Below are 72,089 nucleotides of genomic sequence, written 5' to 3'. Positions count from 1 at the left end.
TCCTCCGTTGAGGCAGAAGACAAACCCAGACTGTGATCTGAAATCATCTTTGTCGGTTTGGAAACTTGCGTCCGTATAGCCTTTAACAATTAATTCATCATCTCCACCATAGACCAGGAAGTCATCTTTGTGCCTTTTCAGGTACTTCAGAATGTTCTTGGCAGCAGTCCAATGCGCCTCTCCTGGGTCTGACTGGTATCTGCTCGTAGCACTGAGTGCGTACGCAACATCCGGGCGTGTACATATCATAGCATACATTATTGAACCAATCAATGATGCATATGGAATCCCATTCATTCGTCTGCGCTCATCAAGTGTTTTTGGGCACTGAGTCTTGCTTAGAGTCATTCCATGAGACATGGGTAGGTAGTCTCGCTTGGAGTCCGCCATCTTGAACCTATCAAGCACCTTATTGATATAAGTGCTTTGACTAAGTCCAATCATCTTTTTAGATCTATCTCTGTAAATCTTGATGCCCAATATGTACTGTGCTTCTCCTAGATCCTTCATCGAAAAACATTTCCCAAGCCAAATCTTGACAGAGTTCAACATAGGAATGTCATTTCCGATAAGCAATATGTCGTCGACATATAATACTAGGAAAGCAATTTTGCTCCCACTGACCTTCTTGTATACACAAGATTCGTCCGCGTTCTTGATGAAACCAAAGTTACTGACTGCTTCATCAAAACGTATATTCCAGCTCCTGGATGCCTGCTTCAATCCGTAGATTGATTTCTTTAGCTTGCATACCTTTTTAGCATTCTTTGGATCCTCAAAACCTTCAGGCTGTGTCATAAACACAGTTTCTGTTAAAACGCCGTTTAAGAAAGCAGTTTTGACATCCATCTGCCATATTTCGTAATCGTAATATGCAGCGATTGCTAACATTATTCGAATAGACTTTAGCATTGCAACTGGTGAAAAGGTTTCATCGTAATCCACACCGTGGACTTGCCTGTAACCTTTTGCAACCAATCTAGCTTTGAAAACTTCAAGTTTCCCATCCTTGTCCTTTTTCAGTTTGAAAACCCATTTGCTTCCAATGGCTTGGTAGCCATCTGGCAAATCGACCAAATCCCATACTTGGTTTTCAGACATGGAGTCTAATTCAGATTGCATGGCTTCTTGCCATTGCTTGGAGCTAGGACTCGTCATAGCTTGCTTGTAAGTCGCAGGTTCATCACTTTCAAGTAATAGAACGTCATAGCTCTCGTTCGTCAAAATACCCAAGTACCTTTCCGGTTGAGATCTATATCTTTGCGATCTACGCGGGGTAACATTTCTAGATTGACCATGATTCTCACCAGATTCTTCTAAAGATCTCTGAGTTTCATCTTGAATGTCATCTTGAGCATTCTCTAGAGTTTGTTGTTCGACTCGAATTTCTTCGAGGTCTACTTTTCTCCCACTTGTCATTTTGGAAATGTGATCCTTCTCCAAAAAGACACCATCTCGAGCAACAAACACTTTGTTCTCAGATGTATTGTAGAAGTAATACCCCTTTGTTTCCTTTGGATAGCCCACAAGGATACATTTGTCAGATTTTGGATGAAGTTTGTCTGAAATTAATCGTTTGACGTATACTTCACATCCCCAAATCTTAAGAAAAGACACATTTGGAGGCTTTCCAAACCATAATTCGTATGGAGTCTTTTCGACAGCTTTAGACGGAGCTCTATTTATAGTGAGTGCAGCTGTATTTAGTGCATGTCCCCAAAATTCTAATGGAAGTTCGGCCTGACCCATCATTGACCTGACCATGTCTAGCAAGGTTCTGTTCCTCCGTTCTGACACACCGTTCCATTGTGGTGTTCCAGGAGGAGTCAATTCTGATAGAATTCCACATTCTTTCAGATGGTCATCAAATTCATAGCTCAGATATTCACCGCCTCTATCAGACCGCAGTGCCTTGATCTTCTTGCCTAATTGATTCTCTACTTCACTCTGAAATTCCTTGAATTTGTCAAAGGATTCAGACTTATGCTTCATTAGGTAGACATAACCATACCTACTGAAGTCATCAGTGAAAGTGATAAAGTAGCTGAAACCACCTCTAGCATTTGTACTCATTGGTCCACATACATCTGTATGGATTAAACCCAATAGTTCATTTGCTCTTTCTCCAACTTTAGAGAAAGGTTGCTTTGTCATTTTGCCAAGTAAACATGATTCGCATTTACCATAATCCTCTAAGTCAAATGGTTCTAGAATTCCTTCTCTCTGAAGTCTTTCTAAGCGTTTCAAGTTTATATGGCCTAATCGACAATGCCACAGATAGGTGAGATCTGAATCATCCTTTTTGGCCCTTTTGGTATTTATGTTATATACTTGTTTGTCGTGATCTAATAAATAAAGTCCATTGACTAATCTAGCAGATCCATAAAACATCTCTTTAAAATAAAACGAACAACTATTGTCTTTTATTATAAAGGAAAATCCCTTAGCATCTAAGCAAGAAACTGAAATGATGTTTTTAGTAAGACTTGGAACATGGAAACATTCTTCCAGTTCCAAAACTAGCCCGGAGGGCAACGACAAATAGTAAGTTCCTACAGCTAATGCAGCAATCCGTGCTCCATTTCCCACTCGTAGGTCGACTTCACCCTTGCTTAACTTTCTACTTCTTCTTAGTCCCTGTGGATTGGAACATAAGTGTGAGCCACAACCTGTATCTAATACCCAAGAAGTTGAATTAGCAAGTATACAGTCTATAACGAAAATACCTGAAGATGGAACGACTGTTCCGTTCTTCTGATCTTCCTTTAGCTTTGGACATTCTCTTTTGTAATGGCCTATTCCATCACAATAAAGACAGCTTGATGTGGACTTGTCCTGCTTTGATTTAGCATTGCCCTTGGACTCTCCACCTTTCTTGAATGGTCTCTTTCTAGCCTTGAGTAAATCTTTGGCTTCACAGTCTAGTACTATTTCAGCCTTTCTGACAAGGTGAATAAATTCTGCAACTGTTTCTTCTCTTGGTTCACTTAGGTATAGTTGCTTGAAGCGACCAAACCCACTGTGTAGTGAATTGAGCAAGACAGAGACTGCCATCCTTTCGCTTATTGGTGTTCCTAGTAGACTTAGGCGATCAAAATATGAACACATAAGATCCACATGGAACCTCAGTGGGACGCCTACCCTTTGTTTAGTGCGAAGGAGCTGAACATGTGTTTCTTGGACCTCCATCCTATAACACCTGTTGGGAGAACTAACCTTTAGACCAGACATTGATTCAATCAACTCATGGACGTTCAGGTCCCTGTCCTCCGTACTTCCACGACAGATATCCCTCAGATTCTTGATGAGCGTAAAAGGTTCATAGGCTACAAACCTTCTAGCCCAATCATCGGGGATATTGTTCAGCATGAGACTCATAACCTTTTTGAGATCCGCATCCCAGGCGTAAAACTTCTCAGGGGTCATGTCTCTGGCATAGTAGCTTGGCATGGGATGTGACAGTACATACTCAAGTCCATTGAGTTTGACTATTTCAACTAGCTTAGCTTCCCATTCAAGAAAATTTGTCAGGTTCAGCTTGACCATAAGCTCAGAACCCATGATGATGTTTTGATTGTTGTTTGCCATATTAAAAACTACAATTGAAAAGAATAAACAAATAAATAACCATTCACAGTTTCTCTTAATAAACTTAAATTCTAGCATACATGCATAATTCAATGTTTATTAAGCATTTTATTCAAGTTATGTGTTCCGGCAGGTGTGAATAAAATGATTCCAAGATCCTAAAATCATTGAAGAACTAAGCACAGTTTGTCGACTTAATCCTAGAACATCTTAGGTAAGCAAAAGCCTTTTGCTAATAGTCTAGAAACTATTCTTGGTTGATAGGTACGTCTAAGAACTTATTAGGTAAACCTATCGAATTTGCCACGACATAAAAGGACTCCTTACTTATATCGTTGAGTTTCACCAAAACTAACATGTACTCACAATTATTTGTGTACCTTGCCCCTTTAGGACCAATAAGTAACACCTCGCTGAGCGAAAACTATTACTAGATTGATGTAAAGGATATCCAAGCAAGTGTATATTTTGGCATGGCACCTTTTAACTCAATTTTTAAGTTTGGAACTTAAGGCTCTTACTATGTTGGTTAGATTTTAAGTGAACTAAAATCCTTAATCATGCAACATAATCAAGCTTTTGATCTCATGCATTTTAAGACATATTTAAAACAATAAATAACTTAAAACATGCATAAGATATTTGTGATCTAGTATGGCCCGACTTCATCTTGAAGCTTTGACTTCAAAGTCCGTCTTGAAAATCTCCGTGGGAGGCACCATTTTCTTCAAATAGGATAAGCTATAACTAATTACAACTATTTGATGGTTCGCAGACCATATTTGAATTGAAAAATAACTTTGGTACTTTAGACCAATTACATTCAAATTAATGGTACGCAGACCATATTTTCTATCCTATTTGGGCCATACTAGTCACTTCATAACCTGCAAAACAGTACATATACAATATATACCATTCACCCATTCATTATCATGAATGGCCCACATAGCTGGTTAGTAAAACACATTATGCATCACGTAAACATTTGCAGCAATTAATCAAGGGCACCAATAATCTACCAATTATTCAGTCCTTATTAATTCTAATCAAGTTGTTTTAACCTTAAGGATTTGTAGACCTAATCAAGAGTTTATGACTAAAAAGCGCTCCCACTTAAACCAATAAATTCATATGCTTTACCAATTTTAAACATAAAAATGTATTTCTAGTCCAACCGGAAACATACAAATTTAATTAAAATTTAAAGCTCATATCAATTTATAATTGAATCCAAAAATTTAATTTAATTTCAGTCGTATTTAAATTAATTCATGATTTTAATTTTAGTAAAATAATTAGAATAAATAACATTTATTATAATTATAATATTCAAAATTAAAATCCAAGAAAATAATTCAAATTATTAATTTTAAAATTAATTAAAATTACGTGAACTGAAATTTTCAAATTAAACATTCAAAACGATCTAATCGTTACGCAAACACCCTACGCGTTGCACACCCATGGGCCGTACGCACACAGCCATTGCTGGCCATGTGCGCGCAGCCCATGCGCTCGTCGCATAGCTGCTGCTTCCCTATCGCAAGCCTCCGCACGCATTGGTGCTCGCTGCCCGCGCCAGCGCTCATCGCACGCGAGCTATCGCTCGCAGTGCGCGCGCGCGACATCGCTCGCTGGGCGCGCGACATCGCTCGCTGGGCGCGCGAGCCATCGCTCGCTGGGCGCGCAACATCGCTCGCTGGGCGCGCGACATCGCTCGCTGGGCGCGCGACATCGCTCGCTGGGCGCGCGACATCGCTCGCTGTGCGCGCGAGCCATCGCTCGCTGGGGCGCGACATCGCTCGCTGGGCGGGCGACATCGCTCGCTGTGCGCGCGAGTAATGCTGGGCGCAGCGCTCGTGGCACGCGAGCTTGCGCTTCGCTGCGCGCGAGGCTGCGCGCTCTTGTGCGAGGCAGCGCGCGTTGTGGCGCAGCTCGCTTGCTGCCCACACGCGACTGCCTTGGCTCGCTCTTCGCCCATGCCCATTCGTTCATTGCTCGTGGCACACGACACAAGGCAGGGCTGCTGCCTTGTGCTCGTGCACTACCCCCTTGCTCATTGCATTCGTGCCGCACGGGCGACGAGCTCCCTTGCTCGTCGTCGCATGCCCGCATTATACAACACCCCTTAAGGGTAACACGAAGCGTCCATTGCTTCGTGCGTGCAAGTTTTATGAACGAATCGCATAAAAATTTAAAATTTATATTTAAAATTAATGACAAATTAATAAATAATATTAATTTCATAATTTTAGGGCGAAAAAATCGAAAATTTATTATCCAATTGATTTCCGATTGTTATGGATTCAAGTCTAGGTCATAAAAATTTAAAATTTATCGTAAATTTACAATTTTTATGGTGGTTTTTAATCATAGGTTTCTAATTAAATTACAATTAATTATGAAAATCAAATTAATTCTAAATTATTCTAATTTTCAACAAATTAATCATAATTACAAATTAGATTGCATAATTAACAAGACTAGGCATTCAAACTTGTTAAACATATGCAGTAGGTCAATCAAAAATTCAAGATTTATCAACAAGAATCGCAAATATTTAATTTAACATCTTAAATTTACGAAATTTTGCATTCGAAAAACTAAAACCTTCGAAAAGTCATAGTTAGGCTTCGAATTTGAGAATTCTGGGTTCGGCAGAAAAATACTAATTTTGTCAAAATTTTTAGAATGCCTTTTACATGCGGAATTGACACAAAAATCACTCAATTCGGATGAGTAACGAAGAAACTGCCGAAAAACTGCGTACGTATAATTAAATAAACGCAATTTGCAATTAATTAACAATTACGAAAATTAATCACCCCTTTTAATTCTTGCAAATTTGTAATATTTAACCATGTTCATGCAATTTAGATTATGAAAATAATAAGGGGCTCGTGATACCACTGTTAGGTTATGATACATATGACAATTCATAAATCATGCGGAAAAACCATAAACCCAGGAATACATATTATTTACACATAATCATTTAGCATAGAATAGATGCATACTCTTTGTTGCGTGCCTTCCCTAGCTGCGCCCGAACCGAACAAGAACAAGTCTTTAGGACTCCAAGTGTCGTCCCTCCGTAGATAGTCCACAGCACGTCCGGATCCGCCTTAAGATTGACCAACTAGAATCGCCCTTAAGGTACTAGAGAATTTCGGCAATTTGAGCAAGATGTGTGTTTGAATTTTCTCTCAAAAACTCACTTTGAATACTTTGAAACTTGTGTTATAAATTGTGAGCCCTAGCCTCATATTTATAGCGGTATGGAAAGGGAATCGAAATCCTATTCAGATACAAATTAATCAAACCTAGAATCCTACAAGAACTCTAATTTAATTAATTTATCAATTAGAATTAGGAATTTAATCATTAACCGAACTCTGCATGTTTTAGGAAACGTGCACGAACACAAACACTTGCACACACACGCACGACAGCCACGATGGGCCTCATGCGTGCGCGCGAGCAGCAGCCCACTCAGCGCCCGCGCGCGCTGCGCGTGCTGTGCGCGCTGTGCGCGCTGCGCGCTGCGCGCAGCCTGCTGGGCCTGGCCTTGCTGTTTGTGCGGCGCGCTTGGCTTGCTGGACGATGGCCTGGCTTCGTGCTGGGCCTCGTCCGGCAGGCCTCGTCCGATGCTTATTCGTACGATGCGCTTCCGATTAAATTTTCCGATTCCGGAATTCATTTCCGATACGAACAATATTTAATATTTCCGATTCCGGAATTAATTTCCGTTTCGAACAAATATTTAATATTTCCGTTTCCGGAATTATTTTCCGATTTCGGTAATATTTCCGATTCTGACAATATTTCCGTTTCCGGCAATATTTCCGATTCTGGCAATATTTCCATTTCCGATAATATTTTCCGATACGTACCATGTTTCCGTTTCCGGCAACATCTACGACTTGGATAATATTTATATTTCCGATACGATCCATATTTCCGTTTCCGGCAATATCATCGTTTCCGGAGTATTCATTTCTTGCCTGTGACGATCTTAGCTCCCACTGAAACCAAGATCCGTCGGTTCCGAATATTCATAGATAGAGTATCTAATGCCATTAGATACTTGATCCGTTTACGTACTATTTGTGTGACCCTACGGGTTCAGTCAAGAGTAAGCTGTGGATTAATATCATTAATTCCACTTGAACTGAAGCGGCCTCTAGCTAGGCATTCAGCTCACTTGATCTCACTGAATTATTAACTTGTCAATTAATACTGAACCGCATTTATTAGACTTAACATAGAATGCATACTTGGACCAAGGGCATTATTTCCTTCACATAGTTCCGCAAATCACAACACATTAGAGAAAGAGAAATGGAGGCAACCAAATCAACATTTTCAACCATCCAACCTCATGCCTCAGCAATTCATATGCCCAATCAACCTATGGAGTAATAAAAAAGGGAGAGGAAGGACACTACCGGATAGTAGGTGGGTGTAAATACCCGCAAATGATCCGGTTTCTCCATTTGAAATCAACTTTCTCCAATATCGTGCTTTGTTTCCATATGCTATCGAGAATGAACGTATATTCCGCTTAAGTACCTAAAACAAAATCATGAATTGAAAAGAAAAAATAAGTAAAATTCAAATGAAATAAGAAAATGAAAGCAATAAAACGCGGGTTACTTCCCGAGAAAGGCTTGTTTAAGGTCCTAAGCATCACCTTTCTAGTAAATACCAAGTCAAGGATCTCAAGAGTTTAACATATGCACTAGCACACACTTCATTAGATAAATCATATGCAAAGCTCAAGTGAAAAGCATGCATAGAGTATGATAGAACTCGATGCCAATAAGGAGAAGGATGCCTAAAAGAAGAAGGATCAAAAGAATAAACAAGAAAATAAGAAAAAGAAGAATCAAAATAAGGAAATAAAAAAGGAATAGGCAAACTCTCCTCAAGAAACTCCTTTTGGTTGGCAAATTTACATTCACCCTCAATTAGAATCGATTTGAGCACTTGAAAACAAAATGGAGCAAAAAGCTCTTCATCACCATCATCGATGCACTCATTCAAGGAGAAATGAGTAGGAATATAATCCCTAATACTCAATTGCGCAATGTCATGCATCATAGGTGGCAAATTAGCCTCAAATTCATCTCTTCTACATGAAGCATCCCGAATGGATTCATTTAGAAGGCTAGAATCATCTCCCATGCCTTTTGCAAAAGTTTAGGAAGCAATCTCTGAAGGAAATAATGCCCTTGGTCCAAGTATGCATATAATGTTAAGCCTAATAAATGCGGTTCAGTATTAATTAACAAGTTAATAATTCAGTGAGATCAAATGAGCTGAATGCCTAGCTAGAGGCCGCTTCAGTTCAAGTGGAATTAATGATATTAATCCACAACTTACTCTTGACTAAACCCGTAGGGTCACACAAATAGTACGTAAACGGATCAAGTATTTAATGGCATTAAATACTCCATCTATGGATATTCGGAATCGACGGATCTTGGTTTCAGTGGGAGCTGATATCGTCAAAGGCAAGCAAGTGAATACTCCGTAAACGATGACATTGCCGGAAACGGAAATATGGATCGTATCGGAAATATAAATATTATCCAAGTCGTAGATGTTGCCGGAAACAGAAACATGGTACGTATCGGAAAATATTATTGGAAATGGAAATTTTGCCGGAATCGGAAATATTGCCAGAAACGGAAATATTGTCAGAGTCGGAAATATTATCGAAATCGGAAAATAATTCCGGAAACGGAAATATTAAATATTTGTTCGAAACGGAAATTAATTCCGGAATCGGAATATTAAATATTGTTCGTATCGGAAATGAATTCCGGAATCAAGAATTTAATCGGAAGCGTATCGTACGAATTAGCATCGGACGAGCCCTGCCAGACGAAGGCCCAGCACGAAGCCGGGCCATCGCCCAGCAAGCCAAAGCGCAAACACACGCCAAAGCCAAGACCAGGCCCAGCCAAGGCCTTGGGCGCGCGCAGGCAGCGGCGAGCTGGGCCGTGTGCTGTGCGTGGGCCGTAAGGCCTGCGTGCGGTGCATTGCCACTCGTGTGTGTTACTCAGAATCCTAAGGCTACCGGGATTCGTAATATTGATTAAATCTAATCCTAATAGATAAAGTTTGTTTAATTAGAGTCCTAGTAGGATTATAATTAAATAGATTTGTATTCTAATAGGATTATAATTCCTTTCCATAAACTCTATAAATAGGTGCCTAGGGTCACATATTTACATCGAGGATTGAGGTATTCAAAGGTAATATTTTAGAACAAAATCAGCCAAACACTTGTAGCCTATTAGCCGAAAATTCTTAGAACCTTAAGGGCGATTCTAGTTGGTCAAGCTTAAGGCGGATCCGGACGTACTGTGGACTATCTACGGAGGGACGACACTTGGAGTCCTAAAGACTTGTTCTTGTTCGGTTCGGGCGCAGCTAGGGAGGGCACGCTACAAAGTGTATGCATCTGAATTATGCTAAATGATTATGTGTAAATAATATGTTTCGTGGCATTAAGGTTTTCCGCATGATTTATGTTTTATCATATGTATCATAACCTAACAAAATGTTTTTCGATGAAGGATCTAGGAGAAGCACAGTACATACTGGGCATCAAGATCTACAGAGATAGATCTAAAAAGATGATTGGACTTAGTCAAAGCACTTATATCAATAAGGTGCTTGATAGGTTCAAGATGGCAGACTCCAAGCGAGGCTACCTACCCATGTCTCATGGAATGACTCTAAGCAAGACTCAGTGCCCAAAAACACTTGATGAGCGTAGACGAATGAGTGGGATTCCATATGCATCATTGATTGGTTCAATAATGTATGCTATGATATGTACACGCCCGGATGTTGCGTACGCACTCAGTGCTACGAGCAGATACCAGTCAGACCCAGGAGAGGCACATTGGACTGCTGCTAAGAATATTCTGAAGTACCTGAAAAGGCACAAAGATGACTTCCCGGTCTATGGTGGAGATGATGAATTAATTGTTAAAGGCTATACGGACGCAAGTTTCCAAACCGACAAAGATGATTTCATATCACAGTCTGGGTTTGTCTTTTGCCTCAACGGAGGTGCAGTAAGCTGGAAAAGTGCTAAGCAAAGTGAAGGAAATAATGCCCTTGGTCCAAGTATGCATTCTATGTTAAGTCTAATAAATGCGGTTCAGTATTAATTAACAAGTTAATAATTCAGTGAGATCAAGTGAGCTGAATGCCTAGCTAGAGGCCGCTTCAGTTCAAGTGGAATTAATGATATTAATCCACAGCTTACTCTTGACTGAACCCGTAGGGTCACACAAATAGTACGTAAACGGATCAAGTATTTAATGGCATTAAATACTCCATCTATGAATATTCGGAACCGACGGATCTTGGTTTCAGTGGGAGCTAAGATCGTCACAGGCAAGAAATGAATACTCCGGAAACGATGATATTGCCGGAAACGGAAATATGGATCGTATCGGAAATATGAATATTATCCAAGTCGTAGATGTTGCCGGAAACGGAAACATGGTACGTATCGGAAAATATTGCCGGAAACGGAAATATTGTCAGAATCGGAAATATTACCGGAATCGGAAAATAATTCCGGAAACGGAAATATTAAATATTTGTTCGAAAAGGAAATTAATTCCGGAATCGGAAATATTGAATATTGTTCGTATCGGAAATAGATTCCGGAAATGGAATTTTAATCGGAAGCGTATCGTACGAATTAGCATCGGACGAGGCCTGCCGGACGAAGGCCCAGCACGAAGCCAGGCCATCGCCCAGCAAGCACGCACGCCACAGCCCAGCGCGCACAAGGCCACGCATGCGTGGGCCGCGCTGCGTGGGCTGCTGCTCGCATGCGTGGGCAGCCCTTGTGGCTGCCGTGTGTGTGTGAGTTTGAGCTCATGCGAGATTCCTGGATCTGCAAGAGTCAGTGTATGATTAAATGTCTATTCCTATTGGATAAATTGATTAAGTAGAATTCATGTAGAATTCTAATTCCAATTAATTCGCATCCTACTAGGATTACGATTCCTTTTCCATAACTCTATAAATAAAGGCCTAGGGGTCATAATTTATACACAAGTTTCAAAGTATTCAAAAGTGAGTTTTTTGAGAGAAAATTCAAACACCCATCTTGCCCCAAAAGTGCCGAATTTTCTGAGTACCTTAAGGGCGATTCTAGTTGGTCAATCTTAAGGCGGATCCGGACGTGCTGTGGACTTTCTACGGAGGGACGACACTTGGAGTCCTAAAAGACTTGTTCTTGTTCGGTTCGGGCGCAGCTAGGGAAGGCACGCAACAAAGAGTATGCATCTAAACTATGCTAAATGATTATGTGTAAATAATATGTTTCCTGGGTTAATGGTTGTTTCCGCATGATCTATGTAATGTCATATGTATCATTACCTAACAGTGGTATCACGAGCCCCTTATTATTTTCATAATCTAAATTGCATGAACATGGTTAAATATTACAAATTTGCAAGAATTAAAAGGGGTGATTAATTTTCGTAATTGTTAATTAGTTGCAAATTGCGTTTATTTAATTATACGTACGCAGTTTTTCGGCAGTTTCTTCATTACTCATCCGAATTGAGTGATTTTTGTGTCAATTCCGCATGTAAAAGGCATTCTAAAATTTTGACAAAAATAGTTTTTTTCTGCCGAACCCAGAATTCTCAAATTCGAAGCCTAACTATGACTTTTCGAAGGTTTTAGTTTTTCGAATGCAAAATTTCGTAAATTTAAGATGTTAAATTAAATATTTGCGATTCTTGTTGATAAATCTTGAATTTTTGATTGACCTATTGCATATGTTTAACAAGTTTGAATGCCTAGTCTTGTTAATTATGCAATCTAATTTGTAATTATGATTAATTTGTTGAAAATTAGAATAATTTAGAATTAATTTGATTTTCATAATTAATTGTAATTTAATTAGAAACCTATGATTAAAAACCACCATAAAAATTGTAAATTTACGATAAATTTTAAATTTTTATGACCTAGACTTGAATCCATATCAATCGGAAATCAATTGGATAATAAATTTTCGATTTTTCGCCCTAAAATTATGAAATTAATATTATTTATTAATTTGTCATTAATTTTAAATATAAATTTTAAATTTTATGCGATTCGTTCAAATAACTTGCACGCGCGAAGCAATGGACGCTTCGTGTTACCCTTAAGGGGTGTTGTATAATGCGGGCATGCGACGACGAGCAAGGGAGCTCGTCGCCCGTGCGGCACGAATGCAATGAGCAAGGCCGTAGTGCACGAGCACAAGGCAGCAGCCCTGCCTTGTGTCGTGTGCCACGAGCAATGAACGTATGGGCATGGGCGAGGGGCGAGCCAAGGCAGTCGCGTGTGGGCAGCAAGCGAGCTGCGCCACAGCGCGCGCTGCCTCGCACAACCGCGCGCAGCCTCGTGCGCAGCGAGCGCAAGCTCGCGTGCCACGAGCGCTGCGCCCAGCATCACTCGCGCGCACCAGCGAGCGATCTCGCGCGCCAGCGCGCGATCTCGCGCGCCAGCGAGCGATGCAGCGCCCCAGCGAGCGATGGCTCGCGCGCACCAGCGAGCGATCTCGCGCGCCAGCGCGCGATCTCGCGCGCCAGCGAGCGATGCAGCGCCCCAGCGAGCGATGGCTCGCGCGCACCAGCGAGCGATCTCGCGCACCAGCGAGCGCGGTAACGCGCGCGCGCTGCGAGCGATAGCTCGCGTGCGGTGGGCGCTGTGCGGAGGCTTGCGTATGGGACAGCAGCAGCTATGCAACGAGCGCATGGGCTGCGCGCACATGGCCAGCAATGGCTGTGTGCGTACAGCCCATGGGCATGCAACGCGTAGGGTGTTTGCGTTACGATTAGATCGTTTTGAATGTTTAATTTGAAATTTTCAGTTCACGTAATTTTTTAATTGATTTTAAAATTAATAATTTGAATTAATTTCTTGGATTTTAATTTTGAATATTATAATTATAATAAATGGCATTTATTCTAATTATTTTACTAAAATTAAAATCATAAATTAATTTAAATGTGACTGAAATTAAAATTAAATTTTTGGATTCAATTATAAATTTATATGAGCTTTAAATTTTAATTAAATTTGTATGTTTCCGGTTAGACTAGAAATACAATTTTATGTTTAAAATTAGTAAAGCATATGAATTTATTGGTTTGAGTGGGAGTGCTTTTAGTCATAAACTCTTGATTAGGTCTACAAATCCTTAAGGTTAAAACAACTCGATTAGAATTAATAAGGACTGAATAATTGGTAGATTATTGGTGCCCTTGATTAATTGCTGCAAATGTTTACGTGATGCATAATGTGTTTAACTAACCAGCTATGTGGGCCATTCATGATAATGAATGGGTGAATGGTATATATTGTATATGTACTGTTTTGCAGGTTATGAAGTGACTAGTATGGCCCAAATAGGATAGAAAATATGGTCTGCGTACCATTAATTTGAATGTAATTGGTCTAAAGTACCAAAGTTGTTTTTCAATTCAAATATGGTCTGCGTACCATCAAATAGTTGTAATTAGTTATAACTTATCCTATTTGAAGAAAATGGTGCCTCCCACGGAGATTTTCAAGACGGACTTTGAAGTCAAAGCTTCAAGATGAAGTCGGGCCATACTAGATCACAAATATCTTATGCATGTTTTAAGTTATTTATTGCTTTAAATATGTCTTAAAATGCATGAGATCAAAAGCTTGATTATGTTGCATGATTAAGGATTTTAGTTCACTTAAAATCTAACCAACATAGTAAGAGCCTTAAGTTCCAAACTTAAAAATTGAGTTAAAAGGTGCCATGCCAAAATATACACTTGCTTGGATATCCTTTACATCAATCTAGTAATAGTTTTCGCTCAGCGAGGTGTTACTTATTGGTCCTAAAGGGGCAAGGTACACAAATAATTGTGAGTACATGTTAGTTTTGGTGAAACTCAACGATATAAGTAAGGAGTCCTTTTATGTCGTGGCAAATTCGATAGGTTTACCTAATAAGTTCTTAGACGTACCTATCAACCAAGAATAGTTTCTAGACTATTAGCAAAAGGCTTTTGCTTACCTAAGATGTTCTAGGATTAAGTCGACAAACTGTGCTTAGTTCTTCAATGATTTTAGGATCTTGGAATCATTTTATTCACACCTGCCGGAACACATAACTTGAATAAAATGCTTAATAAACATTGAATTATGCATGAATGCTAGAATTTAAGTTTATTAAGAGAAACTGTGAATGGTTATTTATTTGTTTATTCTTTTCAATTGTAGTTTTTAATATGGCAAACAACAATTCATTCAACATTCGATCAATTCTCGAAAAGGAGAAGTTGAACGGGAAAAACTTCCTTGACTGGCAAAGGAACTTGCAAATAGTTCTTATGCAGGAAGAAAAGGAGTATGTCCTAGATGAGGCGATGCCCGAAGCTCCAGGCGACGGGATCACTCAGGCAGCCCTCAATCGTTGGATTGATGCCAACAAGGATGTGAAATGTCTAATGCTCGCCACTATGAGTGCGGATCTGCAGAAAACGTTCATCAACTCAGATGCTTTCACAATCATCAGTGAGTTAAAGAACATGTTCCAAGATCTGGCTCGAGTCGAAAGATTCGAGACTCATAGGCAAATTCTTGAGACCAAGCTTAAGAAAGGCGAGCCCGTAAGTCCACATGTTCTCAAAATGATTGGACTCATTGAGAATATGAGTCGGCTGGATCAGCAATTTTCTCAGGAAATGGCTATAGACACCATCCTCCATTCTCTTCATAGCGGGTATGATCAGTTCAAACTGAACTACAGTATGAATAGTCTGGACAAAACGCTCACTGAGCTTCACGGTATGCTGAAGACCGCTGAAAAGACGCTCAAAAGTGATAAGCAGGATGTGCTTATGGTGCGTGGGGGCAAGTTCAAGAAATCTGGAAAGAAGAGGAATGCTAAGAAAGGTGGCAACAAGGCCAGCCCAACTAAGCAAACTGGCGCCAAATCTGCAAAGAGGAAGGTCAGTCAACCCACTTCTGAATCCGAATGCTTCTACTGCAAGAAGAAGGGGCATTGGAAGAGAGATTGCTTGAAGCTAAAGGAAGATCAGAAGAACGGAACAGTCGTTCCATCTTCAGGTATTTTCGTTATAGACTGTATACTTGCTAATTCAACTTCTTGGGTATTAGATACAGGTTGTGGCTCACACTTATGTTCCAATCCACAGGGACTAAGAAGAAGTAGAAAGTTAAGCAAGGGTGAAGTCGACCTACGAGTGGGAAATGGAGCACGGATTGCTGCATTAGCTGTAGGAACATACTATTTGTCGTTGCCCTCCGGGCTAGTTTTGGAACTGGAAGAATGTTTCCATGTTCCAAGTCTTACTAAAAACATCATTTCAGTTTCTTGCTTAGATGCTAAGGGATTTTCCTTTATAATAAAAGACAATAGTTGTTCGTTTTATTTTAAAGAGATGTTTTATGGATCTGCTAGATTAGTCAATGGACTTTATTTATTAGATCACGACAAACAAGTATATAACATAAATACCAAAAAGGCCAAAAAGGATGATTCAGATCTCACCTATCTGTGGCATTGTCGATTAGGCCATATAAACTTGAAACGCTTAGAAAGACTTCAAAGGGAAGGAATTCTAGAATCATTTGACTTAGAGGATTATGGTAAATGCGAATCATGTTTACTTGGCAAAATGACAAAGCAACCTTTCTCTAAAGTTGGAGAAAGAGCAAATGAACTATTGGGTTTAATCCATACAGATGTATGTGGACCAATGAGTACAAATGCTAGAGGTGGTTTCAGCTACTTTATCACTTTCACTGATGACTTCAGTAGGTATGGTTATGTCTACCTAATGAAGCATAAGTCTGAATCCTTTGACAAATTCAAGGAATTTCAGAGTGAAGTAGAGAATCAATTAGGCAAGAAGATCAAGGCACTGCGGTCTGATAGAGGCGGTGAATATCTGAGCTATGAATTTGATGACCATCTGAAAGAATGTGGAATTCTATCAGAATTGACTCCTCCTGGAACACCACAATGGAACGGTGTGTCAGAACGGAGGAACAGAACCTTGCTAGACATGGTCAGGTCAATGATGGGTCAGGCCGAACTTCCATTAGAATTTTGGGGACATGCACTAAATACAGCTGCACTCACTATAAATAGAGCTCCGTCTAAAGCTGTCGAAAAGACTCCATACGAATTATGGTTTGGAAAGCCTCCAAATGTGTCTTTTCTTAAGATTTGGGGATGTGAAGTTTACGTCAAACGATTAATTTCAGACAAACTTCATCCAAAATCTGACAAATGTATCCTTGTGGGCTATCCAAAGGAAACAAAGGGGTATTACTTCTACAATACATCTGAGAACAAAGTGTTTGTTGCTCGAGATGGTGTCTTTTTGGAGAAGGATCACATTTCCAAAATGACAAGTGGGAGAAAAGTAGACCTCGAAGAAATTCGAGTCGAACAACAAACTCTAGAGAATGCTCAAGATGACATTCAGGATGAAACTCAGAGATCTTTAGAAGAATCTGGTGAGAATCATGGTCAATCTAGAAATGTTACCCCGCGTAGATCGCAAAGATATAGATCTCAACCGGAAAGGTACTTAGGTATTTTGACGAACGAGAGCTATGACGTTCTATTACTTGAAAGTGATGAACCTGCGACTTACAAGCAAGCTATGACGAGCCCTAGCTCCAAGCAATGGCAAGAAGCCATGCAATCTGAATTAGACTCCATGTCTGAAAACCAAGTATGGGATTTGGTCGATTTGCCAGATGGCTACCAAGCCATTGGAAGCAAATGGGTTTTCAAACTGAAAAAGGACAAGGATGGGAAACTTGAAGTTTTCAAAGCTAGATTGGTTGCGAAAGGTTACAGGCAAGTCCACGGTGTGGATTACGATGAAACCTTTTCACCAGTTGCAATGCTAAAGTCTATTCGAATAATGTTAGCAATCGCTGCATATTACGATTACGAAATATGGCAGATGGATGTCAAAACTGCTTTCTTAAACGGCGTTTTAACAGAAACTGTGTTTATGACACAGCCTGAAGGTTTTGAGGATCCAAAGAATGCTAAAAAGGTATGCAAGCTAAAGAAGTCAATCTACGGATTGAAGCAGGCATCCAGGAGCTGGAATATACGTTTTGATGAAGCAGTCAGTGACTTTGGTTTCATCAATAACGCGGACGAATCTTGTGTATACAAGAAGGTCAGTGGGAGCAAAATTGCTTTCCTAGTATTATATGTCGACGACATATTGCTTATCGGAAATGACATTCCTATGTTGAACTCTGTCAAGATTTGGCTTGGGAAATGTTTTTCGATGAAGGATCTAGGAGAAGCACAGTACATATTGGGCATCAAGATTTACAGAGATAGATCTAAAAAGATGATTGGACTTAGTCAAAGCACTTATATCAATAAGGTGCTTGATAGGTTCAAGATGGCGGACTCCAAGCGAGGCTACCTACCCATGTCTCATGGAATGACTCTAAGCAAGACTCAGTGCCCAAAAACACTTGATGAGCGCAGACGAATGAATGGGATTCCATATGCATCATTGATTGGTTCAATAATGTATGCTATGATATGTACACGCCCGGATGTTGCGTACGCACTCAGTGCTACGAGCAGATACCAGTCAGACCCAGGAGAGGCGCATTGGACTGCTGCCAAGAATATTCTGAAGTACCTGAAAAGGCACAAAGATGACTTCCTGGTCTATGGTGGAGATGATGAATTAATTGTTAAAGGCTATACGGACGCAAGTTTCCAAACCGACAAAGATGATTTCAGATCACAGTCTGGGTTTGTCTTCTGCCTCAACGGAGGAGCAGTAAGCTGGAAAAGTGCTAAGCAAAGCACCATTGCGGATTCTACAACTGAAGCGGAGTACATTGCTGCACATGAAGCAGCAAAGGAAGCTATATGGCTAAGGAAGTTCATAGGAGAACTTGGTGTAGTCCCCTCCATTAAAGGACCAATAGCCCTGTATTGTGATAATAACGGAGCTATTGCACAGGCAAAAGAGCCTAGACACCACCAGAGAGTCAAGCATGTACTTCGTAGATTTCACCTTCTACGAGAGTTCGTTGAAAGAAAAGAAGTCGAGATAAGCAAAATTGGAACTGATGACAACATATCAGATCCATTAACTAAACCTCTGCCGCAAGCGAAGCACAACTCGCACACTGCAGCTATGGGAATCAAGCATATTGGAGAATGGCTTTGATGTCTCTGTTTAATGTTTTAAAGTTTTAGAGTTTAAATCTTTGTAAAACATTATTGGTTAATCATTCACAATAAATGAAAGGAATTCATTTTTCCATTTAATTTGTGGTTTATTAAATGATGAGTCCCTTCAACTTGACGATATATTCAAGATAGACTGTCAGGACCAGTCCTGTGACTAAGAAATGTCTATCAAGTGAACTTGAATGTCAAAGGTTGAAAATGGTCCCTAGTCGGAGTTTTCTATAAAATTGGACGCATAGAAAACGTTAGACGATTAGAATGCAAGATGACTAGTAGTTCTGTTTCTTGAACTATGTGGACATGGCAATGTCATAATCATTTGCATAGATACTTACTTTGGGAAGACTAGTATCGGACAAGACCTATGAAACTTTACTGTAAGAGATGAAAGTCTGTCATAAGTAAATTTCATTAAATTATTAGACACTAAATCCTCAATACCTGAGTGATTTGAGATTACTTGTTTGAGAACTGGTTGCTTTGACGTTGACCAACCGTCGCACCGTAAAAGGAGGCTATAAAGGCAACGCTCAGGTAATCACCTATCAAACGAAGTCTAATCTCAAGATCGCAAGATTGGGATTGTCCTCCCATAAATCGGGATGAGATGCTTAAAAGTTGTACAAGGCCACTCGGAGAGCTAGAAACTGTGAAATGCATGGCCGTGCTCGGATGAATCATAGGCTATGATTATCTGTTTATTTGATCAGTTGAACTCTGAAACCGAGGAACACCTCTGGACATAATAAGGATGACAACTCTTACCTTATGTTCAAGAGCAAGCATCGAGCGACAAAGGAATTAGGAAATGCACACTTGTCCCTAAGGACAAGTGGGAGACTGAAGGAAATAATGCCCTTGGTCCAAGTATGCATTCTATGTTAAGTCTAATAAATGCGGTTCAGTATTAATTAACAAGTTAATAATTCAGTGAGATCAAGTGAGCTGAATGCCTAGCTAGAGGCCGCTTCAGTTCAAGTGGAATTAATGATATTAATCCACAGCTTACTCTTGACTGAACCCGTAGGGTCACACAAATAGTACGTAAACGGATCAAGTATTTAATGGCATTAAATACTCCATCTATGAATATTCGGAACCGACGGATCTTGGTTTCAGTGGGAGCTAAGATCGTCACAGGCAAGAAATGAATACTCCGGAAACGATGATATTGCCGGAAACGGAAATATGGATCGTATCGGAAATATGAATATTATCCAAGTCGTAGATGTTGCCGGAAACGGAAACATGGTACGTATCGGAAAATATTGCCGGAAACGGAAATATTGTCAGAATCGGAAATATTACCGGAATCGGAAAATAATTCCGGAAACGGAAATATTAAATATTTGTTCGAAAAGGAAATTAATTCCGGAATCGGAAATATTGAATATTGTTCGTATCGGAAATAGATTCCGGAAATGGAATTTTAATCGGAAGCGTATCGTACGAATTAGCATCGGACGAGGCCTGCCGGACGAAGGCCCAGCACGAAGCCAGGCCATCGCCCAGCAAGCACGCACGCCACAGCCCAGCGCGCACAAGGCCACGCATGCGTGGGCCGCGCTGCGTGGGCTGCTGCTCGCATGCGTGGGCAGCCCTTGTGGCTGCCGTGTGTGTGTGAGTTTGAGCTCATGCGAGATTCCTGAATCTGCAAGAGTCAGTGTATGATTAAATGTCTATTCCTATTGGATAAATTGATTAAGTAGAATTCATGTAGAATTCTAATTCCAATTAATTCGCATCCTACTAGGATTACGATTCCTTTTCCATAACTCTATAAATAAAGGCCTAGGGGTCATAATTTATACACAAGTTTCAAAGTATTCAAAAGTGAGTTTTTTGAGAGAAAATTCAAACACCCATCTTGCCCCAAAAGTGCCGAATTTTCTGAGTACCTTAAGGGCGATTCTAGTTGGTCAATCTTAAGGCGGATCCGGACGTGCTGTGGACTTTCTACGGAGGGACGACACTTGGAGTCCTAAAAGACTTGTTCTTGTTCGGTTCGGGCGCAGCTAGGGAAGGCACGCAACAAAGAGTATGCATCTAAACTATGCTAAATGATTATGTGTAAATAATATGTTTCCTGGGTTAATGGTTGTTTCCGCATGATCTATGTAATGTCATATGTATCATAACCTAATACAAAGCACCATTGCGGATTCTACAACTGAAGCGGAGTACATTGTTGCACATGAAGCAGCAAAGGAGGCTATATGGCTAAGGAAGTTCATAGGTGAACTTGGTGTAGTCCCCTCCATTAAAGGACTAATAGCCCTTTATTGTGATAATAACGGAGCTATTTCACAGGCAAAGGAGCCTAGACACCACCAAAAAGTCAAGCATGTACTTCGTAGATTTCACCTTCTACGAGAGTTCGTTGAAAGAAAAGAAGTCGAGATAAGCAAGATTAGAACTGATGACAACATATCAGATCCATTTACTAAACCTCTGCCGCAGGCGAAGCACAACTCGCACACTGCAGCTATGGGAATCAAGCATATTGGAGAATGGCTTTGATGTCCTTATTTAATGTTTTAAAGTTTTAGAGTTTAATACTTTGTAAAACATTATTGGTTAATCATTCTCATAAATGAATAGAATTCATTTTTCCATTTTATTTGTGGTTTATTAAATGACGAGTCCCTTCAATTTGACGATATATTCAAGATAGACTGTCAGGACCAGTCCTGTGACTAAGAAATGTCTATCAAGTGAACTTGAATGTTAAAAGTTGAAAATGGTCCCTGGTCGGAGTTTTCTATAAAGATAGACGCATAGAAAACGTTAGTGAAGGAAATAATGCCCTTGGTCCAAGTATGCATTTAATGTTAAGTCTAATAAATGCCGTTCAGTATTAATTAACAAGTTAATAATTCAGTGAGATCAAGTGAGCTGAATGCCTAGCTAGAGGCCGCTTCAGTTCAAGTGGAATTAATGATATTAATCCACAGCTTACTCTTGACTGAACCCGTAGGGTCACACAAATAGTACGTAAACGGATCAAGTATTTAATGGCATTAAATACTCCATCTATGGATATTCGGAATCGACGGATCTTGGATTCAGTGGGAGCTGAGATCGTCAAAGGCAAGTAAATGAATACTCCGGAAACGATGATATTGCCGGAAACGGAAATATGGATCGTATCGGAAATATAAATATATTATCCAAGTCGTAGATGCTGCCGGAAACGGAAACATGGTACATATCGGAAAATATTATTGGAAATAGAAACATTGCCGGAATCGGAAATATTGCCGGAAACGGAAACATTGTCAGAATCTGAAATATTATCGGAATCGGAAAATAATTCCGGAAACGGAAATATTAAGTATTTGTTCGAAACGGAAATTAATTCCGGAATCGGAAATGTTAAATATTGTTCGTATCGGAAATGAATTCCGGAATCGGGAATTTAATCGGAAACGTATCGTACGAATTAGCATCGGACGAGGCTTGCTAGACGAAGGCCCAGCACGAGGCCAGGCCGTCGCCCAGCAAGCCACACGCATCAAGCAAACACGCCAAGGCCTCGACCAGGCCCAGTGCAAGGCCAGGCCCAGCCAAGGCTTAGAGCGCGCGCACGGATCAAACACGTGGGCTGCGGGCAGTGGGCCTGTGCGCCGTGCGCTCAGCGTGGGCCGCAAGGCTTGCGCATGGGCGTGCGGTGCTCGTGTTGTGCGTGTGTACGTGCTATACGAATCCTAAAGCTATCGGAATTCGTGCATTGATTAAATCCTAATCCTAAAAGATTAAATTAATTATTTAGAGTTCTAAAAGGATTCTAATTAATTAATTAGTATTCTAACAGGATTCAAAATCCTTTCCATGGTTCTATAAATATATGCCTAGGGTCATAAATTTATACACGAGTTTTAACTTTTATTCATACAATTAAAGTAGTGATTTTTGAGCAGAAAAATCAGTCACATTCTTGCCCATAAATAGCCGAAAATTATAGTACCTTAAGGGCGATTCTAGTTGGTCAATCTTAAGGCGGATCCGGACGTGCTATGGACTATCAACGGAGGGACGACACTTGGACTCCTAAAGAATTGTTCGGTTCGGTTCGGGCGCAGCTAAGAAGGGCACGCTACAAAGTGTATGCACCTAAATTATGCTAACTGATTATGTGTAAATAATATGTTTCCTGGCATTAAAGTTTTCCGCATGATTTATTTTTTGTCATATGTATCATAACCTAACAGTTAGACGACTAGAATGCAAGATGACTAGTAGTTCTGTTTCTTGAACTATGTGGACATGGCAATGTCGTAATCCTTTGCATAGATACATACTTTGGGAATACTAGTATCGGACAGACCTATGAAACTTTACTGTAAGAGATGAAAATCTGTCATAAGTAAATTTCATTAAAATTATTAGACACTAATCCTCAATACCTGAGTGATTTGATATTACTTGTTTTAGAACTGCTTACTTTGACGTTGTCAACCGTCGCACCGTAAAAGGAGGCTATAAAGGCAACGCTCAGGTAATCACCTATCAAACGAAGTCTAATCTCAAGATCGCAAGATTGGGATTGTCCTCCCATAAATTGGGATGAGATGCTGAAAGTTGTACAAGGCCACTCGGAGAGCTAGAAACTGTAAAATGCATGGCCGTGCTCAGATGAATCATAGGCTATGATTATCTGTTTATTTGATCAGTTGAACTCTGAAACCGAGAAACACCTCTGGACATAATAAGGATGACAACTCTTACCTTATGTTCAAGAGAAAGCATCGAGGGACAAAGGAATTAGGAAATGCACACTTGTCCCTAAGGACAAGTGGGAGACTGAAGGAAATAATGCCCTTGGTCCAAATATGCATATAATGTTAAGTCTAGTAAATGCGGTTCAGTATTAATTAACAAGTTAATAAATTCAGTGAGATCAAGTGAGCTGAATGCCTAGCTAGAGGCCGCTTCAGTTCAAGTGGAATTAATGATATTAATCCACATCTTATTCTTGACTGAACCCGTAGGGTCACACAAATAGTACGTAAACGGATCAAGTATTTAATGGCATTAAATGCTCCATCTATGCATATTCGGAATCGACGGATCTTGGTTTCAGTGAAAGCTAAGATCGTCAAAGGCAAGTAAATGAATACTCCGGAAATGATGATGTTGCCGGAAACGGAAATATGGATCGTATCGGAAATATAAATATTATCCAAGTCGAAGATGTTGCCGGAAACGGAAACATGGTACGTATCGGAAAATATTATCGGAAATGGAAATATTGCCGGAATCGAAAATATTGCCGGAAACGGAAATATTGTCAGAATCGGAAATATTATCGGAATCGAAAATAATTCCGGAAACGGAAATATTAAATATTTGTTCGAAACGGAAATTAATTCCGGAATTGGAAATGTTAAATATTGTTCGTATCGGAGATGAATTCCGGAATCGGGAATTTAATCGGAAGCGTATCGTACGAATTAGCATCAGACGAGGCTTGCTAGACGAAGGCCCAGCACGAAGCCAGGCCGTCGCCCAGCAAGCCACACGCATCAACACACGCCAAAGCCTCGCCAGGCCCAGCGCAAGGCCAGTCCCAGCAAAGGATTGGCGCGCGCGCACGGATCAGGTGGGATGCGAGCATGGGCCAGGCGCCGTGCAGTTCGCGTGGGCCGCAAGGCATGCGTGCGGGCTGTGCGGTGCTCGTGTGCGTGCTATACGAATCCTAAAGCTATCGGAATTCGTGCTATGATTAAATCCTAATCCTAAAAGATAAAATTAATTATTTAGAGTTCTAAAAGGATTCTAACTAATTAATTACTATTCTAACAGGATTCGAAATCCTTTTCCATGGTTCTATAAATATATGCCTAGGGTCATAAATTGATACACGAGTTTTTCAACAAGTATTCATACAATAAAAGCTGTGATTTTGAGCAGAAAAATCAGTCACATTACTTGCCCATATTAGCCGAAAACAATAGTACCTTAAGGGAGATTCTAGTTGGTCAATCTTAAGGCGGATCCGGAGGGGCTGTGGACTATCTACGGAGGGACGACACTTGGAGTCCTAAAGACTTGTTCTTGTTCGGTTCGGGCGCATCTAGGGAGGGCACGCTACAAAGTGTATGCATCTGAATTATGCTAACTGATTATGTGTAAATAATATGTTTCCTGGCATTATGGTTTTTCCGCATGATATATGTTTTTCATATGTATCATAACCTAACAATCTCAAATTCCTTAATAAACGAATCCCTTTTAAAATCTTCTTGACAATCCAAATGAGTTATAAAAATGCAAAACTCGGACAAAGAAATGACCGACTCGGATTGGAAAGCATTAAGAAATTCATTGTGGAGAAGCTCATGGTGGCGAGACGTGAAATCATCAAGTGTGCTCGATTCATCATTTTGAGGGATATGAATAGTTGCCATGTTTTATGAAATTTTAAAAATAAAACGAACAAAAAAATAACTATGCACAAAGACCTAGACTCATCTAACTAACACAAACTAATGCAAATCGAAGTCCCCAGCAACGGCGCCATTTTGATAACGGTGAAACTAGGTCGTTACTAGTCTCTCCTAATCAAACAAATTACCTAAACTAACCACTAAACACAAGTAAAGCGGCAAGCAAGGGTCAGAATCCACAAGGACTAAGGTGCACTAGATTATGCTAATCGAACAACAAGCTAGGTCGGAACGAGTTGGAAAGTCAACTAACTAACTAAAACTAAATCAACTAAACTAACTACCAAAGACAAACGAGATTAGAGAATGGATCAAACAATAACAAATCATGGAATGGACATAAAAGAGCTATAAACGGGGAACATTCACAAGCACTACATGAATAGGCGTTGAATTCACAAATAGCTCCAACTATCTCCCGACGTGCGAGCAATTTCCCTAAGCATCAAGCATGAACTCCCGTTCTACACTATCATCTCGGGGTAAGTTAAAGTCCAATTCAACCAAATAGTCAAGTTTAGGTGTTTAATCCCTTTCCAATCCAACTAGACTACTCCAAGCAATTATGGAACACTTAATTGATCAAGTTAAATGGAACATGTATTGGAAATGCCTAAACATGTAATAATTTAATCATGAAAATCCCTAATTTCCAATCACAAACACCCAAACCAATCAACGTTGAGTTTTCACCAAAATCCTAACCAATAAAACTACTCCATAAATATAAAAATAAGAAATTTATACAAATTAACAACTAAAAACATGGTTCTAAACAATAATAACAACTAATCTAAACATGAATCGTTAAACTAATCAAAAACAATTAAACTAAATAAATCAAGCAATAAATCAAGCAATAAATAAATAAATAAATGAGGAGAGAGTAAGAAAGTGCTCATTGATTAATTGGTTGATCATCAAAACAAAGTTGTAGTCCCTTGAAATTGAAAAGCCCCAAATTTTCATTGATTTTTCCTCACTTTCCCTCTCTTGACTAAACTAAAGAAGAACCCTAAAAATGAGAGAAAAACCTAATTATGTACATTCTAATGAAAATTGGTCCTCCTTAGCTATTTATAGTACTACACTAATAAAAGAAAATAAAAAGAAAAAAAAAGAAAGAAGAAAACTAAAACAAAAACAAAAACAAAATTTAAATAAAAAGGAAACTAAAAGAAAGGAAAATAAAAATAAAAAAAAGGAAGCTAAAAAAATTCCCGTGGATTTGTTTTCAAAACCAATCAGACCCCTTTTTTAAAACCAAACAAGCCAACCTCCTCTTTGTCTTCTTCGTCCTTTTTCTTCACCTCCTTCGCTGCTCCCTTTCCTTCGATCCCCAGCTGCTGCCCACCATCTGCGATCTATCATCATCGTCCATCATCATGAACAATCTATCATCAACCGTCCATCATACACCATCCTCAATGTCCCTCATCTTTCGATTCAATTTCACGGTTCAAATTCGCAGATCAATCTTAATTAAATCACAGCCATTGAGCATCATTTAATCCGTTCAAAAATTGAGCGCCCAAAAGTTCGGTTGAACGTTAATGGAGGTTCGGGCGAACCCGTTTCTAGTTTGGGCGAACATACGGTGGGTTCGTCCGGACCCGACCATGTCAGGAACTTCAAAAATTCGGGTTCGGTCGAACTTAATACGGTTTCGACCGAACCCAATTGCTCTGTTTTTTCCTCTGCTTTTTGCTCTGTTTTCTGGGTTCGATTTTGTTGATTTGTGCCTAATTCATGGCTGATTTGTTATGTTGTTGGTGCGCGAGTTGGTGTTGTGGTGATGTTATGGAGCTGCTTGCGTGGGTGGAGCAGGGGTGTTGGAGCCGTTTTCAAAGCAGGCGAGAGGGCTGCTGTAGTGGTGTTGTTGATGACTTGTTGGTAGGAGGTGGTGTGGTGATGGATAGGAAATAAGGTGGTGTAGGATAGGGTGGAGGGTGGTGTAGGCTATGTTTTTTTATGGTGAGAAGGAAGGAAAAGGGTGCAAACAATTGTTGGGCCCTTGGTGTGGTTTTTAGCAAGTCTTTGGCCCAAAACACCAAAAGGACATAAGAACTTGATTTTGGCTCGAAAACTTAACCCGGACCTTGAAAACGCTTGCCTTGAATCACCTACACAATTAAAATAAAAGACGAGGGGAGAAACAAATAAAAGTAAAATAAAAAATAAATAAAAAATTGAATAAAAACCAATAATAATAATAAAAATAGAAATAGAAATAAAAATAGAATATTAATAACGAAAACTAAAATAATTAAACGATAAATTGTAAAACAAGTAAAATAAATAAATTACGAAATTAAGATATAAAAACTAACAAAAATAGCTAAAAATGCTAAACTAAGTTATAAATAATTGGAATAAGAAATTAAGGAAAATAAAGATTAAAAATACTAAAAATAGAATAAAACGACTTAAATTATGCCTAAATCACTATCCTATGAGCGACATAAATGTCACTCATCACTAGCCAAGAATAATGCTAAGCCAAATTTTTCCACAGTGGGGTATTTGAGCTCGGCATTCTGTAGCACATGGCTTATGAAGTAATCAGGTAACTGTACCCCTTCTCTTTCAGTGAGCAGGACGGCACTCAGAGCGTGAACTGAGATGGCGAGGTATATGCATAAGACTTTCCCTTGGAGAGGACTAACTAGACGCGGCAGGGTGTGCAAGTGTTCCTTCAGACGGAGAAATGCCTCTTCTGCCATTGGGGTCCATTCAAACTGGGTGCCCTTTTTGATGGTGCTGAAGAAGTAGTGACATTTATCCCCAGCTCTGGATAGAAAACGTCACAAGGCGGCTAAACAACCAGTCAGACGTTGTACGTCTTTAACTGTTTTTGGGGATGTCATAGTGATTACTGCTTGCACTTTGTCAGGATTTGCCTCAATGCCTCTTTCATCAATGAGAAAACCAAGAAACTTGCCAGAAGTGACCCCAAAGATGCATTTCTTGGGATTGAGTCTCATTTGATATGCTCGAAGAGTCTCGAAAGTCTCTCTTAAGTCCTCGAGATGGGACGTTCGCAGAGCTTTTTACTATCATGTCATCAATATAGGCTTCTATATTCATTCCGAGCTGTTTTTCAAAGACCGTGTTCACTAAGCGCTGAAAAGTGGCAGGTGCATATTTTAGGCCGAACGGCATTACTTTGTAACAATATAACCCCTGTTCTGTAACAAACGACGTCTTCTCTTGATCTTCAGGCCACAAGGGAATTTGATGAAATCTAGAGTAGGCATCCATGAAGCTCATCATTGTGTGCCCTGCCGTGGAGTCGACAAGCCGGTCTATCTTTGGCAGCGGGAAACTGTCTTTTGGGAAAGGCTTGTTTAAGTTAGTATAATCGACGCACATTCTCCACGTCCCATTCGGCTTGGGCACCAGCACTACGTTGGCTACCCAGTCAGGGTATTGGCATGGGCGTATGAAGCCGGCATCTATCAGTTTTTGTACTTCAGCTGCGGCGGCTAAGTTTCTAGCTTCGTCGTGGTTTCTTTTCTTCTGTGGTACTGGTTTTATAGCGCTATCTACATTTAGCTTGTGCACCGCCACTGCTGGATCAATGTCAGGCATCTCTTCCACTGTGAAGGCTAATATTTCTTTGTATTCTCTTAGCAGCTGTATCAATTCGGCCGCCATGGGGTCATCAGGGGGGATTCCAATTGGGACAGTTCGAGACGGTTCCTCGAGATTTAGGACTATGTCATAATGTGCTCCCACCAGCTCGGGTCACCTGTCTGCACTATGAGCCGTGGGCATCTCTTTGGCTCTTCGCTCTTTTTTCTGGGGATTCATCTCACTCTTCTTAGGAGACGTCCCCCAAGCTGCAGGATCTAATGTAGATAGCTAGCAATCCTTGACCAGTTGTTGGTTTCCGTATATGGCTCCAATGTCTCCATTGCTTCCCACATATTTAATCAACAATAAATGAGGGACAATCACTGCTTTCAAATCATTGAGGGATGGGCGGCCTAGTATGATGTTAAAAGAGGTGAGACTCGCCACAATTATAAACTTGACGGCACCTTCTTTAGTTACCGGAGGTGTGCCAATTGAGACGGGAAGCAAGATGGAGCTGATTGGAAGGATGACACTTCTCCCGAAAGCTACAAGGGGCTTGTGTACTCTTTCTACCGTTTTTGGGTCGTGCTTCAACTTTTGTAGGTATTGTAGACTGATTATGTCGGACGAGCTCCCTATGTCTACTAACACTCTTTTTACCCCTGAGATTAGCCACTTTAATCTCCAAGACCAAGGGGTCATCATCATATGGTGTTGCAGACTTGCGGCAATCGGCTTCCAAGATTTCCACATGGGGAAGGTCTACCCGCTCAGTGCGGGAATGAGATGCACCAAATTGTCGTCCCTCACTAGTCGGTGCACCTGCCGCCAACCCTCCTGATATTACTGCTATGAATCCCTCGTCTGAGAGGCTGTCGTCATTTTCAGAGAGAGGTGTCCGAGACTTCTGTCCCTTTATGGTGCTGGCTTCATTCAGATCCGCCAAGCAGAGATACCGCTGTAGGTATCCTTTGGCCGCCTAGCCATCCAGTATCCTCTTCAGCATACGACAGTCTTGAGTGTCGTGCCCGGCCTCTTTATGAAAGATGCAGAACGGAGCTGAGCCCCATTTTGCAGTAGGCGGCCCTTTGGGAGACAACCGCTCTATCCCCAAACTTGGTCCCTCCTTCAGGAGAAGGTCCTCGAGACTAACATTGTAGACGAATAAGCTCTCTGCTGACGGCCGCCTTTGTTTTGTCCCAGTTTCGATGCCTCGGCCAGTTTCCTTACGGGTGGGCTCTATTCGCGACTTCCTCGAGGCCATGGTGGCGGATTTTCTTGCGAAGTAACGACTCTGAAGTTTGTAGGTGTTCCCTCGTTGTGCTGAGTTCGCCCGCCGCCTCGGATATTCTTCTCTTACATGATAGATTACTTCCTTCAATGGTCGGGCCCCCATGGGTAGACCTTGTCTGCCTGCAGTCGACTTTCCTTTTTGCCTGGCCGTGTTGCTGCATTCTTGCACTGGGACAGTTTCGCTGAAGGATCTTGTGATTTCTTCTTGGAGAACATGCTGAAGTATTACTTGCATCCGTCCGTGATGTCTTGATGGAGGCCATGCAACATGTGTGATATGATCATATTTTATAGTGTTTTTACCCCCGTCCCTTAGTACTTTTTTATCTCAAATGAGCTCTTCGGAGCGATTTTTAGTACTAATGTGCTCCTTGTATTGTGTTTGTAGTTTCAGGTTCATAATTGTAGGAATTATCATTTATGCATTTCCTACTCATTTGAATCAATACAAGAGATTATGTACTTTCGAGAGCACAAACATTAAGTTGGAAGAGTTTTGAAGCAAAGCGAATAACGAAAGAAGTAGAAAAATGACTATAGTCCACTATTTTATTCATAACTCAAGTTCTACAACTCCAAATGAAGTAATTATAATTGGTTTGGATTCTAGACTTCAATAGCTTTCCAACGAGTGGTCACTCGCCTAATTCCGACGAATAACCAAGGAGATATAACGTTTTGAAGATAGAGAATCGTGCAGTTTCAACGCGCGCCCGATCGGACGGAATTTCGCCCGATCGACCTGTTTGTCGAGTAGAATGCCCGATCGGGCGACATCAACCTGCTGCGGATTTTCGCGAGTTTATTTTCCGTTTTTGAGTGTTATTTTGGGCAAACTATAAATACTAAGCCCTATTATTTTTAGAGACACCTTATTTTCTAGTATTTACACTTAGTTTTATTTTGCTTAAGCTTAGTTTATTCTCTCTAAATTATTTCAAACACTTTTATTTAACTTCAATCAAAGCTTTAATTTTTCGTTCATCCTTTGGTTCTTCATTTAGGTATTGATTTCTATCTTGCTTTATTTATTGCTTTTGATCATGTTTTCCATTATATTAATTGCTCTGCTATTTGTTATTATGAGTGAGTAGTTTAATTTCTAGGGTTTAGGGGATCCATGAATGCATGATTGGGATTAAATATGGACTTGATTATTGATTAATAAATTGTAATTTCTATAGCTTATTATTATTGCTCGTCAATTCTGTTCGGTCGGACTATTTTGATTGAGTTTGATTAACCTTAGATTACGTGCCGAGAGGTATAAATCTGATGTTTTTGATCTGTGGCTATTAGATAGGACTTGTTTCTAGTACATAGCGAGAGCTTGTTAGGTTATGATACATATGAATAAACATAAATCATACGGAAAAAACCATAAAGCCAGGAAACATATTATTTACACATAATCAGTTATCATAATTCAGATGCATACACTTTGTAGCGTGCCCTCCCTAGATGCGCCCGAACCGAACAAGAACAAGTCTTTAGGACTCCAAGTGTCGTCCCTCCGTAGATAGTCCACAACACGTCCGGATCCGCCTTAAGATTGACCAACTAGAATCGCCCTTAAGGTACTATTGTTTTCGGCTAATATGGGCAAGTAATGTGACTAATTTTTCTGCTCAAAATCACAGCTTTTATTGTATGAATACAGCGCATGCGGCCTCGCAGCCCATGGGCTTCGTGCGCGCCGCCATTGCTTGGTTGGGCCTGGCCTTGCGCTGGGCATGGTCGAGCACTTGGCGTGCGGCTTGCTGGGCGTTGGCCTGGCCTTGTGCTGGGCCTTCGTCTAGCAAGCCTCGTCCGATGCTAATTCGTACGATACGCTCCCGATTAAATTCCCGATTCCGGAATTAATTTCCGATACGAACAATATTTAATATTTCAGATTCCGGAATTAATTTCCTTTTTCGAACAAATATTTAATATTTCCGTTTCCGGAATTATTTTCCGATTCCGATAATATTTCCGATTCTGGCAATATTTCCGTTTCCGGCAATATTTCCGATTCCGGCAATATTTCCATTTCCGATAATATTTTCCGATACGTACCATGTTTCCGTTTCCGGCAACATCTACGACTTGGATAATATTTATATTTCCGATACGATCCATATTTCCGTTTCCGGCAATATCATCGTTTCCGGAGTATTCATTTCTTGCTTGTGACGATCTCAGCTCCCACTGAAACCAAGATCCGTCGATTCCGAATATCCATAGATGGAGTATTTAATTCCATTAAATACTTGATCCGTTTACGTACTATTTGTGTGACACTACGGGTTCAGTCAAGAGTAAGCTGTGGATTAATATAATTAATTCCACTTGAACTGAAGCGGCCTCTAGCTAGGCATTCAGCTCACTTGATCTCACTGAATTATTAACTTGTTAATTAATACTGAATCGCATTTATTAGACTTAATATTATATGCATACTTGGACCAAGGGAATTATTTCCTTTAGTCTCCCACTTGTCCTTAGGGACAAGTGTGCATTTCCTAATTCCTTTGTCGCTCGATGCTTGCTCTTTGAACATAAGGTAAGAGTTGTCATCCTTATTATGTCCAGAGGTGTTTCTCGGTTTCAGAGTTCAACTGATCAAATAAACAGATAATCATAGCCTATGATTCATCCGAGCACGGCCATGCATTTTACAGTTTCTAGCTCTCCGAGTGGCCTTGTACAACTTTTAAGCATCTCATCCCGATTTATGGGAAGACAATCCCAATCTTGCGATCTTGAGATTAGACTTCGTTTGATAGGTAATTACCTGAGCGTTGCCTTTATAGCCTCCTTTTACGGTGCGACGGTTGGTCAACGTCAAAGTAACCAGTTCTCAAACAAGTAATCTCAAATCACTCAGGTATTGAGGATTTAGTGTCTAATAATTTTAATGAAATTTACTTATGACAGATTTTCATCTCTTACAGTAAAGTTTCATAGGTCTGTCCGATACTAGTCTTCCCAAAGTAAGTATCTATGAAAAGGATTATGACATTGCCATGTCCACATAGTTCAAGAAACAGAACTACTAGTCATCTTGCATTCTAGTCGTCTAACGTTTTCTATGCGTCCAATTTTATAGAAAACTCCGACTAGGGACCATTTTCAACTTTTGACATTCAAGTTCACTTGATAGAAATTTCTTAGTCACAGGACTGGTCTTGACAGCCTATCTTGAATATTTCGTCAAATTGAAGGGACTCAGCATTTAATAAACCACAAATTAAATGGAAAATGAATTCTATTCATTTATTGTGAATGATTAACCAATAATGTTTTACAAAGTATTAAACTCTAAAACTTTAAAACATTAAATGAGGACATCAAGGCCATTCTCCAATATGCTTGATTCCCATAGCTGCAGTGTGCGAGTTGTGCTTCACCTGCGGCAGAGGTTTAGTCAATGGATCTGATATGTTGTCATCAGTTCCAATCTTGCTTATCTCGACTTCTTTTCTTTCAACGAACTCTCGTAGAAGGTGAAATCTACGAAGTACATGCTTGACTCTTTGGTGGTGTCTAGGCTCCTTTGCCTGTGCAATAGCTCCGTTATTATCACAATACAGGGCTATTGGTCCTTTAATGTAGGGGACTACACCAAGTTCACTTATGAACTTCCTTAGCCATATAGCTTCCTTTGTTGCTTCATGTGCAGCAATGTACTCCGCTTCAGTTGTAGAATCCGCAATGGTGCTTTGCTTAGCACTTTTCTAGCTTACTGCTCCTCCGTTGAGGCAGAAGACAAACCCAGACTGTGATCTGAAATCATCTTTGTCGGTTTGGAAACTTGCGTCCGTATAGCCTTTAACAATTAATTCATCATCTCCACCATAGACCAGGAAGTCATCTTTGTGCCTTTTCAGGTACTTCAGAATATTCTTGGCAGCAGTCCAATGTGCCTCTCCTGGGTCTGACTGGTATCTGCTCGTAGCACTGAGTGCGTATGCAACATCCGGGCGTGTACATATCATAGCATACATTATTGAACCAATCAATGATGCATATGAAATCCCATTCATTCGTCTACGCCCATCAAGTGTTTTTGGGCACTGAGTCTTACTTAGAGTCATTCCATGAGACATGGGTAGGTAGCCTCTCTTGGAGTCTGCCATCTTGAACCTATCAAGCACCTTATTGATATAAGTGCTTTGACTAAGTCCAATCATCCTTTTAGATCTATCTCTGTAAATCTTGATGCCCAATATGTATTGTGCTTCTCATAGATCCTTCATCGAAAAACATTTCCCAAGCCAAATCTTGACAGAGTTCAACATAGGAATGTCATTTCCGATAAGTAATATGTCGTCGACATATAATACTAGAAAAACAATTTTGCTCCCACTGACCTTCTTGTATACAAAAGATTCGTCTTCGTTCTTGATGAAACCAAAGTCACTGACTGCTTCATCAAAACGTATATTCCAGCTCCTGGATGCCTGCTTCAATCCGTAGATTTATTTCTTTAGCTTGCATACCTTTTTAGCATTCTTTGGATCCTCAAAACCCTTAGGTTGTGTCATAAACACAGTTTCTGTTAAAACGCCGTTTAAGAAAGCGGTTTTGACATACATCTGCCATATTTCGTAATCGTAATATGCAGCGATTGCTAACATTATCCGAATAGACTTTAGCATTGCAACTGGTGAAAAGGTTTCATCGTAATCCACACCGTGGACTTGCCTGTAACCTTTTGCAACCAATCTAGCTTTGAAAACTTCTAGTTTCCCATCCTTGCCCTTTTTCAGTTTGAAAACCCATTTGCTTCCAATGGCTTGGTAGCCATCTGGCAAATCGACCAAATCCCAAACTTGGTTTTCAGACATGGAGTCTAATTCAGATTGCATGGCTTCTTGCCATTGCTTGGAGCTAGGGCTCGTCATAGCTTGTTTGTAAGTCGCAGGTTCATCACTTTCAAGTAATAGAACGTCATAGCTCTCGTTCGTCAAAATACCTAAGTACCTTTCCGGTTGAGATCTATATCTCTGCGATCTACGCGGGGTTACATCTGTAGATTGTCCATGATTCTCACCAGAAACTTCTAAAGATCTCTGAGTTTCATCCTGAATGTCATCTTGAGCATTCTCTAGAGTTTGTTGTTCGACTCGAATTTCTTCGAGGTCTACTTTTCTCCCACTTGTCATTTTGGAAATGTGATTCTTTTCCAAAAAGATACCATCTCGGGCAACAAACACCTTGTTCTCAGATGTATTGTAGAAGTAATACCCCTTTGTTTCCTTTGGATAGCCCACAAGGATACATTTGTCAGATTTAGGATGAAGTTTGTCTGAAATTAATCGTTTGACGTATACTTCACATCCCCAAATCTTAAGAAAAGACACTTTTGGAGGCTTTCCAAACCATAACTCATATGGAGTCTTTTCAACAGCTTTAGACGGAGCTCTATTTCTAGTGAGTGCGGCTGTATTTAGTGCATGTCCCCAAAATTCTATTGGAAGTTCGGCCTGACCCATCATTGATCTAACCATGTCTAGCAAGGTTCTGTTCCTCCGTTCCGACAGTTCATAGCTCAGATATTCACCGCCTCTATCAGACCGCAGTGCCTTAATCTTCTTGCCTAATTGATTCTCTACTTCACTCTGAAATTCCTTGAATTTGTCAAAGGATTCAGACTTATGCTTCATTAGGTAGACATGACCATATCTACTGAAGTCATTAGTGAAAGTGATAAAGTAGCTGAAACCACCCCTGGCATTTGTACTCATTGGTCCACATACATCTGTATGGATTAAACCCAATAGTTCAGTTTCTCTTTCTCCAACTTTAGAGAAAGGTTGCTTTGTCATTTTGCCAAGTAAACATGATTCGCACTTACCATAATCCTCTAAGTCAAATGGTTCTAGAATTCCTTCCTTTTGAAGTCTTTCCATGCGTTTCAAGTTAATGTGGCCTAATCGACAATGCCACAGATAGGTGAGATCTGAATCATCCTTTTTGGCCTTTTTGGTATTTATGTTATAAACTTGTTTGTCGTGATATAATAAATAAAGTCCATTGACTAATCTAGCAAATCCATAAAACATCTCTTTAAAATAAAATGAACAACTATTGTCTTTTATTAAAAAGGAAAATCCCTTAGCATCTAAGCAAGAAACAGAAATGATGCTTTTAGTAAGACTTGGAACATGGAAACACTCTTCCAGTTCCAAAACTAGCCTAGAGGGAAACGACAAATAATAAGTTCCTACAGCTAATGCAGCAATCCGTGCTCCGTTTCCCACTCGTAGGTCGACTTCACCCTTGCTTAACTTTCTACTTCTTCTTAGTCCCTGTGAATTGCAACATAAGTGTGAGCCACAACCTGTATCTAATACCTAAGAGGTTTAATTAGCAAGTATACAGTCTATAACGAAAATACCTGAAGATGGAACGACTGTTCCGTTCTTCTGATCTTCCTTTAGCTTCAAGCAATCTCTCTTCCAATGCCCCTTCTTCTGGTAGTAGAAGCATTCGGATTCTGAAATGGGTTGACTGACCTTCCTCTTTTCAGATTTGGCGCCAGTTTCCTTAGTTGGGCTGGCCTTGTTGCCACCTTTCTTGCATTCCTCTTCTTTCCAGATTTCTTGAACTTACCCCCACGCACCATAAGCACATCTTGCTTATCACTTTTGAGCGTCTTTTCAGCGGTCTTCAGCATACCGTGAAGCTCAGTGAGTGTTTTATCCAGACTATTCATACTGTAGTTCAGCTTGAACTGATCATACCCGTTATGAAGAGAATGGAGGATGGTGTCTACAGCCATTTCCTAAGAGAACTGCTGATCCAGCCGACTCATATTCTCAATTAGTCCAATCATTTTGAGAACATGTGGACTTACGGGCTCGCCTTTCTTAAGCTTGGTCTCAAGAATCTGCCTATGAGTCTCGAGCCAGATCTTGGAACATGTTCTTTAACTCACTGATGATCGTGAAAGCATCTGAGTTGATGAACGTTTTCTGTAGATCTGCACTCATGGTTGCAAGCATTAGACATTTCACATCCTTGTTGGCATCAATCCAACGATTGAGGGCTGCCTGAGTGACCCCTTCCCCTGCGGCTTCGGGCATCGCCTCTTCCAGGACATACTCCTTTTCTTCCTGCATAAGAACTATTTGCAAGTTCCTTTGCCAGTCAAGGAAGTTTTTCCCGCTCAACTTCTCCTTTTCGAGAATTGATCGAATGTTGAATGAATTGTTGTTTGCCATAATTAAAACTACAATTGAAAAAGAATAAACAAATAAATAATCATTCACAGTTTGTCTTAATAAACTTAAATTCTAGCATACATGCATAATTCAATGTTCATTAAGCATTTTATTCAAGTTATGTGTTCCGGCAGGTGTGAATAAAATGATTCCAAGATCCTAAAACCCATTGAAGAATTAAGCACATTATGTATTTAGACTCAATTCTAAAATCTTTTAGGTAAGCAAAAGCCTTTTTCTAATAGTCTAGAAACAACTCTTGGTTGATAGGTACGTCTAAGAACTTATTAGGTAAACCTATCGATTTTGCCACGACATAAAAGGACTCCTTACTTATATCGTTGAGTTTCACCAAAACTAACATGTACTCACAATTATTTGTGTACCTTACCCCTTTAGTATCGATAAGTAACACCTCGCTATGGCGGAAAACTATTACTAAGATCGATGTGTTATTTTGGCATGGCACCTTTTAACTCAATTTTTAAGTTTGGAACTTAAGGCTCTTACTATGTTGGTTAGATTTTAAGTGAACTAAAATCCTTAATCATGCAACATAATCAAGCTTTGATCTCATGCATATTTAAGACATATTTAATAGCAATAAATAACTTAAAGCATGCATAAGATAAATGTGATCTAGTATGGCCCGACTTCATCTTGAAGCTTCAACTTCAAAGTCCGTCTTGAAAATGGATTGGAAACTCCATCTTGAATTTCACCGTGGGATGCGCCATTTTCTTCAAGTAGGATAAGCTATAATTAAACTAATTACAACTATTTGATGGTACGCATACCATATTTGAATTGAAAAACAAATTTGGTGCTTTAGACCAATTACATTCAAATTAATGGTACGCAGACCATATTTTCTATCCTATTTGGGTCATACTAGTCACTTCATAACCTGCAAAACAGTACATATACAATATATATACCATTCATCCATTCATTATCATGAATGGCCCACATAATTGGTTAGTTAAAACACATTGTAGGCATCACATAAATATTTGCAGCAATTAATTAAGGGCACCAATAATCTACCAATTATTCAGTCCTTATTAATTCTAATCAAGTTGTTTAACCTTAAAGGATTTGTAGACCTAATCAAGAGTTTATGACTAAAATTTCTCCAACTTAAACCAATAAATTCATATGCTTTACTAATTTCAAACATAAAAATGTATTTCTAGTCTAACCGGAAACATACAAATTTAATTAAATTTTAAAGCTCATATAAATTTATAATTGAATCCACTTATTTAATTTATTTCAGTTGAATATAACGAATTTAAATTAATTCAAGGTTTAATTTTAGTAAAATAATTAGTATAAATTAAAATTTATAATAATTATAATAATCAAAATTAAATCCCGAGAAAACAATTTAAATTATTAATTTAAAATTAATTAAAATTACTCAAACTGAAAATCTCAAATTAAAATTTAAAACGCGACAATCGTAACACGACGAGCACTTGGGCTTGCGCCCAAGCCCCGTCGAGTGTTCGTGTAGCAATACGCAAGCAGGCCACACGCACGCTGCGCGCGCCCGCTCGCTCGTCGCGCCTGCTTTCCTCGCGTCAGCTTGCTTGCTGGGCGTGGCAGCGCGCGCTGTGGCGCAGCACGTTTGCTGCCCACACGCGTCTGCCCGATGGCTTGCGCCTTGGCCCTTCGCCCTTGCCCACTCGCCCATATGCGCACAGCACTCGACACAGGGCAGCGTGCTGCCTTGTGCTCGTGTGCCATGGCTCTTGCTCGTTGCATCGTACCGCATGGGCGACGAGCTCCCTTGCTCGTCGTCGCATGCCCGCACTATACAACACCCCTTAAGGGTAACACGTAGCGTCCATTGCTTTGTGCGTGCAAGTTTTATGAGCGAATTGCATAAAAATTAAAACTTTTATTTCCAAAATTAATGACAAATTAATAAATCATATTAATTTCATAATTTTAGGGCGAAAAATCGAAAATTTATTAATCAATTAATTTCCGATTAACATGGATTCAAATCTAGGTCATAAAAATTAAAATTTAACATAAATTAACAATTTTTATGGTGGATTTTAATCATTGGTACCTAATTAAATTATTAATTAATCATGAAAATCAAATCAATTCTAAATTATTCGAATTTCAACAAATTAATCATAATTACAAATTAGGTTGTATAATTAACAAGTCTAGGAATTCATAATTGTTAAACATATACAGTAGGTCAATCAAAAACTCAAGATTTATCAACAAGAATCGCAAATACTTAATTTAACATCTTAAATTTACAAACTTTTGCGTTCGAAAAACTAAAACCTCCGAAAAGTCATAGTTAGGCTTCGAATTTGGGACTTCTGGGTTCGGCCGAAAAATACTTATGTTGTCAAAATTTTAGAATGCCTTTTACATGCGGAATTGACACAAAAATCACTCGATTTGGATGAGTAACGAAGAAACTGCCGAAAAACTGCGTACATATAATTAAATAAACGCAATTTGCAATTAATTACGAAAATTAATCACCCCTTTAATTCTTTGCAAATTTGTAAAATTTAACCATGTTCATGCAATTTAGATTATGAAAATAATAAGAGGCTCGTGATACCACTGTTAGGTTATGATACATATGAATAAACATAAATCATGCGGAAAAAACCATAAAGCCAAGAAACATATTATTTACACATAATCATTTAGCATAATTCAGATGCATACACTTTGTAGCGTGCCCTCCCTAGCTGCGCCCGAACCGAACAAGAACAAGTCTTTAGGACTCCAAGTGTCGTCCCTCCGTAGATAGTCCACAGCACGTCCGGATCCGCCTTAAGTTTGACCAACTAGAATCGCCCTTAAGGTTACTAGGATTTTCGGCTACTTGGGTTGCAAGTGTTTGGCTGATTTTTGCTTGAAAATCTTACCTTTTGAATACTTCAAATCTCGATGTAAATATGTGACCCTAGGCACCTATTTATAGAGTTTATGGAAAGGAATTATAATCCTACTAGGATATGGATTTATTAATTAGAATCCTATTAGAACTCTAAATAATAAATTAAATCTTTTAGGATTAGGATTTAATCAATGCACGAATTCTGATAGGATTAGGATTCGTTACGAACACGAGCACACGCACACGCATGCACGCCCGCACGCAGGCCTTGCGGCCCACGCCGAGCGCACAGCGTATGCGGCCTCGCAGCCCATGGGCTTCGTACGCGCCCGACATTGCTTGGCTGGGCCTGGCCTTGCGCTGGGCCTGGTCGAGCACTTGGCGTGCGGCTTGCTGGGCGTTGGCCTGGCCTCGTGCTGGGCCTTCGTCTAGCAAGCCTCGTCCGATGCTAATTCGTACGATACGCTCTCCGATTAAATTCCCGATTCCGGAATTCATTTCCGATACGAACAATATTTAATATTTCCGATTCCGGAATTAATTTCCGTTTCGAACAAATATTTAATATTTCCGTTTCCGGAATTATTTTCCGATTCCGATAATATTTCCGATTCTGACAATATTTCTGTTTCCGGCAATATTTCCGATTCCGGCAATATTTCCATTTCCGACAATATTTTCAGATACGTACCATGTTTCCGTTTCCAGCAACATCTACGACTTGGATAATATTTATATTTCCGATATGATCCATATTTCCGTTTCCGGCAATATCATCGTTTCCGGAGTATTCATTTCTTGCTTGTGACGATCTCAGCTCCCACTGAAACCAAGATCCGTCGATTCCGAATATCCATAGATGGAGTATTTAATTCCATTAAATACTTGATCCGTTTACGTACTATTTGTGTGACCCTACGGGTTCAGTCAAGAGTAAGTTGTGGATTAATATAATTAATTCCACTTGAACTGAAGCGGCCTCTAGCTAGGCATTCAGCTCACTTGATCTCACTGAATTATTAACTTGTTAATTAATACTGAACCGCATTTATTAGACTTAATATTATATGCATACTTGGACCAAGGGCATTATTTCTTTCAGAGCTTACTAGTTATACTTCCTAAGGAATTCATAAGATTCGAGAGATGCATGTTTTCCTAGTTATGATTGTTGATTGATTGTTGTTGTCCGTTGTCCAATCCCGATCTGCATTTGTGGTGAACCGCTGCCCTAGATTCCCTTAATATTGATATTTCCCAATTTGATTATTACCTTAGTTTAATCTACAAACCAAACCTAATCCCTTGTTACCAATAGTCTAGACTTGTCGATTAATAGTAGAAAGAACATTGTTTCCCTGTGGATACGATCCTTGCTTCCCTTGTTATATTTTAGTGGGTGAATGTTAGGTTTATCTTTGATAGGAGTGCGATCTAGCCTGTCAATGTGCTGCAGGGATCTCGCGGAGGCTGGCTAGCTTGTTGAGACATCAAAAGGCTCTTCAGCTTCGCTTCCTATAGAGGATTGTCCCATGTTGATGACATGTCATCTTCCTCCTGCACCTCTCTCAGATTGCGGTTCGGCCATGATACTATACCTCCCCACAGACGGCGCCAAATGTTGTGGGATCTTTTGTGGTGATGACGTGTCACACGTTCCTCAGAGGTATCAAGTATGCGCTGGCCCGATCTTCCTGTAACCTGCGAAACAAGAATATTCCCGTAGGAATATTCCCTCCGATGCCTAAGTAAGTATTCACTAGAGAGAGAAGTAATTTGTAGAGAGAAGGCAAAGATAGTTTAAGGTAGGTGGGAATGAATTGAATGCCCCTTTTACCTTGGGATCTGAACTATTTATAGGGCTAGGGTTTCTTGAGAATTGATCCCTAAATCCTAGTTGCATGATTGGATGACCTCTGGGATTGAGACATGTGTCCGTTTTAGGGGATTTTGCTTAATATATCCTGGTGGATCCTCTAGGTTGGGGTTTGGTCATGGATAACTTTGGGCTTTATCAAGTAGGTGGGCCTCCTGGGCCTAAGTGACAAGGTTTGGACAGGGGTTAAGAGCACTGGACCCATATCTGTTGGGGGTAGGCTTGAGTAGGCCACGTACTTCCCTATGGCCCATGGTGGTGATATACCAAGGCCGCATCAATAATGTATTTGTAAACACATATCTGATGTTGTGAATTTAGAAGTGTTCAAACTATTTTGTGATAACAACCATTAACAATTACGAAGATTAATTAAGCAAGCAAACCAAGCATGAAGGAGAAAATCCACCAATCCACTAGAAATAATGATGGAGATTTACAAAGAGATTATCAAGCTAAGCAAGTTTCACCTCACAGTTCTCACTCACTTAAACCCGAGTGTACGAGCTTACAATGAGGATTTTCTCTCTCTTAAATCAACAAATGTTACTCTAAAACAAGCATACTACGAGTGGATATAGTGATAGGGTATACAAAACAATCCAAGGTTCTAAACAATCTACATCTCTTGATCAAAACATAAAGCGAGGAAGCTAGCAAGAGCCGTCGCGAAAACTAGCGGGCCCGTTGGCCACCCGCTTGATCACGAAAGGAAGTAGAAATTCGCTACTGCAATGCCCTCTGGAAACCAAGCGGCCCCAATGGATTTTCCTACGTAACCTTTCTTCCACCTTTCAAGCCTCTCCTAATGCCTCCTTAGTTTATTGTCCATCAAACTCATCTCCACACTACATCAAACCCCAACACGTAGACCTGTCAAAAATCGACCCGACCTGAAAATCGACCCATACTTGGTATTGAACAAGATTTTGTGATCCGTAACCCGGTTTTATCCGAACCCAAACAACCCAAAAAGTAATGGGTCAAAACCCGACCGAAACTTTTTTGGACCTGATCGATTGAAAATTATTGTGTTTATAGTAATAAATGAGATTATGAGAAACTTTAAGCATTATAAACACGTTGTTTTTATTATTGTTGTGTGTAATATGATTTTAATTTGAATTATACGTCATTCGTAAACCTGAACTCTAAGTAACCGACCCGATTTAAACCAAACCCGAAAATAAATTTTTTACAACCCGATCCGATGAACTCGTTAAACAGGACTACAAACACCTGATATGCAAATATACTTTCTTACGGACTACAAAGATACGGGGGTACAAGAATAATTGTTTTTGTCTTTTTGTATCCTTGCCAGTTGCCACGCCCCTACTCTCTCCTGCTCTCTGTTGTTTGTTTTGCGCAGAGTTGCAGACCTCTCTGTTGTTGACTACACCGAGAAAAATTGGGCTCCAAGCAAAACCTAAGTAAGCACAAAAAATTTAAACAAAAAGCCTCCATTTTTTCTTTGTGTGTGATTGTGTTTCCTTTTTTTTTTTTTTTTTTTGTGATTTTAATACTGAAAATTTTCGAAAAGTTTGCAGTTTTTCTCACTCACCAACGACGAGCTAAAAGGGTACTCCGTATTTCAATTTGAAGGTATCCTCTCTCACCTTTTCTCTCAACTATACAGGTTTTGAAATGTTGGAAATTTTTAAGTTTCATCGATTGTTCTGCTGTTTCTGAATTATGTATTTGCTCCTTCTAAATTGTTGACCTTGATGTTTTTGCACAAATTGTCGAAGATGTTGAGTTTGAAATTGGTGAATTATATTCATTTTTATCTTCTTATAGTTAGGATTTTGTGTTGATACTCTGTTTTTGGCAAAAAAATATGAACCGGTTGTGTTAGATCTGCTTATTCGTTGCTGTAATTACTTTGAATTAGCACACATTTTTGCAAAATCTGTAATTTTTGGCGGGTACAGCTTCATTTCAGATGTTTCTGGATATAATTCTCACTTGTTCTTCCGGCTTAATAGTTCATTACTCTGAAAATTGGTTTTAAAATTTAATTTTTTCTGTAATTATGTTTTTGGTAATCGTTTTCTTGTTGTTAAAAATCTCTGTTTTTTAAATAAATAAATAAAAATGCTGAGTTTTATTTCATACCCATGTTGCTAATTTTGGCTGCTTTTTTTAAAATTTTAAAATTTTATGTTATCCACTTCATACCCAAATTTTATTTTTTAAAATTTCATTCCCAGATTTCTTGTACCCTGATGCTCTTATTAAATGTTTTGATTTCCATTAAAAAGAACTGTGCAATTCATGTTCATGTGTTTGTATTAAAGAAGTAATTTTCGTGAACTAGTACGGAGTAGTATTTAATTACCAACCTTAACAGCTAAAATCTATGCAATTGATTCCAGGTTAAGTTGCTTACCTGATTCTGGACTTCTGAAACAATTGTTGGTCACTTTCAGTTGCTCTGTCTCAAAAATGTCTGATAATGCCCCGAAAATCACTCAAGAAATTTGGTCGGAAATTTGGAAAAAACTGCCAGTGAAAACCCTAGGCCAATGTCTGTGTGTGTGCAAACCCTGGAACACTATCGTCACTTCCTCTTCTTTTGTGGCTGCTCACACCCAGAATTCTTCTCAAGGCGAGGGCGATTCTCTTCTCCTGTATAAGCATTTCACAAATGCTCCGCAGAAAAATGAAGAGTACACGTTCTTTCTTGATTCATCCAAAAAAGAGTCAGACCTTGAGCCTCGCTACACCTTAACTTGCCCCTTTATGGCTAGAGATGGTGGGAATTATTTCCGTGTAGTTGGTTCTGTTAATGGTCTGATTTGTCTCTCTGATGATTTGTTTGGGTACACCTACCTTGTAATCCTTTGGAATCCCTTGCTTCGCAAATACATCAGACTTCCTGTGCCGAGAGTGAATTATGTTCTTAAGGGTGCCCACATATCTTCTTTTGGCTTTGGGTATGATTCTAGGAAGGCTACTCACAAGGTGGTGCGAGTAAGTTACATGCGTGTAAAAGATAAAGTAATGGACGTGACTCCTCCTCTTGTTGAGCTGTACTCAGTTAACGAAGGGAAATGGAGGAACATTTCTGCTGATGGTGTGGTGGATATTTGCATATGTGACTACTGGTGGTCTCAATGCTTTCTTAATAGGGCTATTCACTGGGTTGCCTGGGAGAGGGATGCTACCACCTTTGCTTTCTGCAGAAACTTGTTTCTGATTTTTGATGTGGAGGAGGAGAAGTTTAAGAGGATGAAATTTCCTGATGCCATTGCCAAAGAATGCACACTTGATCTGAGTGTTACAGAGTATTGTTCCAAGTTGTCAGTTTTTCATTCTGTACTAAAAGGAGGCGCTGCAGGGAATGAAATGAAACGCTGTGAAATCTGGGTCAAGGGAGAGTATTCTGTGGGGAACTCGTGGAGCAAAATGGTTAGCATTGAGATCAATTCAAGTGCAAGTTTTGGTTGGGTTCAGTGCTTGAGGAAGAACGGAGATGTATTGGGGTTTACTAAGAAAGGAGATCTTGTATCCTATGATCCACTGATGAAAGAGATCAAGAGGATGGGTATTCGTGGGTGTTGGCGCTCCTGGTTCACTTGTTCTTATACTGAGAGTCTGACTTTGTTGGACAGAAAGAATGGTGTGGGTACTTATGATAAGGCTACAGGGCAGAAGAAGAAGCTAAAGTAAGTTTACATATATAATTACCAAAACAAAAAGTTCACATATATTTATAAACTGAATACTATGCATTCCTTGATGTTTTTATTTTTCTGGAAAAGTTTATTTCGTAATTTTGTTGCGAGTAGTTCATAATATGACCACTGATGCTTTACATAGTTATTTGAAACTAAGGTAATCTTTTGCTCATTCTAGTCTGGTTGCTTTTAGCCTCTAGTTTTGAAATGGTACGACTCTCATTCTTTTGCAATGTTCTTACGTCTATAGATACGAATTAAAGGTTCTCCCCAATGGTTTTCTGGATATGGAAGAAAAGGTGGTTGACGGAAAACGTGGATGTAAAGGTGACCAGTCTGGTGGACTTGGTAGCTCTGCGTAAGTTCTTCCTTACTGGGAACTTCCATTCAGACTCTTAATTTGTTTCTTACATTCGTATACATCTAAATGCTCTAGCATGTGTCTTTCCCTGAAAGATACAATTTTGGAGACTGTATATCTTGGTGTTTGCCTATTATTTGATTGCTGAGAGAAAAGAAAATCCTTCAGCACTGTAAGGACCTCTGAAGGGTTGATTAAAATTCCACGTATCATAAATAATGTCCCGGAATTGGTACATCAAATTTACTTGGCATATGTGCTTCCAATTCCCAGATTCACATGATGTGGTTGACAGTGGGATGAGGTTGACTGTATTCCGCCAAATTTTCTCACTTTAATCCCATTTGAATTATTCCCTTTTAATGTTAAACATGAAATTTAGAGGCATTTGAGTTGGCGAATTATTTATGAAGTGCTAGATCCAGGTTTTGTTGGTATTACGTAGTGATACATGCTACTCGTTGATCTTGCATAACCGAATTTCTCCTGAAAGTATCAGGTATCTTCTGAGGACTAAAAGTTAACCATGTGATAAGTAATTTCATTTCTCATTTTTTTTAATCTTTCTCCTTGTATATTGAGGTTGACATATATCTTTGTCTAGCTCACTCCACAGTCCACACCTGACCCCAGATTGTCATTAGCAACTTTGGTAAATGTGCTGATGAGAAGAATAACCTGAATAATGAGATCAATCTAAACTTAGGCGTTCGATTTAGCTACAACATTTTTTCTACATTCTGTAAACAAGATGCTTTCTACTTTTTATATGCTAAATATGGCTTAAAAAACGTCCTTTCAAACGGTGGAGAGTGGACGCCCATCTTCTGAATGGAGTGCTTGATCTTGCAAAAAGTATTCATTATAGCTCGAAATGAACTAGTGAATATTGAATTAGTGATCAATTCTTAGATGGTAACACCGGGTTGGTTTCACAGTGCACTTGGTTACAAGTTTCTGTTTGTCTCTGTTCTTCTTGTAACTTGCAAATTACTGAGAAGTATCTGAATTTGTGGTAACTGGTTTTGACTTTTGATGCTGTTAAACAAAATACAATTTGTATGTTTTGCAGCTATCATCAGGGAAAGTTCATACTTATGGAGCAGTTGATGAAACTTGATGGAGGTACCATGAATAGGGAACCTGAAGAGTACTGTTCTATGGCTGATATGGATCTTTCAGATTTTATTTCCAAGGCTAAGTCCATGGCTACATATTTGGCTGCGGGTATAGTTTCACTTTCACAACCTTCACTCACACTTTATTGTTTACAGTTACATGGGATTAATCTTTATCGATTTCGTGTTTGCAATATTATGGGAGAAGGGGCGTGTTTCTGCGAAGAAAATGCTAAGTGTGAAAATAGGGGAAGCCTCTTCAACCAGGCTGTCGTTTTCCTCCAATCGGTTGTGGTTTGTCCTACAAAAACGGCAAACGTAAACTGGCTCGGGGGAGTTCCCGAGAAAACCCTCTCCGACGCTCAAGTCAGTTCTTGTAGAGAGAGAAAGTAGTGAGAGAGTCAGTGTGGGAATAATTGCATACCTGAGTAATGATTAGGTGAGACATATTTATAGTAATGCAGGATGGCATTATTAGTAAATATAGGCAAGTGTAGGGGCATGGAATCTTGGGCTTGTTAGAGGTTGAGATATGGGCCCCTAACTTCTGGTCTGAGCCCATCAGGAGGTTTGTGTTTGAGGGTATTTTCAGTAATTTCCCTTAGAAGGTTATTTTGGTAATTTATGTAAAAAGTGGGTCCCACACAGGGGGGGCCCGAACATTAGCCCCACGCCAAATTTGCGAGTTTGGCTGAAAACTCGGGAGTTTGGCGGAATGAAAGAACCCGGAGCCTTCCGGCGCGGCTTGCGATGCTTGGTCCTTAACACAAGCACATGGGTGGGCATGGAGAGGTGCACAAGGGTTCGCGTTTACAGTGCATAAGATGTGCACGTGTTGATTGCGGGTTTGGGCGAGGGGATGGAGCACGGGCTCGGCTGCTGTTGTCTGAGTCGCACAACGCTCGACGTCGGGCGCTTGCGAGGTGAGCTACGTGGGCTTGGTTGTTCTTGCCCCCACGCGATGCTGGCCGGCGTGGCTGTTAACTTGTGTTACTCAGGGCTTCGGGCGGAAGCATGGGATGTATGTTGGCGAGGGACTTGGCTGTTAGCATGCATTTGGCTTGGCTGCTCTTGGCGAACCGGGCGAGAGGCGCCGACTTATGGATGGGCGAGCACGGTCGAGCGAGTATGAGTGGGGCATGATGGCATGGACAGGCGGGGCTGCTCCTTCCCCTTGGGCGTGGCAGCTCCTTTTTTTTTTTTTTTTTTTTTTCGTAGATAAGGCAGGACTGGGCGTGGCTGCTCCTTCCCTTTTTTTTTTTTTTTTTTTTGGTAGGCAAGGCAGGACTGGGTGTGGCTGCTCCTTCCCCTTAGGCGTGGCTGCTCCTTCCTTTTTTTTTTTCTTTTTTTTTTTTTTTTTTTTTTTTGGGCGATCGGCATAACACGGGTGTGGCTGTTGCTATTCGCCTTCTTGTTGGGCTGTTGTTGCTGCCCTTCGGGCGCGCGCGCCAATCTCGCATGGGTGGGCTTTCTCTTGGCGTGGGTGTTGTTTTGTCGCCCGATGTCGGGTGCGGTGCGTGAGAGAGAGTCGCACATGATGGTGCCATGGCTTCTACTTTCCGCACATGATGGTGCCATGGCTTCTACTTTCCGCACATGATGGTGTCGGGTGCCATGACTTTTTCTTTGCCGCACATGATGGTGTCGTGGCTTTTACTTATGGTGTCATGGCTTCTACTTGCCGCACATGATGGTGCCAAGGCTTCTACTTATGGTGTCATGACTTCTCTTTGCCGCACATGATGGTGTCGTGGCTTTTACTCGCCGCACATGATGGTGCCATGGCTTCTACTTATGGTGTCATGGCTTCTACTTGCCGCACATGATGGTGCCAAGGCTTATACTTATGGTGCCATGGCTTCTCCTTGCCGCACATGATGGTGTCGTGGCTTTTACTCGCCGCACATGATTGTGCCATGGCTTCTGCTTCTACTTGTCATACACATGACGGTGCCATGGCTTCTACTTATGGTGCCATGGCTTCTACTTTCCGCACATGACTTAGATAAATTTTGATAAGTATGGGAATGAGTTGTTGTTCTCCAAAGGAGCTAATGAGCCCCATGCTTGGACGAACGACGATGCGCCATTCTTGGAAATGACTTAGATTATTTTGCTAAGTGTGGGAATGAGTTGTTTGTTCTCCAAAGGGACTAATGAGCCCCATGCTTGGGCAAACGATGATGCGCCATTCTTGAAAATGACTTAGATTATTTTGCTAAGTATGGGAATGGGCTTCTGTTCTCCAAAGGGGCTAATGAGCCCCATGTTTGGGCGAACGATGATGCACCATTCTTGAAAATGACTTAGATTATTTTGCTAAGTATGGAAATGGGCTGCTGTTCTCCAAAGGGACTAATGAGCCCCATGCTTGGGCGAACGATGATGCGCCATTCTTGAAAATGACTTAGAATATTTTGCTAAGTATGAGTTCATGTGCTTGAACTTGGCTTGTCTTTTCCTTTTGACGTGTGCTGCGCTTGCATGGCCAATGTTTGGCTTCTACTTACAACATTCTAGAAACAAAATTTGCTAAGTAATATTACTGGTCGAGCTCTTTACTATTGCCTTGAAGATATAAAGCTTTGTTTACAATGATGAGATGTTATTTAGCCTATGGCGGGCATACATGTATCTTACCCCCACTTTCATCATTGAAAACTATGGATGTGAGTTATAAAGCTAAGTACTTTTGAGAAAGGGAGAAATTCTTAGGAGATTGAACATAAAACCTTCTAAAGTTGTCGGTGTTCCATGGGCGAAGGAGGGGCTTGCCTTCAGGAGTTTCGAGTCCCTTCTGGCTTGGCTTTCTTGGCCAGTGGTTGGGGGGTACTTGTCCCTCTCTTGAGGCTGTTAACATAGCATCGTCTGCCCACTTGTTGATCCCCAAAGATTTTTCCCACGGAGCCATCTTCCAACTCAAACTGCATGAGAAGTTGGTACACCGAGATTGCGGCTTTTATTTTGCTTAGTATAGGTCGGCCTAAGATGATGTTGTATGGCAGGGAGATGTCCACGACAAGAAAGTCTACCAACAACCGTCTTCCCTTGTTTTTAGGACCCAACCTGACAGGTAGCTTGATGGTGCCTTGAGGATGGACGCCTTGACCTCCAAATCCAATGAGTGGCTGGGAGATGGTTTTCAGATCATCTTTGGAATACTTGAGCCCTTTTAGACACTTTAGAGTAATGATGTCGGCGGATGATCCACTATCCACTAACACTTGCCCTACCGTTGAGTTAGCGACTTTCATCTCGATGACCAGCGGATCGTCATGGGACTCTTGAATTGGATGACTAGTGTTCCCACCAAATGTCATCACCGGGGCCGATGCCACTTTTAGGACTTGATGTTCCAGTGCCCACAAGCTATCCTTCGCCTTGCTCACAGACCCGCCTGTTGCCAAGCCTCCGGCTATCACTCCAATGCAGTCTCCCGTATCATCACTAAGAGACTCCTTTTCTTTGGCTTTTGCTTTTGGGGGATTCTTCCTTAGGTAATTATTCAGCTTGCCCTTGTCAGCCAAGTGATCCTGTGCCTTTTTCAGCTCCCTACAGTTCTTTGTGGTGTGCCCGCACTCGTGGTGAAACTCACACCAAAGTGACTTGTCTCGCTTTGCTTCGGGCGTACGGATTGCAGGTGGCTTAGGGAGGACGTCTTTTCCTTTGAGATCAAGGTAAATCTCCCGCCTATTGCGGTTGTACCCCGGATCCTCACCATGGTCATCAACCATAACCGACTTTTTGAGGGAGGGCTGAGTTTGGTCGTGGCTGTCGTTAGGTCTTGGCTTTTGTTTTTGCCTTGTTCCACTCTCACCACCCCAATTGATCTTACAAATATCTGTGGCTTGAATGTGCATTTAGGCCTTCCCAATTGCTTCCTCGAGGTTGGACACCCCGGACTTGACCAATTCAAACTTGAAGTCATCTGGCTGAAGACCTGCCAAGAGGGCTGCGAACTTGGTTTCGTCCTTGAGATTGTGTATCTTTAGGACTTCTTCATTGAATCTCTTAATATAATTGCGAAGGGTCTCCGTCTCTCCCTGTTTGACTGCCATTAAGTTGACACTTGTCCTTTGGTGCCTCCGACCCGCCGCGAATTGGCTGATGAAAACCTTTTCAAGCTCACTGTAGCTCTTGATGCTTCCCTTTGGTACGTGCTTGTTGAACCATATAAGGGCAAGACCCTTCAAGGTGGTGGGAAAGTACCTGCACCAAGTAGCTCCGCATCCAGTCTGAACGTTCATTTGAGCTGCATAGGCGGCCATGTGTTCTTCTGGATCCGTAGTTCCATCGAAAGGCTCGATGGTAGGGACCTTCACTTTGTCTCGGCGGGGGGTGTTCATTATTTCTTGGGAGAAGGGAGTGAGAACCTCTTGCAATGACGAGGTATGTATGTGCCTATCAGTTCTTGGTGGAGGGGAGTCCCATCTTCCTCTTGGGGAGGTATGCCTACCTCTACTCTCTGGGAGAGGCGAGTATGTTCGCTCACGGCGTGGAGGGATCCTTCCTATTCTTGAGGGTGAGTGATGCCTTGGGCGATGAGAAGATGAATGAGCCCCTGGCTGTTGATCGAGGGATGAAACCCTTATCCTGGGGGAACGGCCTCTAGCCCGGCTAGAGGGTGAGTGACATCTCCTTATAGGAGAAGGTGAGTGCCTCCTGAGAGATGTCCTTCGAGAGCTGACCTCGATCGGTCTGACTTGTCTTGAAGGAGTGGGGTAGTCTCGTGCGGAGGCCGTAGTCTTAGCACTAGAGGGGGATAGACCTCGGGTGATCCTATCATTCCTGATGGCTTCTCTGGCTTGTTCGAGGCGCCTTCTGTGCAAGAGGTCTCGAGCATCAAGGTCTCCTCTGTGCAGTTGTCGATCTTCAATTACCCGGCGTGCATCTTGGCTGGCCCTTGATTGGCGAGGGCGAGGCTGTGCCCCACCCGTCACCTAGCCTGTCCTTCACACTTCGGGGTTGTGCCCTGTGGATGGTATGAGATGTTGTGCTCACCTTTGAGCTGGTAGGGTGGTTTGGATGTTTCTTTGAAGGTCCTTCTCCCATTCCTTGGAAGTTGTGGATAGCCTCATTGACTTGAGCAGCCAAATACTCTAGATCCTTTCGGGTGACCAAGTTCTCAGGGTGACCCTCGACATGGGGCTGTTGATTCTCATGGTCCTGATCACCATCGTGATCATCTCCGTTCCTCGGAGTAGGCATCAACACGTAATTGGGATGGGACTCTGATCGATGAGAGGAGGAGTGTTGCCTGGTTCGTCGAGTGTTAACCATGGCTTGTAGTTGACTTCCCCACAGACGGCGCCAACTGTTTCTGCGAAGAAAATGCCAAGTGTGAAAATAGGGGAAGCCTCTTCAACCAGGCTGTCGTTTTCCTCCAATCGGTTGTGGTTTGTCCTACAAAAACGGCAAACGTAAACTGGCTCGGGGGGGTTCCCGAGAAAACCCTCTCCGACGCTCAAGTCAGTTCTTGTAGAGAGAGAAAGTAGTGAGAGAGTCAGTGTGGGAATAATTGCATACCTGAGTAATGATTAGGTGAGACATATTTATAGTAATGCAGGATGGCATTATTAGTAAATATAGGCAAGTGTAGGGGCATGGAATCTTGGGCTTGTTAGAGGTTGAGATATGGGCCCCTAACTTCTGGTCTGAGCCCATCAGGAGGTTTGTGTTTGAGGGTATTTTCAGTAATTTCCCTTAGAAGGTTATTTTGGTAATTTATGTAAAAAGTGGGTCCCACACAGGGGGCCCCGAACAGGGCGTACTATACCTTATATACTACTAATACTAAGATGCCAGTTTAATTCCAGCCCGGCCCGGCCTATTGAACAGGTCTAGACCGGACCTAGAGAAAACAAACCAGGAGTTAATTTCCGCATACATTTCTTCGATATGTGCTATGCTGTAATGCTGTTGTCCAATTGTCTAAAATCCTTATTATGTGGTTTGATGTTATGCAGGTGGCCGATGAAGCTGCTCAGACTCGAGCTCGTCAGTGCCAATTTGCTGTTTTGCTGCCCTCCCTTAAAACTTTGCATACAATCGGAGTATCTAGTAATTAAAAAGCTTTTGGAGAAACAATTACTCTTTTGGGATATTAGAATTTTGAACTTTGCGTGGTTTTGCTTGAATTGCAGTTGCCTGTAATTCACTATATTCTGACTTTTGTGTCTGACCTTTCCTTGTGAACATGGTACAAGTGTTTTCTGCAGGATGTAAAACCTTAACAAGGTGATATACATGGTAATGTGTGCAAGTGATATAAAGAGAGTACGTTTTCTTAAACTCACATTTCTCTTGTACATAGAAACTACACATGGTAAAAAAAAAAATACAAAAATATCATGTAGTGGCCTCGCTCGCGTCAATTGTTTTTTCATTCCCTTGTTGATCAAACTTAGGTACGCGACTAAAAATGCTACTAAAAGTTACATATCGACTGGTACGCGTTTATACAATTGATCTGCAGGTAACCTTGGAGCAAGTATAGCTTGTAGAGGGGTGCTCATGTAGGTAACAATTCCTGGGGCTTCTTTCATTTCAATTTCTTCATCATTTGGTGGGTTCCAATCAAAATGGTGCAATAGATGACCCAACATAGATGTGACCAAGTTTATACCCAATTGTGTTCCTGGGCAAATACGTCTACCTGCCCCGAAAGGTAGCAACCGGTGATCGTGACCCTTCATGTCCACGTCCTCTTCAAAGAACCGTTCTGGCCGGAACTCGTTTGGATCACGCCATGCATTGGGATCGCGTCCCAAACCCCAAACATTAACATAGACAATAGAGCCCTTTGGAACGTCATAGCCACCGATCTTAACATGAGCTTTTGCCTTATGGGGCAACATTAGAGGGGTTGGTGGGTGAAGCCTTAGGGACTCCTTGGCCAGTGCTTGTAAGTAGGGAAGGTTTGAGAAATCTTCCTCGATCATGATTCGTTCCTGCCCGATAACCCGGTCTAGCTCTTCTTGGGCCTTTTTTTGTACTCTTGGGTTCTTTATTAACTCTGCCATGGCCCATTCAACTGAGATTGAAACTGTGTCCATTCCAGCAATCACCATATCCTGCACCAAATTAATAAAATGCAAAATCTCAGCTTGTTGCAAACTCAAACTTCATCCCATGAAAGAACAATTCAATAAAAAAATGTATGTATGTATGTTAATTATCAAATTAGAATGCATATATACGTACCCAAAGAAGCCCGATAACGGTGTCTTCACTAAGATCATACTCATCCTTGAGACCGAGCAAGGCATCAACAAAGTGTTGCTTGATACCACCAACATCTTTCGACTTTACTTTAGCATGCTCCTCCATGATCTCTCGAGTAAATCGGTCTAATCGAGCATTGTGCATAGCGGCGTCACCCTTTTCTGTGTCGAGAGGGACCAACAACCATCGGAGCCATGGAAGGTGCTCGGCCAAGAAGCTAGTCTTGTTAGATTTAAACCCACTAGATAGTATACCCTTGAATTCCTTTCCTAGGGGATCCAATTCTCCCTTGTCATTTATAAACCTCTTCCCAAAAGTTAGCCTTGTGATGTTGTTGAATGAAACTGTCCCTATGTACCTTCTTACTTTAAGGGGTTTGCCTTTGTTTTCTGTACGAGCAAAAACTCATGTGTTAGTGTCAATTTTACCATGGATTCAAGATCAATATTTGTTCAAAATATTCAAATAATCAGACTTCACATCTGCAAACTTGAAAGTTGTGCGATTGATGTGGACGATCACAACCGTACCACAACCTATGTTATTCAGACTCTTCACTTTACCTCAAGTACCTATGTCGGATCCTCGACACTTCGATATGGGAACGGACACTTCCGACACATTATTTTCGACACTAGTACCCGAGTCCAAGTAACATAGACCACAACATTAACGAGGAAGTATAGTATAAACCAAACGTGGTGTGGTGGATTGTTGACTTCATGCACAAATGTAAAAACAGTATCAAGTTGTTCACTTTTCAACAATTACTTAATATGGAATTCATGAGGTTTAGGTGATAATCAAAGCATTTGTTTTAGTCAAAATGTACAATTCAATTTCAATTTTGGTCACCTAACCAAATTAAGCAATTCCTTCCACAGGGAAATATAAACCAAGGCAAACCAACTTTTGAGCTACTACGTATCAACTTTGGTGTATGAATCATAAAGACTCGATCTAGTGGTTACCTTTAATTTCCATATAAATATTGGTTTCTTTTTCGATGCAGCAAGAGCCACAAATGACAAATGATGAAGACAAGATTCAACCTCGATCCCAATTCATGAGTACCACCCCACGTCCCACGACTTAATTCATGAGTACCACCCCACGTCCCACGACTTAAACAACCTAAACTACTCCGTAGTTGACAACTTGACAATTGACATCCAGATATCAATAAGTTTATGACTCTACGAGTTATGGATAAATCAACTTTGTTTATCATGTTCATTTTTTAGTTATCCAAAATCATCTACCGTATAAAGAATTTGTGTTCACCATTCAAAATTCCAACAAAAAATAAATAGGGTGGGTACCCCCTCTTCCAAGTTACTCGTGACATTTGTTTTCTGACACCCAACTCTTGACCACAATTTTTATTTTAAATTTATCAATACTACGAAAGTATTCTACAAAATGGGTATTTAATTTTATTAACCAAAATGAATAAGTAGAACGTAATTCAACTTTTTACTATGTGTTGAATTAGGCCAACATATCCAAGTTCGGTAAAATAGGGTCGGGCCAAGAAGATAAAAGACTAAAATGGTCCAAACAAATTATTCCATATCTTATTGGACAGAACTCCACATTAGTGATCTAACGTACACACACCTTCAATCATAGCCACTAAGAACTAATCTGTATCTTATTGGACAGTAATTCACATTAGTTGACGTAGGAAGGATGGCTGCAGGTTTCGACAAAGAAGCGAATCGTCGAAAATTGCTGAATGATTTCTACTAGTCGGGCCTCCGGTGTTCGATTGCTTAATAGAATATGTTTTCGGAAAGAAAACGGGCCCACGAGTTCAACACACGGCTACGCCGTGAATGATGGGCTTTTTAGGCCATCCGAGTTCATTTAAGGCTCGAAAACTGCTCTTTAATTATTTTCGACTTTTGCTTTAATTCCGTTTCGTATTAGGGTTTTGCGTTAACTATTTAAACACTTTATTTTCGTAATTAAAAATCAAGAATTCTTTGATAATAAAATTCTGAGAGTTTATCTCTTTTCTGGTGGATTCGAAGTTTTTACAGATTTATCGCACGTAAATCTGTCCGTTCGTTCTAAAGATTAGCGCTGGCTTTTCTTTGCTAATTCTGACTGCGTCATTAGTGATCGTCGATCGACAATGAACCGTGGAATGGAAGGAGTGGATAGTCAGGAGAACAAATAATAGTAAAGCAAAATAATAGAGAGATGCTATCTTAAAATTAGTGTTGTCAAATGTCTATTGGCTTGTAGAAATCTAACATTTTGAATTAACTATTTACGGAGTATTTATTTATCCTTTCAACACGACGACGTTGTACAAGTATGTCTCTGCCAACTAACTCCCACATGCCCAATGTTACTAATGTGGGAGTTATTCATCATTCATCATCGTGAGTTTTGTGACAAAGTATAATTAATTAAAACAGCTAAGAAGATATTAGTACCCCATGGACAATGATTTATCACCACAATTATTCAAACATTCAACTCATAACGTGCTAACTGGTGCAACAAAAATATAAGTAATTCGTGTTTGACACTTTGACCTGAGGCGATACTATTGGTATTCATGTTATCATTGCAAAAATAAAAATAAATAAATTAAAATGTTACTAATGTGGTAACATGGGGTATCGTCCGGATCCTATTTTTTTTTATTTAAATTCAGTTCAGGTTGGTTAAAGTCTAAGATAAAATCGCGTTATTTACCTAATTTGATACTAGTCAGGTAGGACGTAGGAGTCCATTTGACTTTTCTCTCATATGATTATCAAAATCATAAATACAAAATGTTAAGGACGAAATAAATAAGCCTGTGTTTGCATATAAAACCTTGTACAATCATGTCATGTACGGAGTACAAGAATAAGATCTAGCTTGTACATGATATTTGTAATGCGAGTAATTTACAATTAATTGACGTCGTCCTATTATCTAGCTGGCAATGGAATGTGGTATCTTTCAACAGGACGTGTTTTTTTTTAATAAAAAAGACGAATAAACGTGTTTCACTGAGCCAAAACCTCAAACAGGTTAACCTTAACCGGACCCATTTTAACAGGCAAGAGATCATTCAAAGTTTCAAGATTGGTACGAAATATTTGACATAATAGTAATTATAATTTACGAGTATATTTCATATTTATGTCTGGCCTGTCGGCAGGTCATGCTAATAAGTATGGATTCCTACTAAAAGGCAAGATTGACATAATTATAAATTAACCTTCCCTTAGATTCCTATCAAAGAACTTTTCCTAGTTTGTTTATATTCGTTCTTAAATGTGCTCTATCTATTTGTTTTAATGATCACGCTAATAGTGTAATTGAGCTAGCTGATAGAGTATAAAACTAATCTTAGGGCTTCAACCATCAGCTTAAGCTTTTGGTTGTATTGGTCCTCTGACACTAACATTGTAACAATAATCTACTACGCTCCTCCATTCCTTTCAATCAAGATCGAACCTCACTTCGATCTCTTGAACACGTTGGCTTAGTTTTCGCTCTATTTGATATTTTATTCGTCCAACTTTGACTTAGATGGAACTTATGTGACACAATTGAACTTATCTATATTTGGACAACCCGTATCTGAAGTTAATACGGAAGGTGAACAAAATCAGACCTAAATTCGAAATTCACAAAACACCTAATTTGAAAACTGTCACGATCATTGTTTATACTTTATATAGTCGCGGCAAAAAAGCTGAAAATAATATTCTGACAACAAAATTAGGAGCTCTCGGTTCTAGGTCAGTCGCCCACCATTTCTGAATGTTGGATTATTAAATATTTCTAAACTTTGATTGGACCCATTCAATTCTAATTTTGCCAAATCTCTTTGATAAAAATAAGGAAATGTCCAAACAGAAGATAATTTTACTCCCTCCGTCCCTTAATACTTGACCTGTTTTGATCGGACATGTTTGTCAATGCACAATTTTAACCATCAATTTCTTTAACTACATGTTATAAAAACTTATAAAAATACTAATATTTTGAAAATATATATTAAGATAAAGTCAATAATATATTATATAAAAGTAAGGTCAAAGTGAATTACGTGATTAGTGCAAAATGTCAAAATAAGTCGAATATCAAGGCAAAGAACGAGTTCCAAGGAACAAAATAACCATTTCTCAAATACAGAGTATTCTCTAACTCGAATTAGACGATTATATAAGATTTTCTATAAAGGGTTGCATCACACTCTAGAGTAATCGATTGAGTATAACTTGGCGTGTGTGTCTTTGTCCTTTTATTTTTAGGATATATACACTGCAACAAACACATTCAAACCACCCATCCAAAATGCTTGCACCAAATAAAGAAATCAATTAAGATGCTAATTACATGAATTTGAGCTACTTAATTAACCTTATGGTCCCCGATCTCTCTAAATGGATCATCACTTGCCCATTAAATCATTTATGTTCCCTTTAATTTTTCAAATATGTCAAATTAATTCTTTTCACAAATTTTCATCAAATTCTTGTAAAAGACCGTCCAACGAGTTCTTATTTATCACATTAAATATTAGTAAAACGAAAACAATAATTAAAAAACTAAGCAAGTAATAAAAACGAAAAAGGTGTAAATCAAAGAAAAACATACCAGGTTTAGTGCAATCGTTGAAGAGTGATTCAATCATGGCAGTAACTTCATCTTCTCTAATAGGCCTGAGGGCCTCAAGTCTTTTCTGGGTAAAAAGCTCCAAAGTACAGGCTTTTCTAACCTTAACATAATGAGGCCCATAATCAGCCCAAATAAGATCTTTACCATTTTTACTAAATCTAGCAGATGATCTACTTCTATGTCTATCAGCCAAAGTTTGATCATGTTCCTTCAACACTTGCTTAGCTAGCTCAGCATTCGAAACGACGACGTTTAGCTTAGACCCAAGCCGGAATGACAGTATTGGGCCGTATATTTGAGCCCATTCATGAAAACACCGGCATCGAACCGGCTTAATGTCGTAAATGTTACCGAGAACCGGCCACGGTTTCGGGCCGGGCGGTAGCTTGTATCGAAACTTTTGGAAAAGATTGTAAGCTAGGAGGAGCAAGATAAGGGAGAGTGGGATAATAAGGAGGAGAGCCATATTGTTGTTGTTTAGGAGAGAGGAAAGGTGTGGTTAGAGAAGAATAAGAAAATTGTGGTTTTATGGTTAAGTGGGTGGAGAACGGGGTTGGTGATGGATAATGACATAGGTAGGAGAGAGAAAAAATGGGAAGAAAGAAAAAGGAAGCACCTTGTTTTGGATGATTAAATTTGTGTTTTTCGTAAGTTTAACTTAGATGGGATCTTGGAGTTTAATTAATGAATGAATGTATGTATTTATATGTATAACAATGTACTTATGTACATATGAGGTGAGGTAAAAGAAGAATCATCCTAGAAAATAATAATAATAATAATAATTGTTTATTTTCTATGATTAAGAAGTAAATTAAAGGAATATTAAGAGAATAATGCCTGTATAATGTGTTTGGACACGTTAGTAGCGCAATATCTTTTATGAATATGTAGGATCGTACAATGTTTTTATTTTTACCATCTATATAGATGGTAAAACTTGGTTGAATTATCAAAAGAAATAAGAATAATACTTCATTTGTTAGCTAATAATTGTAATGTTGGTAATGGTATATGGACACGACCATATGGATTTATGAAAAAGTAAAAATATGGAATAATTATTTTCATTTGTTTTTTAATAATTTCAATGTTTATATGATGTTTTAGAATATATGTTGTCTAGGGCAAATTGTTACGGAATACGGAATATTATAGATGGTATGATTTATTAATAATATTTTCCATATTTGTTTGGAAAGAAAAATGATACTCTCTCCGTTTTTATTTAAGGGATACATTTGTCTTTTTCGGCCGTATTTATTTATGAGATATACTTGTCATTTTTAATAACTTATCAACTTAACCATCTAATTAAATAATATATCTAATATATCTTATGCCCCACCACCCTATTAAACAAATAATTTCAGAACTACATCGCACCCCCCTACCCCCTAAAATGACATGGTTCCCACTTATTTTGCTTATTAAAATATATATCTATCCCCACTTGTTTTATTACTATATTTCTTCAATTCTTCTTCTTAATACCCGTGTCCGACCAAATGTATCTCTTAAATAAATACGGAGAAAATACAATTATGCAGTGATAAAATATTTAAATTTTGTTTCGTACAAATAAAAAAAAAGGATTTACATGGACCAAAAAAAGATGTCACCTACCATGTGTAGGGTAGACAATCGGACGAGAGTCAGATATGAGCGTAGTGACTACTCCGTACATGGCATTATCTGAATCGCAATTCGAAACAAAACGTAAAACAAAAACAAAGAAGCAGAAGATAAAACAACCTCACAAAATCTCGACACTCGAACAATCGTTTTATGAAAACAAACGTAATGAGTACATTGGTAGCAATGTAGGCAATTATGCATGTTACCATGCCAAGCATGGAAGGGGAATCAATTCAATGTTATAAAAAATGGTGTTATTATTATTATTATTATTATTATTATTATTTATCAGATAAACAATTTTCTTCTTTTATGGGTTAATAAAATACGGAGTACTTAAACAAATACTTTATTTAAATATTTCCTCATATATTACCAATCTCTAACGATCGGATTGTAATAATTAGGGCATTTATATTTAATAATGTACAACTTCAAATATTAAAACTTTTTTCAATTTTCTATAATATACGAAGTATATTACAAAAAGGTAAAATATACGGAGTACAAAATTGATTATTTAAAATATTCATTGAGTCTAACTAACATTATTTCACATAGCAATATTCATACCTTAGTTCGTGATACAAGTAATGAAAAACGTTAAATTAGATATTATTGCGATTTTAATAAAATAACAGAACAAGAATAATACATGTATTATTCCCTTGGTTTCATTTTACCTATCTCATACGATGATTTTTGTGAGAAGTTTTTGATAAAATTGAGCGAGTAGAATGAGACGGAGTAACTACTCCGTATATTTTTTTTTGTACATCAGGTACATCGGAGCTTATCTCCGATTACACGTAAATGTGATTCGGGTTGCACACCTTGTTTATGGTGGGTGAGTCTCCCAATAAGTATTTCTAATACGTCTTAACTAGGATTGAACCAGATACCTCCCTTAAGCAACACCAAACTGCTTATCACTTGATCCAACTTTATATAGTTCACTGCTTTATACTTCCTCTGTTCTTTTTTAAATGACACAATTATTTAGACACGTTTGCCAATGCACGATTTCAAACATTAATATCTTTAATTATGGATAAGAAAAAATTATAAAAAATTGATATTTAAAAAATATTTATTAAGAAGAATCTAATAAGACCTCTCAGGAATATGTTTTTTCTTAACTATAAAACACAAAAATAAGTCAAATAAGCTTGTGTAAATAGTGTCAAAAATTCAATTATGTCATGTAAATAAGAACGGAGAAAGTATAACATAAACTAAGTAGGAATAACTTGCTTGATTATAGTAAAAAAAAAAAAGGAAATGATAGGAAATTGCATAGTGGATGGGAGTTGGTGAGTTTTTTTTGGGTAGTGGAAGGAAGTGATAAAAGCTTGAAGGTGGGACAACCGGACAATTGTGATGGACTAGTGTTTTGGGTAGGCAATGGTTGGTAGATTTTGCTTTTGATAAACAAAATTAATTACGAGTTACGACATCATCAAAACATTCAAAAATTCCATACATCTTTTTTTTGTTTGTAGATTTTGTCCAAGTCAAAGATGGTTGCCTATTTCAACTTGCTTTGTTTCGTCTTTTTTCAAAACCCAAGATTGACTCCTGAGTTTAGCTTTTTATTTAGGTTTTTTTTGGGTAGTTGAATGTTATGAATTTAATTTAGTAACAAATTTTTATGACAAGGTGAGATATTGGGTTAACAATTTAGTAATTTATCTCAAAAAGACAACACGCTATAGTTCAAGATGAAAGAGTCCAAAAGATGCTAAATAACAAAATAAGTTTTTTCTATAGGTATATATATAGTAAAATTTTAAGTCTAATAAATGCGGTTCAATATTAATTAAACAACTTAATTACTTCTTATTTAGTGAGATCCAGTGATCTGAATGCCTAGTTAGATGCCGCTTCAGTTCAAGTGGAATTAATAATATTAATGACACATCTTACTCTTGACTGAACCCGTAGGGTCACACAAATAGTACATGAACGAATCAAATATTTAGATGAATATAATATTCAGTAAATACTTCAATTATGGATATTCGGAAATGATGATGGATTTTGGTTCCAGTGGGAGCTAAACAAATCATCAAAAGACAAAGAAAGAATATTTGCTGGAAATGAGGTTATTGCTGGAAACGGAAATATGGTTCGTAACGGAAATATAAATATTATCGAAGTCATATTACCGGAAACGAAACTATGGTTTGTATCGAAAATTATTAACGGAATTGGAAATATTGCAGGAAACATTATTGGAAACGGAAAAATTGTTCGAGTCGGAAATAAATTCCGGAATCGGAAAACAAATGGGAAGCACGACGAGCGACAGGCAGCGAGAGAGGTCGGCCCATCGCTTGACGAGCGAGCCCACGAAGCACAACGCCACCGCCAGGCCCAACGCCTAGCTGTTGGCTAGCGCGTAGGTTGTGCGGCGTGTGTGCGAGCAACGCTTGGGCGCTTAGGCTACTTGCGGGACAAGTAGCTTGGGCCGCAAGCTGGCCGCTTTTCCTAAATCCTAGAGTTTAGGTGTATCCTAAACTTCCCAATCCTAGGGGTTTGAGATTATCCTAAACTCTCATAATTCTAGTAGGATTCGACTACTTTCCTATAAATATATGACCCATGGTCATAAAGTTTAATACACATCAATACAATTGAATTTTCCTATCACATAGAGTGAGATCTCATATTCATAATACCTTAGATTAAATCCTAGTTGGTTGAACCTAAGACGGATCCGAACGTGCTATGGACTTCTATTGGGGTACGACTTTTGTCGTTCTAACTTGTTCTTGTTCGGTTCGGGAGCAGCTTGAGAAGGCACGCATTACAAAGTACGTATTCTGAATTATGCTAATTAATTGATTATGTGCAATTACTTTGGATTCAGGCAATTTATGATTTTTCCGTATGTAAATTAGATTGTTCATAACCTAACATATTTGTGGGTGATTTTTTGATAATTTTTTGTAATGATTTTGGGTATTTTGGTTTGTGGATGATTGTTTTTGTGATTTTGTGATTTATTTTTGAATTTCAGAGTTTTTTTTTTCGAATTTAGGGTTAACCTAAGTTTTTTTGGTTTATGTGGTCTTATGAATTTTTGGGTCTGGGTTTTTCTGGGTTTGAGTTTATTTGGTTTTGAGTTTTTCGGGTTTGAGTTTTTCTTGGTTTATGTTTTTTCGAATTGTTGTAAATTTTCTGAGTTTTTGGATGAAATTCTGAGTTTTTGGGTTCGATTTTTGTTAGGTTATGATACATATGACAATTCATAAATCATGCGGAAAAAACCATAAAGCCAGGAAAGCATATTATTTACACATAATCATTTAGCATAGTTTAGATGCATACACTTTGTTGCGTGCCCTCCCTAGCTGCGCCCGAACCGAACAAGAACAAGTCTTTAGGACTCCAAGTGTCGTCCCTCCGTAGATAGTCCACAGCACGTCCGGATCCGCCTTAAGATTGACCAACTAGAATCGCCCTTAAGGTACTACTTATTTTCGGCTAAATGGGCAAGAGTTATGGCTGATTTTTCTGCTTAAAAATCCTAGCTTTGAATACTTAAAAACTTGTGTATAAATTTATGACCCTAGGCATATATTTATAGAACCTTGGAAAGGATTTCGAATCCTGTTAGAATACTAATTAATTAATTAGAATCCTATTAGAAATCTAAATAATTAATTTAATCTTTTAGGATTAGGATTTAATCTATGCACGAACTCTGATAGCTTTAGGATTCGTATAGCACGTACACACGCACCGCACGAGCATCGCACGCCCATGCGCAAGCCTTGCGGCCCACGCTGTGCGCACGGCGCACAGGCCCACTGCCCGCAGCCCATTTGTGCGCGCGCGTCAGCCTTGGCTGGGACTGGCCTTGCGCTGGGCCTGGTCGAGGCATTGGCGTGTTGTTGGATGCGTGTGGCTTGCTGGGCGATGGCCTGGCTTCGTGCTGGGCCCTCGTCCGGCAGGCCTCGTCCGATGCTTATTCGTACGATACGCTTCCGATTAAATTCCCGGTTCCGGAATTCATTTCCGATACGAACAATATTTAACATTTCCGATTCCGGAATCAATTTCCGTTTCGAACAAATATTTAATATTTCCGTTTCCGGAATTATTTTCCGATTCCGATAATATTTCCGATTCTGACAATATTTCCGTTTCCGGCAATATTTCCGATTCCGGCAATATTTCCATTTCCGATAATATTTTCCGATACGTACCATGTTTCCGTTTCCGGCAACATCTACGACTTGGATAATATTTATATTTCCGATACGATCCATATTTCCGATTCCGGCAATATCATCGTTTCCGGAGTATTCATTTCTTGCCTGTGACGATCTCAGCTCCCACTGAAACCAAGATCCGTCGATTCCGAATATCCATAGATGGAGTATTTAATGCCATTAAATACTTGATCCGTTTACGTACTATTTGTGTGACCCTATGGGTTCAGTCAAGAGTAAGCTGTGGATTAATATCATTAATTCCACTTGAACTGAAGCGGCCTCTAGCTAGGCATTAAGCTCTCTTGATCTCACTGAATTATTAACTTGTTAATTAATACTGAACCGCATTTATTAGACTTAACATAGAATGCATACTTGGACCAAGGGCATTATTTCCTTCAATTTTGTGGATTAATTTATGCGTTCATGGGTTCGAATTTATGATTGTGTGGAAACGAATTTATGAGCTTTAATTTTTTTAGGCTTTGGTGATATTTTGATGATTTTTCTAGGTTCGATTTTTTGGGATAGAATTTGAGGAGGGGTGATGGTCGTCGTTGAGGTGGAGGGGATCGGTGTCGCCGACGCCGGCGTTGAAGGGGAAGGCAGTGTTAAGGGGGAGGGATTATTTGCTTTATTGCGGTCCTTGTAATTATGTTGATCCTTGGATTTTTTTGGGGGCAATTTGATTGATTGCTTTTGTTGGTAGTAGATTGGTGACATAGCACTTGGTTTACTTTTTCTGATTTCTCTCATATTTTCTATCTTTTCTTTTTGTACTTTATACATTAAACAATTATCTACTTGTAGACACCTAATTTGTGTCTCCCCTTAGGGCCGATGACGAAACCATTATCCTAGTGCCAATATTGGTACAACTCCAAGGGAAGTCCAATTGCTAGAGTACAATGAAATTATTCCAAGTCCAAAATTCAATCCCCAAGTTCGTTCCCATCCCGGAACTTGGTACAAATTGCCATTTTTAAGCACAAATCCAAACACAAACTCTCACAACGGACATCACCAGTGATCTCCGAGTCACGTTTCCAATCAAAATGACATTAAGAAATTCGAATTCGGGCCCCAACCCATAAAATCGAGCATCCCGGGCTCCGACCCGTAAAACCAAATTCCAACTGTACAAATGCGCAAAGCGATGCGTCTAAAATCGTGAAAATAATCTCCCCAAGAATAGCATAATCTCACTACAATCCAAATAGTACAAGAGTACAGTCCCAACGCGCCTAAAAGGATGGCGTCATCGTCCTTTTTTGGCGACGTCTGTGGTGCCACACCAGCGCCAGGCGCTGGGCTTTTGGCGTTTTCCAGCAGCTCTCCTATATAAACCTGTTAGGTTATGATACATATGACAAAACATAAATCATGCGGAAAACCTTAATGCCAGGAAACATATTATTTACACATAATCAGTTAGCATAATTTAGGTGCATACACTTTGTAGCGTGCCCTCCCTAGCTGCGCCCGAACCGAACAAGAACAAGTCTTTAGGACTCCAAGTGTCGTCCCTCTGTAGATAGTCCACAACACGCCTGGATCCGCCTTAAGATTGACCAACTAAAATCGCCCTTAAGGTACTATAATTTTCGGCTAATATGGGCAAGTAATTGAAGGAAATATGTCCTTTACCCAAGGTGCATTAAGTCTAATACCAAGGTTCAGATTAATTGCGAACAATTAATTCAGTGAGATCAAGTGATCGGAACAGCTAGCTGGAGCAATGCTTCCGATCAGTGAGTTCTAATGGATATTGAACTCACAACTTACTCTTGACTGAACCTACAAGGTCACACCAATGACACGTAACAGATCGCTGGATTAAATGAATCGGAAATTTATTTAATAGCTTTTCGGGATTTAAGTTAGAAACCTATTATATGATACGACCTTGCATCCGAATCGTATATCGTATCGCAAATATTCGTAAGCTAGGCGAAACGAATAAATCGTATCGTACGACGGTGATTCGTCGTATACGAAACGATAAATAATATATCGGAAATATATTAAACGCGGATACGAGGAGCGGCCCACGAGCCGAGTGCACGAAGCACTCAAGGCCCATGGGCGCGCGCGCTAAGCAAGCAAGCAAGGCGACACAACAGCGCTGGCCCATGGCCGAGCAGCTGTGTGCGCGCGTGGGCCAAGACCACGACACAGCAGCAGCAGCGCGGCCCACGACCCAACTCGCTGTGCGTGTCCGTGTGATGCTGCGCGGGCTTGCTAGCCGGCCTTGCCTTATGGCTTGGTCGGTTAGTAAGGTTATGTAAATAACCTTATGACCTAATTTCCAACCTACTGCAATCACAATTCAGATTACACACAACCCTAGGAGAAAACAGAGAACCCTAATTCTCTCTGTGCCTCCATAGTGTGTTCATCCCAAAAAGCAAATCTCTTGATCGATTGTCTAAGCTACGATAATCAAGACGGATCTGATCGTGTCGGTGAACCAAGTAGAGGAACGACAAGTGGAGTTCTTTGTTCGTGTTCGTTGACGGATTATTGTGGAAAACACGCTTCGAATGTAAGTTTGCTTAATCTGTGCTTTATACATGTTTCCTGGCTTTGGGGATTGTTCCGCACATGTTATTATGTTTAACTGTATTCCCCAACAGTGGTATCATGAGCCTTATATATTCAAAGCATGAATTAGCATGATTATTATTGTTTTTGCATTGTCGAAATTTTTGGAAATTTTGTTGATTTTTCGGAATTTTTTCGAATTATGGGATTAATTGCGAAATTGGCAGTTCCGAAATCAAAAATATTCGCTTTTTCGATTTTTAAAACCCTAATCTGATGGAAAACGATTTTCTAAGATCACTTAATGGGAATAGAATTGCGAAAACAGGCCTCGAAGCATCAGTTTTTGGGCGTTTTTGTTAATTTTTCATTAAAAATTAAATGTGTCGTACAGTAATTCAATTAAAAGGTCGACCTAAACTACTCAGAATTGCTTGAAATTTGGACACAATGTTTCTGGCTACATGCTTGATCTATGGTGAAAATTTCAGATTATTCCGATAAGTATAAACCCTAATTTTTCCTTTCCCCAATTCGTAAAATTTACAACCCTAATTGATTTTTAATTAATTATGGATTAATAATTCGGTTAATTGGGAAAGAGGGTATAATTTCATGGGTCAATGGCTAATTTTAAAAATTATTGGATTAAAATTTTGAATGGTTTCGTTAATTTTAATCACACTTAAACCAATTTATTAATAATCTGAAATTTAATTGTTTATGAACGATGTAAAATTTCGGATTTTGTTAATTAAAGGTTCAAATTTTAAAGTTGATTCGATCGTTCTTAAAAGTTTGAATATAGTTAGCCCTTGATTTATTAATTTTACGAAATTGGATTGTCGTTAAAGTTTATTAAATCGTTAAAAATCGTTGTTTTTCGAAAAATTAAATCGTAACTTTTTTGAAAAATAAAATTAATGCAAGTTCGTGAATTAAAATTTAATTTTAATTAGGTTGGTCCGTTTTACGAACCAAAAACACGAACATGGGCATGATGGAAGTATGGCTTGTCGAGCCATACGAGGCCGTTATGCGAGCCGTGCCATGCGACACGGGCAGCAGCACGAGCTGCGTGCCTCGTGCGCGCTAGGCAAGGCAGGGGCAGGCGATGCCTGCGGGGCTGCGACGAAGCGAAGCGCGATGCTTGCGACGTCGAGCACCCACGATGCACAACACACACGCAACGCAGGGCAACTATGCTGCGGGTACGCGATGCGCATGCGCAAGGCATGGCGCGCGACGCGTGTGGGCGAGGCATGGCACGCGAGCGATGGGCGAGCGATGGCATGCTATGCGATGCGATGGGCTGGGCGCGCGGGCAATGCTCGTGTGCTCTTGGGCCTCTCGCACGACGGGCTGGGCGCAAGCCTATGCCGTTTGATTGAACTTTTTTTAAATCGTTTAATTAGTTGTGCTTCGTGTATTTGCATTAATTTGGGCTAACGGGATTTTTAATTTAATATTTTATTTACTTGGGCCAGGCCGCGAATTTTAATTTAATATTTCATAATTAATTATCCGGAATAATTATTGGTTTGAGTGGGAGCCACTAAATGAAATTAATATGAAATAATTATTTTAATTATTTCGTAGGTCGCATTATTTTAATTAAATTCAATTTTAATTAGAATAAAGTCTAAGGATTAATAATTTGGAAATTGATTAATCTTTTAGGACGCGTTTATGTGAACGTGAATTTTAATTAATTCACGTAAATACTTGCATATTAACATGGACCTTTCGTTTTAGCATACGAATGGGTGAATGCGTAGAATATATATTTTATGCAATGCAGGTACTCCAAGTGACTAGTATGGCCAAATTTAGGATAGTTAAATACGGTCTGTGCACCGTTCTATCTTTGAATGTAAAGTTTTAAATATGGTCTGCGTACCATGGAAGTTTTGATGTAATTTATTATTTTCAAGTATTTCTAAGTTTAGAACTTTAAGTTAGCATTTGAATGAAGATTCAAGACGATGCCAAGCTAACAAGGAGGTGATGAAGATTGGATGCTTCAAGACAAGAAGTTTTGGGCCATACTAGATCACCAATTATTTATGCAATTTAATATATATATTATGCGTGAATGTATGAATGTATGTATGCTTTGCATGAACAGGTTGTTTCCTATGAATCGATTAGTTTTAAGTTCACTAAATAATCGAACCAACATAGAAACAACTAGGTCCAAGTAATATTGAGTTTTAAAAATTGCCTTCCAAATCAACACTTACAAAAATCTAGGGATCTAAGATAGTAGGTTTACGCTAAAGCGAGGTGCAATTTTAGTTGACTTAGATGGTAAGGCGTCCTAAAGGAGCACGTTGATTGTGGTTATAACTCAAACAACAATGGCATTAAGTTGTGGCAATGGGATAAATTATGGCATTAATTTATTAACCAAGAGTAATTTGGAGATTACTAGCAATAGGTTTTGCTTACCTAAAATCTTAAAATACTTAAGACATGCTAAAGCTGCTTAAGGATTTAGGACTTTTGGGGTCTTGGAATCGTTTCATTCATTTCGGACCATGTTTTTGCTTTTTTGCATGAATGAAATGTTTTAATAGCTTTAATGATTTCATGTTTTTGCTTTTATTTCAAAGTTATTGAATTGTATGAATGGTTATTTATTGCAAATTCTTTTCGATTGTAGTAATCAAAATGGTCGCAAACATAACAACAATCATATCATCTGAAATTCTGGATGTCGAGTTAGACTTGACTAATTTTCTTGAATGGAAAGGGAAACTTGTCGAAGTTTTGAAAGTTAATGGCATACATTATGTCATTGAACAACCTTTCCCTAGCTATGATGCGCGAGGCATGACTCCTGAAAGGTACAGAAGTTGGGCACTTCACAAGTACCTTGTCACGGAGTTCATCCTTAAGTCTATCCCTGAGAGTTGGAGAGGGAGGTTCATTACTTTTGAACCTCAAGCTCTCCTAAGTAGCCTCGAGGATAAGTGTGCGGGTTTTCGACCCTTGTGCCAAACTGGTGGCAATGGGGTTGACGAATTGGCTAATTCGATCAGCAATCTCAAGCTCATAACCCCACGCAAGTCGTGCCTAGAAGTCGAACTTCTGGAGGCACAAAGGCGCATCTACTCTGTCAAGATGGACAAAAACACATCAATTCGGTCTCATGTGGATATGATGTCTGGATTATTTTTCACAATTGAGAGACTTGGTGGTTCCATCAAAGAGTCGGTAGCTATTGCACTAGTGCTGAATTCTCTTCACAAGGATTATGAGGGTTTTAAGATGCACTATCTCTTTCATCAGAAAGAGAGCACATTCTCTGAACTTGTGGAATTACTCATGAAATGCGAGAAAATCCTTAAGTTCAATCAAGACCCTTTGAATGGGAGGTGCACTAAATTCAAGAAAATAGGCAAGGGGAAGAAAAGCAAGGCTGCATCTTCGTCCACTCCCGGAGGGCATCTGGCGCCTTCTAAGAGAAAGATGAAGAGGAATGCTTCTCCTTCCACATCGCAATGCTTCAATTGTAATGAAATTGGTCATTACAAGCGAGATTTCCCCAAACTAAAGGAAGAGAAGAAGGACGGAAACGTTGCTTCTCCTTTAGGTATGTATGTTATACATTGTAATCTAGCTAATTCTACTTCTTGGGTATTAGATACTGGTTGTGGCTCACACTTATGTTCCAATCCACAGGGACTAAGGAGAAGTAGAAAGCTTGATAAAGGCGAGATGGATCTACGCGTGGGAAATGGAGCACAGATTGCTGCATTAGCAGTAGGATCTTATTTTATTTCTTTGCCTAATGGGTTTGTTTTGGAACTAGAAAACTGTTACAATGTTCCTAGTATCACCAGAAACATCATTTTCGTTTCAAGTTTGGATTCTAAAGGTTTTAGTTTTCAATTTAAAGACAATAGTTGTTCTTTTGCTTTGAATGGAATGTTTTATGGTTCAGCACAACAAGAAAACGGTCTTTACGTGCTAGATACGAGCAAACACATTTATAACATAAATACCAAAAAGGCTAAAACTGGTGATTCGAATCTCACATTTCTGTGGCATTGTCGATTAGGCCATATAAACATAAAGCGCATGGAATTACTTCAACGGAAAGGAATTCTAGAATCATTCGACTTAGAGAAGATTAATCAATTTGAATCTTGTTTACTTGGCAAAATGACAAAGCAACCTTTCTCAAAGGTGGGAGAAAGAGCAACCGAACTACTAGGGGTAATACATACGGACGTATGTGGGCCTATGAGTACAAAAGCTAGAGGTGAGTTCAGCTATTTCATAACGTTTACGGACGACTTCAGTAGATATGGCTATATTTACTTAATGAAGCACAAGTCTGAATCGTTTGAGAAATTCCGAGAATTTCAAAATGAAGTAGAGAATCAACATGGCAAGAAAATCAAAGATCTAAGATCGGATCGAGGAGGTGAATATCTTAGCCACGAGTTTGATGACCATCTAAAAGAATGC

At 39.6% G+C, this 72,089-nt stretch overlaps 2 protein-coding genes across 5 annotated transcripts; one reads left to right on the top strand and one right to left on the bottom strand.

The window, feature by feature from the left end:
* Positions 1 to 43,471: 43,471 nt before the first annotated feature.
* On the top strand, positions 43,472 to 53,637 carry LOC110778983 (F-box/kelch-repeat protein At3g23880). 4 transcript variants are annotated; one of them, XM_056835194.1, is made up of 6 exons: positions 43,472 to 43,617; positions 43,728 to 43,789; positions 44,617 to 45,855; positions 46,118 to 46,225; positions 47,301 to 47,455; positions 53,313 to 53,637. In XM_056835194.1, exons 3-6 carry the CDS (start codon positions 44,633 to 44,635, stop codon positions 53,321 to 53,323), a joined length of 1,497 nt encoding a protein of 498 aa, XP_056691172.1. In that variant the 5' UTR covers positions 43,472 to 43,617; positions 43,728 to 43,789; positions 44,617 to 44,632; the 3' UTR covers positions 53,324 to 53,637. The 4 variants fall into 4 exon arrangements, with proteins under 4 accessions (XP_056691172.1, XP_021839206.2, XP_056691174.1 ...); XM_021983514.2 differs by having other exon boundaries at positions 43,473 to 43,617; positions 44,563 to 45,855; XM_056835196.1 differs by having other exon boundaries at positions 43,484 to 43,617; positions 43,735 to 43,789.
* Positions 53,590 to 59,879, bottom strand: LOC110778982 (cytochrome P450 98A2). Its single transcript, XM_021983513.2, has 3 exons — positions 59,185 to 59,879; positions 54,550 to 54,959; positions 53,590 to 54,419 (listed from the first exon to the last, which is right to left on the bottom strand). Exons 1-3 carry the CDS (start codon positions 59,669 to 59,671, stop codon positions 53,781 to 53,783), a joined length of 1,536 nt encoding a protein of 511 aa, XP_021839205.2. The 5' UTR covers positions 59,672 to 59,879; the 3' UTR covers positions 53,590 to 53,780.
* Between the last annotated feature and the right edge of the window lie 12,210 nt (positions 59,880 to 72,089).

The sequence above is a fragment of the Spinacia oleracea genome, chromosome 1 (assembly GCF_020520425.1).
Source record: "Spinacia oleracea cultivar Varoflay chromosome 1, BTI_SOV_V1, whole genome shotgun sequence".
NCBI lineage: Eukaryota > Viridiplantae > Streptophyta > Magnoliopsida > Caryophyllales > Amaranthaceae > Spinacia > Spinacia oleracea.
This window is presented reverse-complemented; position numbering and strand designations above follow the sequence as displayed.

What these genes read in the sequence shown, in the direction of transcription:
- LOC110778983 (XM_056835194.1), top strand. Translation starts at nt 44,633, where the DNA reads ATGTCTGATAATGCCCCGAAAATCACTCAAGAAATTTGGTCGGAAATT. An exon ending in GGGCAGAAGAAGAAGCTAAA is followed by an intron (nt 45,856 to 46,117) that starts GTAAGTTTACAT and finishes TTACGTCTATAG; the next exon opens with ATACGAATTAAAGGTTCTCC. An exon ending in GGTGGACTTGGTAGCTCTGC is followed by an intron (nt 46,226 to 47,300) that starts GTAAGTTCTTCC and finishes TATGTTTTGCAG; the next exon opens with CTATCATCAGGGAAAGTTCA.
- LOC110778982 (XM_021983513.2), bottom strand. Translation starts at nt 59,671, where the DNA reads ATGGCTCTCCTCCTTATTATCCCACTCTCCCTTATCTTGCTCCTCCTA. An exon ending in CAACGATTGCACTAAACCTG is followed by an intron (nt 54,960 to 59,184) that starts GTATGTTTTTCT and finishes TTGCTCGTACAG; the next exon opens with AAAACAAAGGCAAACCCCTT. An exon ending in CCGTTATCGGGCTTCTTTGG is followed by an intron (nt 54,420 to 54,549) that starts GTACGTATATAT and finishes AATTTGGTGCAG; the next exon opens with GATATGGTGATTGCTGGAAT.